The 69,546-nt window shown below is 53.6% G+C and overlaps 2 protein-coding genes across 2 annotated transcripts in view; one reads left to right on the forward strand and one right to left on the reverse strand.

Moving 5' to 3' along the window:
• Positions 1–3,230: 3,230 nt before the first annotated feature.
• LOC130259247 (syntaxin-binding protein 4-like) lies at positions 3,231–50,328 on the reverse strand. Its single transcript, XM_056503357.1, has 23 exons — positions 50,264–50,328; positions 40,691–40,764; positions 34,913–35,008; positions 34,047–34,116; positions 33,314–33,388; positions 24,962–25,047; positions 23,112–23,205; positions 20,268–20,276; positions 19,716–19,857; positions 19,430–19,536; positions 18,529–18,679; positions 16,952–17,024; positions 14,061–14,158; positions 12,455–12,551; positions 10,217–10,344; positions 9,658–9,750; positions 9,104–9,169; positions 8,823–9,011; positions 8,260–8,376; positions 7,065–7,114; positions 6,097–6,227; positions 4,790–4,847; positions 3,231–4,036 (listed from the first exon to the last, which is right to left on the reverse strand). The coding sequence occupies exons 1-23, from the start codon at positions 50,326–50,328 to the stop codon at positions 3,934–3,936; spliced, it is 2,172 nt and encodes a 723-aa protein (XP_056359332.1). The 3' UTR covers positions 3,231–3,933.
• Positions 50,329–57,742: 7,414 nt separating this feature from the next.
• LOC130259425 (periplakin-like) overlaps positions 57,743–69,546 on the forward strand; it is a 14,751-nt gene continuing 2,947 nt past the window's right edge. Inside the window, exons 1-6 of the mRNA XM_056503685.1 lie at positions 57,743–57,902; positions 67,259–67,358; positions 67,919–68,073; positions 68,461–68,581; positions 69,076–69,201; positions 69,504–69,545. Coding sequence (XP_056359660.1) covers positions 57,841–57,902; positions 67,259–67,358; positions 67,919–68,073; positions 68,461–68,581; positions 69,076–69,201; positions 69,504–69,545 — 606 coding nt within the window. The 5' untranslated portion in view covers positions 57,743–57,840. The remainder of the gene's footprint in view (positions 57,903–67,258; positions 67,359–67,918; positions 68,074–68,460; positions 68,582–69,075; positions 69,202–69,503; position 69,546) is intronic.

Below are 69,546 nucleotides of genomic sequence, written 5' to 3' on the forward strand. Positions count from 1 at the left end.
GGAAAGAAGAGGCTCCACACACAGCCTCCAGTACTGGGGTAGACACACCAGCCTACTCCACATGCTGGGCTGGAGCTCACCTCTGCTACCTGCACACCTCTCTAAAGACACCTTCTGAGCACTTCCTCTCACTCTGGCTCACCAGAGCTGAGCAAAAGCTGGATCTGCTGCTCTGAGAGCCAGGAAGTGTTGAAATGCTGAGGCTTTTTTCACTGAAAACAGACAGTAGTACCCAACCCCACAGCACTTGCAGACCCTCTTGTGCCAGGAGGTTGCCCCCACATCCTGTGGGTCCCTGTGGCTTTGCCTTCCCCATGCCACTCTTAGTCCTGTTTGTTTTTTGGTGCAGAACTGAGGTGAAATGTGCTGCCCAAGGTCACACAACGAGATGGCAGGGATGAAACTGGAGAGCAGCAGGCTGAGATTGGGTTCCTTTCCCCGTGGGACTGCAGATGAGCAGTGTGCTAATGGCTCTGCTACATTCACCTGCCGAGACAATGCCGGGGTGGCTCCCTGCCCCGCCCTCCCTGCTTCTGCAGCTTTTAAAATAGATTCTCCCATCGTGGTTTGGTTTGTTCTGTGAGGCAGAACGGTCTCCCACCCTCTGACCCACCAGAACTCTAATTTCTGCTTTGCATAAGAGAAATACAAAATGAACCCATCCCATCAGTGATATTTAACCCCCCAAAGCTTCCAGCTCCACAGCTGATCCCACTAATGCTCTTTAAATGCATTTTTTTAGTTTATCACCTGCAGTGTGTTAACATGCTCTGTTTATGGGGTCTCTCTGCATTTTGGCTCATAAAATATTTGCCATATTCTAGCTTATCATAGAATCATGGAAACACTGAATGGTTTGGGCTGGAAGGGACCTTGAAGCTCATCTCATCCTATCCCCTGCCATGGGCAGGGACACTTTCCACTATCCCAGGCTGCTCCAAGCCCTGTCCAGCCTGACCTTGGGCACTTCCAGGGATCCAGGGGCAGCCACAGCTTCTCTGTGCCAGGGCCTTACCACCCACACAGGGAAGTTTTTCCTGATATCTAATCTAAACCTACTCTCTGTCAGTGTGAAGAATTCTCCTCTGTCCTGTTACTACAAGCTCTTGTAAAAACTCCCCCTCTATCATTCATATAGGATTCCTTCAGGATCTGGAATGCCACTCAGGAAGATCTAAGATTGTTCAGGTCTCATTTTTATCACAAATGCTCCTTCTCATTTCTGTGCAGTCATTCTGGGACCCTCCAAAGCAGATTCTCTGAGATCAACACAGCACATTGCAACAGCAGCACATCTCCACAACCTAACAAGCAAACCAAAAGTATTACAAATTAATCCAGAATTCAGCTCTCCTGTAGAGTGCTAGCCATCTCTATGTGAATGAAGAACATCCCATTTAAATAACTTCTCTTTCTGTGCTGTTTGTTCCTTTATGCATTTCCCCTTTTGCCTCTCAGTAGTTCTGTGAGGAGATGTCACCCCTTGCTGAGTTCTGCCTGATTCCCCTTGCCTGGGAGTAAAGGCTGACACAGGTTTGTTATTCTGGGTCACCAAAACCAGCATCACCTGCAGGAGCACAGCTCTGTCAGAGCTTAGCTCTGAGCACTGCTCTGCAGAGCTGGCATTAGGAACAACAGGGTTCACAGAGACAGGGAAGTCTGCTGGGCACAGAGCAAAGGCAAAAGGAATATAGTAAATGCAGAGGAAATACTGGAAACCAGCTGAGAAACATGAAAGCCTTGGGAAGCATGCAATGCTTGGTCCTTGTTTGATGTGAGGCTCTCCAGTGGCTGATGGGAGCATGGAGGATTTCCTTTCCAGAGGGACTGCCAGGAAGCTGAGAGCACAGAGCTCATGGGGCTATTTAAGAGGTTAAGAACTTCACAGCTCTTTTGGAAACAGACAGCTCAGGAGACCCCAAATACAGCAGCCTTGGGGCAGCATCCCCTTGTTTCCACCCCTTGCCAGGTGCCAGCACCAACTGCACAATGCTTCTCTTGTCCAAACCCTCACCCACTGTGATGCTCTAATACAAAATATTCTTTCTTGGGACTTTAAAATACAGATCTATGGAATAATATAGACTGTGGAAGCAGCATTAAGGATTTCTCTTTCAGACCATGTAACTGGTCCCTGCAGGTACTGCTCTGTGCCTTCCCAGCACTCAAGGAGGTGGGGTTCAATACTCATATTTTGACAAAAGTATTCCATGATTGTCAGAGGTGGTATTGAAACTTCTGTTGATTTCCTCAAGAGATTATTAATTTTCTAGCTGATGAAGTGCAGCCTAGACAGTTGTATTTTCCCCACGACTTTCCCCTTCTGTCCCAGGTGTCTCAAGTGGCATTGGGTATATGAAATAACCCAGCACAGCCCAAGACCCAGACCTGCTCCTTCCCAAAATCCTGTTTGTGCTGTTCCCTGACAAGGGTGACAAGCAGTGGCTGGAGATGTCTCCCTAGGATTCCTCCAGCCAAATGCTTTTGGAGAGACCTTGCCAGGAGCAGATTGGGATCTGCTGGTTAACCCCAGGAGAACTGGAGGTGTTTTTCCAGAGCCAGGGTACAGCAGACTGGTGAGACTGGATTTTGCTGTGTGTACCTCTTACCTGTCTGTGTGACACAGGAGATGAGAACAAAGCTCTAGGGCCAAACCCACAGGTAACACCAGGATTTGCTATCATTCCATCACAGCAGAGAGCATTGGGGAATGAGCTATTAAACACAGGCTATCCCAAGATGAATAATTTCTCCTTCCTGGGAATATTCCTTGTAAGCAGTCCAAAGGATTATGTCTCCTTTTAAAAGAAGTCCTTTAATTTATATTCTGAGGTATGCACTCCCAAGATTTAATTTACCCCAAGCTATGAAATTAAGCTTATCCAAAATTTCAGACTGGTTATTTATGCAATCTATTCCACCACACAGTTGCTGCTTTAGCAGTGCAGTGATACCTCGGTGCAGGAGACACTGGGGAGGGTCGTGATTTTTCCTAAGCCTTTAATTTAGACAATAAAGGATCCACATGCTTTGAACCCCCACAAAGAAGATTTGAAGCAATCTTAACAAATTATTTGTAAAAGCCAGATTGTACCCCGTTTTCCTGCAACTTCTCAATGCATCTCCCCAGGAGCTGCCAAAATCAGAGGGAGGAAGAATGGTCTCAGGCTGTGTCTTTGTCTGTGAGATGCTGAACGCAGCAGCTGCAATCAGAACCCAGAGAGCAAACTCCTTGTGAGGAGTGTTTCCATTTTATTTTCCAGATCCTCTGCCCATCTCAGATGGTTGCTGGCTCAGTCTTGCATCATGTGGATATCATTTCCCAGTGACACCAGGGACCTTTACTCAGCTATGTTCACTATGTGTGTCCTGCCCCACGTTCCAGGGAGGGCTCGCTGTCCAGCCTGTGACCTACACTGGCCAGCAACTGCCTGAGGTGCTGCTTCCCACTTCAAGCACTGCAGCTGGGATGAGCTATACAAAAAGAATAAAAAGAGAAGCACCTATCCCAAGACAGCTAGGACACTACAGATTAAGCTGCTTTGATTACAGTCACTAAATAGACTTTGGTTTTTCATCTGAAATACCAAAAGGGATCTGTTGGAGACCCCTGAGTCCCTCAGGTACATTCATGCTACCCAGAATACAAGCTCTAAAAGGCTGCCACTGAAATCCAGGCCTCTGTAGCCTCTTGAGAATATTTTTCCTATAAAGCTGCAAAACCGTGAGCAAAAAGCCTTGTATGATAACTCGGAGGTAGACACGCAGGGGAGGCTGCTGAAAAAGTCTTGGACAGTTGGGAAGAATTAGTCTTGTGTCAGAAAGCTTGTTCTCAGACTGCTTGGCCTGGAAGCTGAGGTGCCTGGGGGTGTCTTTCCCATCTGCCATGGGATGGATGGCTGTGGTTCAGAGCACCACCAAGCCATGGGATATTTATGTTGGTTTCTTAGGCAGTTCCGTTGGGCTTGGTGGCTGTGGCTGGTCACTCTTGGTCTGGCCTGCAGGAGGGGGCCACGTGGTCTTCTGATGAAGGTGGCTGGAAAGGAGAAATATGCCTTAGGTAGTTTAGAAGAAGGACACTGAGGATAATGTGAAGACAGCACTCCTTATTTAGGAGAGAAGGGGAAGCCACAGAGCTTGCCTGGTTAGACTGTGCAGGCTGAAAATGCTTTTCATAACCTTGAAATGATCATTTGCAAATGGGTACTTTGTACCTAAACAAAAAACTGTGCTGGCAGATCTTCAGGTTGAGTTAAGCTAAGAAAGCAGTAGGAGATATTTAGGTCTCAAAGTGCCCTTTTAGATAACTTTAGGAAATGGCTCTGTTAAATATAAGGCATTTAAGAGATTTCAGGGAAATTTAACAGCTTAAGGTCCAAACAAAGCCTTGTCATCATGCTCTCCTTGTCTGCAGCTTCACAGCATCTTGATATCACAGCATAGAGGATTAACATATTCAGTGATGCTTTTTCCCTTACACAGAGCACACTGTAAAAATGCCAGCTAGACAAGCCACAGAACCACAAATTCCCATCTGGCCTGAAGGAAATGCAGCATTTTATAAAGCAAAAGAGAAATCCAGGAATTCACACCGTGCAGGGCAGGAAGTCTCTTTCTGTCTAGGAATTTTACAGTATTTCTCTGTCATGGCCATCTGGAGGCCTCTGCTGGACTGTCTGATCAAAAATTGTCAAGAAACAGTTTCGGTTAAAAAACCCCAACAAAACAAACAGGAATTTTTAGTATCTGTGTTGTCCAAATTACAGACCACAGCAGTTTTGACACCTACTCCTTGTAATTTGGGATTCCTTCAGCAGGCAGGCACTGGTTCCTGTCCCATGGCAGAGCTGCAGATGGAAGCACAGAGCCAAGTGTTAGTGCAGGGAACGATGCTGCTGCATTATGATAATGCACATTTAAATGGGGCAGGAGCTCAGAAAATGCTGACAGTGCTCATAAACCAGAGGTGCTCCTGAAAGGCTGCAATTATTTCCTTTGTGTCTTGTGCTTTGAGACAAAGCCAGTGCTGGGCCATGGCCACACTGAGCTGGTGAAAAGAATCAAAGAGCAAGGACTGGGCACCTGTTTGGGGCTCTGCATTCACCTGGACATGACACTGAGGAGGTCAGACACTCATTTTCTGTGGCAAGAGACAAGCAGGGTCAAATAATTGCCACCAAGAAATGTTTATGGCTCATGGACCAGCTCAGAGTCCCAGACTGGGAGAGTTAATCCAGACTCCCAGGGAGTTGGATGCCTGACCCCTGATTTTCCCACAGATGTGAGGAAAAGGGAGCATGGCTGGTTTTTACTCCAAGGAAAAGGGAGGTGACTGTTCCCTTCCCCTCAGCATTGCTGGAATTGTACTTGATGGTGTAAGGAAAGTTTGGATCCTGGGTTTAAAGCTGTTGGGAAACTGGACTGGGTCCAGCAAGGGGAGCCCCAGACCTGCAGGGAGAGGCTGGGGAGGGCTGAGGGAGCTGGGCTGGTTTAGCCTGGCAAAGAAGAGGCCAAGAGGCAACTTCAGAGCCCCACTGCTATGTCAGGGGCAATTAAAGGATGCTGAGCTGAGCTGTTCCTGGCAGTGCAGCCGTGTAACCAGGGGCAGTGGCCACAGGCTGTCCCTGGGGGAGCTCGGGCTGGGTGCTGGGAAGATTTTTATCACAGAGCAGTGAGGGAACACCATCAGGAAGGCTGTGGATCTCCATCCTGGCTGCCTAAACCCACTGCAGGTCCCCTCTACTGGGATGGCCCTGCCTGAAGCAGAAGATCTGATCTCCAGCATCCCTTTCAACCAGCATTTCAGTGATTCTGTGAAGCCATCCTCCTGCTGTTAGGATTTTTCCCCTGGATAAACACCTTTCCTCTGGCCCTGGGCACAGTCTTTGACTCCATACCCTGTCAGTCTGCATTGCAGATTCAAAGATGAGTCACATGGATATAGGGAGTGCAATTACATCTCAGTGAGCATGAGGGAACCAGGGAGGCTCAACTGGTATGGAAAAATATGGAAGGTGCTGGAAGCTGTCAATAACACTGACAGAGATCCCTGGGACTCGCTGGGATTCAGCTTTCTCTGGTTAATTGAGTGCTTACCGTCCTTGTTGGAGAGGATTGGTGCTAACAGTTCTTTAGCTTCTGATAGCAAAAGGTCAACAAGATCTGAAGATGGAAGAGATGTGTCTGAGACTGCATCTGTTTTATCCTCTTCTGTTTCGTGGTTGATGCTTATAAATACGGAAAGTGCCATCAATAGTTCTGTCAGAGAATGGTCATTGACAATCCTGGCCAGCCTCTCAGGAAGGATGTGCAACATAAGCTCTGTATGTTTGGGGGGTTGCATCTCCACCCCTCTGCATTCAAGGGTCTGTTAGACACACTTGCATTGCTTTGTTACAGACAAATAGCAAAGCATGCCCTAGAATTTGTCAAAAGCATTTCCCCCGGAATTATATTAGAAATAACCAACTTGGAATCTTAAAAACTGATTTCCATTCCTCTTAAAAACTGGCTTTTAAAGCCAGTCATCATCAATGGGACATTGACTTTTCAATGATTTAATCAGTTAAAAACACACGTGGAGTTGTGATACATTTATGCCCAAGTGATAGGAGATAGGCTCAGCTTGGAGGGGAAGCCTGAGCTCTAGTTCTGCAGCCATTCATGCAGCTGAGGGGCTGGAGAGTTCCTTGCTTACACTCTATCTGCTCTAACTGCTGATAAACAAGGATGTGGTCCTGGAGACAAAACTTGGTTTATGTTTGGAAAAGCAGGTGGGTCAAAACTCTGCTGCTCTGAAACAACCTGCTTAGGGTCTCTGCTGACAAGAGCAATTTAACCTGAGCAGAGTTTCAGCTACTCACTCCCAAAAAAAGCCTGAACAAAATCCCCCAGCACCAACCCACCAGCAGCCTTCAGATCATCTTTCTCCCATGGTTTCACTTCCAAAGTGAAAGTATGTTTAGAAACTCTGGGTAGGTTACGTGTGAAGCACCTTCCCCTGAGAAAGGTCAGAAAAGGACATTTCATGTTGCTGTTCACCATTCCCAGAAGCCATCTCCTACCTTTTCTCATCTGGTAAATGACTGTGTGTGCTCAGGACGTTGTAAATGTTCTGTCATGCAACAACCAAAAAAAAAAAAAAAAAAAAAAAAAAAGGTTTCAAACTTGTAGGAATGAATAATTCCTGAGAACAAACCCCATGGGTTTTTCCTGATGATCAGATTTAATATGACAGTAATCAGCTTCTGCTTATTCATTGCCCTTGAAGCTAATATCTCAAGGCCTTTTGCAGCTCAGGCAGCATTCATGAATCTAAAGACACATCTGAATTCTGCATTTTAATACCACTGCTAAAATATATGAAATGCAACACAAAAATCCTCTTCCAAGGAATAATTTCACAGGCTGCATTTCAGTGATCACTGCTGCCAGCAACCCCTGGCTCCTGGGTTAGACCTGCACGTGGAAGCTCTCATTACCATGCACTTCTCCAACACCACTGAGGGGTGGAGGAAAAAGGAAGATATTTTGCTCCAGTGCTCAAAATCCTGTGATGTTTGACCCTGGGGTCAAGTGAGATATATTTCCAAAGTCTGACCCCAAACTGCACAGGCTCTGGCACACAGTGCTGAAGCTCTGGAGGCATTTAATTCTTTCTTCTCTGGAGCAGAGGACACAGCATCTACATTTCCTTTCACTCCACTGTTTCTTCTTGATTTCAAGAGTTTTTGGGACAGCCACCAGTAGCCATAGCAGATACACTGAATACTGATGCTTCCCATGCTGACCAGTTTATTAATTACACATACTGGTGTTCCCAGTGTAGGGAACAAAGTGGAAAAACTGCCAATTGAAAGAGTAAATTGTGAGATTTTGCAGGAAGTCTGGGGAAGGGGGTTGTGTGGGGAAGCACTGGAAGAGCAAAGCCACTCTCCAGGTTCCTATTTATAGAGAAGTAATCCTCAGCTCTAGCAAGGGAAGGTGATTTTGACAGCAGAGCTCCTGGAGCAGCCTCAGCACAAAGAGGCAGGAAGAGCAGAGCCACCAGCAAAACCTGCACCACGGAGTTTGCATCGCTCCCAGAGATATGAGGAGAGCTCAGTTCATTCCCTGCTTCCTCCTCACCAACAGACAGAGACTTTTTCGGGTGAGACAGCAAAAAAAAACCCCTCTTGCTTATGCAGCAGGAAGTTGATTGGACTTGCAAAAGCCCCCTGAAGGGAAGAGGCCTGGTGATGCTGCAGCTGCACAGCTCACCTGCACAAACAGGAGCAGTTTCCTATTGCAGATCTCCAGGCGCTTCCGTGACACTTCGGATTTTCGGAGCTGCCCTTCAGCCAGGGACAGCTGCCTCTTCAGCTCCAGGATGTCCTCCTGAGGCAGGGACACAGGAGGAGGGGAAAGCTGCTGGTGCTGCTCCAGCCTTGGCTTTTGGAAACAACAGTTTGTGACATTTGCTACAAGCACAAGCAGTGTCCTTTGGGAAGGGGCAGTGGAAGTTATGCAAATTGTTACACAGATCTAGAGGCTGTGTTGGCCTTGTGATCCCACCCAGTAAATAAGCCATGTGCTATTTCATTTTCTCCTTGTAAATAGGAGGAGGGTAACCTTAGTTGTGGCTGTCCCATCCCTGGCAGTGTCCAGGTTGGATGGGGCTTGGAACAGCCTGGGATAGTGGAAGGTGTCCCTGCCTCCGAGGGGCTGGAATGAGCTGAGCTTTATGGTCCCTTTGGGCCCAAATCATCCCATGACCCCATGAACCCACAGAAGCAGAGTCTGAAGGGTCCTGGGCTTTTCCCCAGACTGAGGGGTTGTGTTACCTCTATTTCAGAGACGTGCTTTGCTTTTTTCTCCGCCAGCTGCATCTTCAGCTCTGCAATCTCAGCCTCCAGCAGGTGGATCACTTCCTCGTAGTCCTGCTCAGCACTGTGGGCCTGTCTCTGCACCACCTCGGCCATCTGCAGTTTGCTCTGCAGGCTCCTGTTCTCTGACAGGAACCCCAGTGCCTTCTGCAAACCCAGAGCTCCTGATGAACACACCCTGTCCCCCTCAGCTGCCAGCCCCACACCCGCCCCCAGCACCCTGAAATCTCCTCACTAACTTGGTTCAGCCTCTGGAGCTCGTCCTCCATCGACTTCTTGCTGCTCTCCACTTCTCTCAGGAGAGACTGTGGGAAATATTTTCACCAGATTAGAAGCAACAAAGGACAGGACATTTTCTAGAATGCCCCTACCCACCAGAATATTATTTTACAGAAGTTCTGTGCACTTTGCCACACACAGGGAGAGCTTTCAGGGCTGTGCCCTGCAGAATGCCACCTGGACACAGCCAAGGTGCTGACAGCCAGGTGAGGGTGAGGACAGCTGCTGCTTCTGCTAATCACACTGGAATTCTTAACAAGACCTGCTTTTTAAATCCATTAACTCCCTGCTGAGAAGGAACTGCATGCTTTGAGTACAAATAAGTTTTCCTTTGAGGTTGAGAGTGAGAAAGAGGCAATTAAGGAGAGTGGAGGGTGAGAGGCTCCTGTGTGACGAGGAATGCACAGAATGCAAACTGGTGACTTCTCCAGAGGGACAGGCCACCCCATTACCCCCATGGAGAGCTAGAGCACAACACCCCAGCCAAGAAATCTGCTCTGAGGGGAGGCTCCACCTTCAGCCTGCGGACTTCGTGCCTCAGATCCCTCATCTCCAGCTGCAGCTGCTCCAGGTCCTCGTTGCCATTGCAGGTGAGAGAGTCAAAGGTCTGCAGGGAGAGGGACAGACTCATCACACACTGGCCTCCAAAAGGAGTCAGCCTTTTTATGCAATACATCAAAAGGCACATTCAATAATTCAGCTCCAGGATGGTTCATTTTGCCCCACAGAATTTCACCCTTTGATCCCCCATCATTGCTGAAATAGCTGAGCTAGGGTGAATTTTCACTTTGTGAACCAAATGAAATTACTCAGAATTGATTAATTATGGCTATTTTCCCTTCTGCAGGCAGCTTCCTCATATTATCCCATAGATACTGTTATTTCCTTATTAAAAATGAGAAGTTTGAGGTCTTTTATAGAACTTCCTATTAAAAAATGATTAATGAATAGTTCTCCCTTTCTAACCCTAGAACAACCAGAAAATGGTCCTTTAGCTTTTCCCGTCTCAGAATTCCATGGATTTCATGTAGAAGATCCATGGATTCAGTGTAGAAGAGTTTGGGGTGACTGACCAGGGAGTGAAAAGCTGATGTATCCAGCAAATTGGCCACTTCATGCTGAGTGAAGAGCACAGAGCTGGAATCCAGACCAGCCTCGTCCAGCTCCTCCTGCATCACATCCCTGAGTGCTTGGAGAACATCTGTGAGAAACAAGCAGTTTTTACAGGCTAAAAGAGAAAATTGCTGTGTGTTAGGAGAAAATGCCACTGATTTTGGAGCCATCCACTGGTGCTGAGCAGGGTTTAGAGATGCCAGACAGGTTTCTCTAATAATCCTGGGTTTGTCAGCAATCCCATCAAGCTTAAATGAGTTGTTGACAGGCTTTATCAGGCTCCTGTTTCTTATCCAACTGAAAAAAACCTACATTTTTAAAACCCAGAAAACCCAGGTATTTTCACAGGGGAGTTTTCATAACTGTGGTTCTGAAAGTTTAAAAATTTTAATGTAAACCCACATTTCCCTGACAAAAGGCACCTGCTGCCATTTCTCATGTTGCTGATTTAAACAAGAAGACAACTTGTTTAAGAGACAACTCAGTGAGTTCAGCACATAGGAAAGGTGTTAAATTGACAAGTCTGAAAATCCATGTTCATTTTGCTTACAGACATGAAGCAAAGCAGAGCAGCAGGGGCTGTGTGGGACAGGTGGGAACCATCAGGGAGGTGGCACCAGGGTCCCGGAGCTTCCAGTCACAGAATCACAGATCATGGAATGGTTTGGGTACAAAGGGACCATAAAGATGATCTCATTCCATCCCCTGCCATGGGCAGGGACACCTCCCACTGTCCCAGGCTGCTCCAACCCCATCCAGCCTGGCCTTGGGCACTGCCAGGGATCCAGGGGCAGCCACAGCTGCTCTGGGCACCCTGTGCCAGGGCCTGCCCACCCTCCCAGGGAACAATTCCTTCCCAATATCCCATCCAGCCCTGCCCTCTGGCAGTGGGAGCCATTCCCTGTGTCCTGTCCCTCCATCCCTTGTCCCCAGTCCCTCTCCAGCTCTCCTGGAGCCCCTTTAGGCCCTGGAAGGGGCTCTGAGGTGTCCCTGGAGCCTTCTCTTCTCCAGGTGAGCACCCCCAGCTCTCCCAGCCTGGCTCCAGAGGGGCTCCAGCCCTTGGAGCATCTCCCTGGCTCCCCTGGACTCTCTCCAGCAGCTCCAGCTCCTTGCTGTGCTGGGCCCCAGGGCTGGGGCAGCTCTGCAGGTGGGGTCTGACCTGGTGGGGCAGAATCCCCCCTCCTGCTGCCCACACTGGGGCTCAGCCCAGGGCATTAGAGGGTTCTGGGTGCTCACAGCCAGGCCATGTCCAGGTGTCACCTCCCAACACCCCAAATCCCTCCCCCAGGGCTGCTCTCCCTCCCTCCCCTACCCAGCCTGGATCTGTACTTGTGCCTGCCCTGAGCCAGGTGCAGAACCTGCACTTGGCCTTGTTGAACTTCATGAGGTTCACATGGTCCCACCCTGAAACCTGTCCTGGAAGGCCCCTGGGCTGCAGCAGGAGCCAGACTCTTTTCAAAAGCAGCACATTTGCTAAATACCCCAAATCCTCCTTATTTCTGTTACCACAATCTACAACACCAGTCACTCATAGGAGAGGGCTGTGGTTCTGTGTCCCATCCCACACTCTGCACAGAACATTGATCCAGAGGCCTTGTGACTGTTCTCTCTGCTGGGGATATTGCTGATGGTTTTGGGTTTTTGCTGAAAGCTTTCTGGGGAGCAGACCCTGTGGGCCAGCCATGCTCTGGATGGCCATAGAAAGCAGAACTGGCTTTTATTTTCTGTGTCTCCTCTGGCCAGGTCCTGCTAGGAAAGCTGGGATTTTAAGGAAAGTAAGCCCTTGCACCAACTTTCTTTTAGTCTGAATTTACCTATGATAGGACAATGGGAATGGCTTTAAACTGATGGGGAGTATGTTTAGATTAGATGTTAAGAAGCAATTCTTCCCTGTGAGGGCAGTGAGGCCCTGGCACAGGTTTCACAGTGAAGCTGTGGCTGATCCATCCCTGGAAGTGTCCTCTTGGACAGGGCTTGGAGCAACCTGCCATAGTGGAAGGTTTCTGGTGGAATGAGGTGAATTTTGAGGTCCCTTCCAACCCAAACCATTCCAGGATTCCTTGATTCTACAGAATGCCTTCTTTTGTGTTTGTGACTTTCTCTCTTTATAGGCTCCATCACTACCCCACTTCTGTCCATTTTGGCTGCCAGTGAAGCCCAGAGAAATGCCAGACCCCCTGGGCAGAGCTCCTGCTGACCTCCATAGGCCACAGTCCCCTGCGAGTCAGTGGTCAGGCTTTGCCGCAGCTGCCTCTTCTTCTCCTCAGTCACATCCAGGCCAAGATACTGCAGAACCTGGAGCAGAAACAAGGAGCCTTTGAAAAGAAAAATACTGGAAAAGCAGCTCTTTGGCATAAGCACTGGGAAGACACTTGGTGCTGGGTTTCTCCAGGCAGCATCTCCCAAAGGAACAGGCTTGGATTGGATTCCCAGTCTCTCCTTTGCTGCACGTGTACAGAAATGTCTGTTCCTGAAAACAGGTTCACATCCCTGCAAGAACATTTTATCTGCAATCAGATTTGCAGCTCAAATGGGTTTTCAGGACTTTTATCAAAAGCCAGTGGAGTTTTAGCAAGCTTCTCCTTTCTCTTACTGCCCAGAAATTGTGTGGGACCAGGAAGATAAAAGCTATCAGCAGAGTATTTCTCATGGAGAGAGGAGACATTCAAACATTTTGCTCCTCCACTGCATGTTTTACTCTCTCATTACTCCTGATGCTTTAACTTCTACTGATATTTATCAGTTCAACCTCAGGGCAGCACAGAAGCAGATAAACCTGTGCAAGCCCTACTTCCCTGCTGGCAGCAGGAAGCTTTTAAAAGACAAAGCTGAGCTCAGCAGACTGGGGGAGAGAGCCCGAGTGAAAGTTCAGCTATGCCAGGCTGCACTCACGGCACCTCTAGGAATTCCCTGGGAATCCCAGTGAGGGCCCTTCACCTTTCCAGCAGAGCAATCCCTGGGATCCATCTGCTGTGCCTCCATCAGCCCTGTGCGAGGCACTGCGGGATGACTGAAGTGACACTGGTGGGGCTGGCCACCCCAAAGCCACCTCAGGCTGTGCCAGTGGGTGTCACCCCGCACTGTGTCCCCGCTGCAGCCTGGCACGGTTTTAAAGTGAAGCACAGTTTTTAAAGTGGAGCCAGGCGCTCCTGCCAGCCGGGAGGAGCTGCTTTGTCCCCGCGAGGAGCAGAGGTCGCAGTGCAAACGCCGCCCCCGATCCCGCTTTAGGAGAATTCCGCGGCTCCGCTGCGCTGCCGTCGGGTGGCAGCAGCTGCTCGTACATCGCGGCTCCGTGGTGTCCCCAGCGCCGCACCGAGGGCTCTGTCCCCTCATCCCACCCCAAAACGCCGGGGCCAGACTGGGACACGGCCCCCGAGGCACCCTGCCCCTCACCAGGGTCCCGCTGAGCAGATGGGCAGCTCTGCTCCCTGCCCTTCCATCAAAGGAGGGAAGAATCAGCGGTTCTGGAGGCTCCTCCATGAGACATCTCCTATCTCAGCCTTCCCTCCTTCCCTAGCAGTGACAGCAGCACCAAAAGTTTGGAGAGCACAACCTTAGTAAATGGTACGATGTCCAGGGGAGGTGCAGCTGCCAGGAAAAGACTTCTGGAGCTTCATGGAGCACCAAGAAATAGCCAAGGGGAGCCAAGGGATGTTTAAATGCACAGTCAGGATGCTTCATGCTGTTTACCTTCAGAGGCTGGACTCAGCCTCCAACAAACTCACTGAAGATGGACAATTCCCTGCACAGTGCACAAGGAGGACACCTCCTTGTGTTTTTGGGGAGAGGGACCCTGCCACTTACCAGTTCCAGTTTTCCATCCTTGAGCCGGATGTGGGGATCCAGTGCTACTCTAGGTTTGGTGCCTGAAGCTGCTTTGTAGTTAGAAGCTGAAGCAGGTGCTGAAAAATCAAAAATAAATATTAATGGGGAAGCATTTGGGTAGAGGTCTGCAAAGCAAAATTCAGATCTCTTGTTGTGTGAAATATAAAGTGTGTGCAGCAGGGGAAAAACTCAAGTCCAGGATTTACTAAAACCAGCTCTGGAAGGCTGAACTAGGCCTCTCTAGGAAAGACTGGATACTGGAGCAAATCCTTCTGAAACTGGGCTTCTGCATGGTTTAAAATGAGCTATTTCATCCAGGGACAAAGTGCAAAAATAGCACTTTGGAAATTTCCAATCACAGAGTTTTGTGGAGTCTTGAGGTGATGATGAACTATAAGAAAAATTAATTAAAATCTGCCTAGTTCTTGTCTACTCTGATTAAGCAAAATGGAAAGAATTCCTGACACACATGGGAACGAACAGATTAAAAGTGATGTGGAAAAGCACCACTCTGAGATTTTTTTTTTTCCCTCCCCAAGACTGCAAGAATCCTTGAACTCTTTTCTTGAACTGCTCAGCTGGGCAGGCAGGTTTTTTTTGGGTAGAAGGAGCCACATGTGTTGTGAGGCAGCGAGAGGCAGAGGCAGCAGCTGCTGTGCTGGTGAAAAGCTGTCATGAGCTGGAGGATCCAGCTGCCAACAGCTGGCTCAGCATTGAAAAGGTCCAGAGCACCAGCCCTGCCCCTCCATCCCTGGAGGGAACCCCTTTCCCATGATGATTAACCCTTGCCTGTAAGGAACCATGACACTCCCTGGGAGAAGGCTGGAGAAGGTGTTTGCTGCTCCTGAAGAGCCCAAGCAGACCCCAGAAGGATGCAGGGTTGCTGTGCCTGCCCCTGCCCACACTCAAACCTTCAGGTGACAAAATTCCTTCTGGTGCCACTCACAAGATCTGCCCAGGGAGCAATTCCTTTTGCCTGCTCAGGATCTGGTGAACATGACAGGAAGCCCTGGTGTGCCAAGCAGCACAGCTCCTCTGGAATCCCTGCAGCACTTCTCCCCCTCCTGTCCATCAGGGTGCCAGTGAGGAGCAGCAGAGGTGCTGCATAAGCCTCCTAATCCAGGCATCCATCTGCTCTGCTAAGGCCAGCAGCTGGGAAGCAGCAAGAGGTAGCAAATGGGTTTGCTGGATCAGCCACCACCACTTCCCTCTCCAGGTTCAAGGGCAGAGCCATGGCTAATCAGGATTAGCTCCATGTGGCTTTGCTGTCAGCTCTGGACAGCCACATCCAGGGCATCCCTCAGGCACCCAGAGAGAGGCACTGCCTGGCCCAGGCTCCCAGCCTGGCCACTTCTGTCTCCATGGATGACAATACTGACACAAAGCCTCCCACACTCAAATCCTGGAGTGATAAAATCCCCCAGCTAAGTCAGGCTGGGGTCACTGGGTGGTGCTGGGCTGCTCTGTCCCCATCACCAGGACTTGGTGCCCATGGGGGCCACCTGGGAGAGTCCCTGGCATCTGCAGGGCACTCAGGGCAGGGAGGACAGAGCTCATCCCTGTCCCAGGGCCTCTCAGTGGAGCATGGAAGGCAGAGCTGAAGCTGCTGAGCTTGCCCAAGGTGAGCCAGGCATTCCTGGGAGCAGCTGCTCCATCTCCTGCTGATCCCAGGTTTACCTCCAGCTTGCTCTGAGCCTTCCAGAGGGGAATCACAGCAAGGCACAGGGATTTGTAAGCAGAGCTGATGTCCCTGGGAAGGAAGGGCTGTTGGACTTGAGGCTGCAAGAATGGTGGGCAGCACTCATTCAGGATTTGGGAAAGTCCATCTTTCCCTCAGGGCAGGAGTGACCTTCCTGTCACAGGGATATGGAGTACCTGGTGGAGATTATCTCCCTGGGCTCTGGGGATTACTGAGGTTTCCTCAGGAGTATTAAGGGAGTTGGGAAGCTGCAGGGTGATTCAGATTCACCCCCCATTGCTGCCACACTGTTGGATGAACAGAGTGGGTCTCTCCACAAAAGGTAAGAGCTCAGGAGACCCAGAGCATGGAAATAAAATACAGAATGGAAAAATTAGCAAAAAATTGAAGTTTGGATGTAGAGAGAAATCTGATTTATTTAACATCTCTAAACCATTTCCCAATTTGGCCAATTGAGGGCATCAAAGCCTGTTCAGAGTGCAGGGCTGCTGTGTGCATCCCAATTATTACCTGTGTGTCCAAGACCCCCCATTCCCACCAGAAGGGAATGTGGCCTGTGCAGAACCTGCTGCATGTCTGAGGTGGACAAAGCCCCTGCTGCAAATGAGCCACAGGCTGAGAGTGGAGGAGTTTATCTCCTGTGAATACCTCAGTCCTTGAATGCCTCAGTAAAGAGTTTTGCTACTATGGGCAAACATGGACATAATTACTACTTGTTGAGTGAACCAAGCTGCTGCCTGCCCTCTCTCTGAGCAGGCTGAGTGTCACTATCACCCCATTAAATTCCACTCCAGCAGTATAAACACTGCTAAAAAATGTGGTGGTAGGACAAGGAGAATGGCTCCCACTGCCAGAGGGCAGGGCTGGATGGGATATTGGGCAGGAATTGTTCCCTGGGAGGGTGGGCAGACCCTGGCACAGGGTGCCCAGAGCAGCTGTGGCTGCCCCTGGATCCCTGGCAGTGCCCAAGGCCAGGCTGGATGGGGCTTGGAGCAACCTGGGACAGTGGAAGTGTCCCTGCCATGGCAGGGGTGGGATGGGATGGGTTTTGAGGTCCCTTCCAAGCCAATCCATTCTGTGATTCTGTGGTTCCACAATTTCACAATCCTCAGCTCTGAGGAACCACAGCTGTTTGTCACCCACACAAAGAGGATGGTTGGGCAGGACTCACCTGAGACTGTAAGCTCTGGTGGGCAAATGTCCGGAGACAAAGAAGGCACAGGAAAAGGATTTTCACGTCTGCTCTAGAAAAACAAGACAAAATGGCACAGACAGTTGCTAAGAAGAATCTGTTGGTGTAAATAATGAGCAGGAGATAGAGGAGTTCAAGGCAGAGCCATCTCTTGTGCAGGTGGGCCTAAAGAGATTCCAGGGGTTTCTCATGGAGCAGCTGGCACAGGCTGAGCCACCCCAGAACCTCTGATCACACCCAAACAGCTCAGTCCTTACTGTAACTGTGCTTGAATGCTGGGGCTGGGTTTGACCTTGTCTGGTTTCTCCACAGAGCTTCTCCCTGAAGCTCTGCATCCAACCCAGCAGGGAGGACCCAAATCTGACCACTGCCAGGTGGAACATTTACCCCAAACCCATAATTATCTCCGTGAAAGGAAGGAAGCTGAGATCAGTTCATACCCTTTCTTGTGTGCTACATCATGGCTGAAAGCACAAGAAAGATGGAAAAATGATCTGAGGGTGAGCACCACCAAGACAGCTCTGACCCAGCTGGGACTTGGGTGCCAAGAGGGGCAGAGGACTGGTGTGAGTTCATGCAGACAGGCTGCATGCCTGCCTGGGGCAAGTCCAAACCTCATTAGAAGTTCCATCTTTCAGCAGCAAAGTGAGGAAAGGAGCCATTTCAGTCCAGCCACTGGTGTGATTTCATACAAGTGCACAGCATCACACACCTGGGGGTGAGGGGTCCAAGCACAGCCCTCAGGCACAGCTCCAGGTGCTCTGGTGCCTTTCTAGGGCAAGCCCCAGCCTGGTGCACCCAAAGGCAGCACATATGTGACACTCATGCAAGTCTGTGTCCCCACAGGGCTGGAAAGCAAGATGTTTTGTGAATGGTCTTGTATGAAAGGAACACCCACCAGCCCCTCTTGAAGGGGGCAGAAAGGACACCAAGCATGGCAGCAGTCCAGGAGGGGAGTGACAAATGCCCAGAATGGAGCCACAGACCCTGAGGGTTGTGTGGATAAACCCTGTCCAGCCATTCACAGCTCAAGCCCTTCTCTGCAAACACAGTGTGGAGCTTGGCTTTGCAGGAGGAATGAGCCTGGCTTATCATTAGAGCAGTCAGGAGCAGGAATGGGCTGTGCAGGAATGCTGGGGATTCATCCTCATCAGAGGCCCTGAAGAATAAAGAGTTGTGCCTGCCTTTGGCTAGGAGCCTAGATCAAACTGACTCCAGAGATCCCTTCCAGCCCTATGACTGGTGCTGAATGAGATGCAGGTTGCTATCCTCAGAACAGCTTTGGTTTTTTTAAACCTGAGACTCCTGAAACAGGTCTGAATGCAGGCCCTGGAGATGAAACTCCTGTCATTATCTCCACAGATCCATCTCTGTCTCAAACTCAAGAGAGAAGAAATTATTTCAGATTTAAAACACCTGCCTGCAGGTAAATACATCAACAGTGCAGACTTCCCACTGGGTTTCCAGAAGTGCTACTAGGGTCTCCCTAAAGGAGAGTTCTCTGATCAAGGAAAGATCCCAGGATTGATATCTGTTAGAGATGAACTTCCACCTACCTCTGGGGACCTCACATGGACCTTCAGCCTGCAGGAGCTCAGGCCATTCCCCACAGCCTTTGGAGGCAGGGATGGGATGTTGGGAACTGACAGTCCGGGATGTAACCGTCCCCTCCCAGGAATAAAGGCCACTTCTGTGCTTCCCTCGTGTCTTCAGCAAACAACAAACACAGAACATCTTATTAACAAAACTAAAGGCACAGAGCTGCAGAGCTCCCACGCTTGTGGTTCTGTCTCCAGGATAAGCTCAGCTAAGCCTGAGCAGCCTGCACCTGGATCTCCACCAGCTGCATTCCACTGAATCATGGCATGGCTGAGGTTGGGAAGACCCCTAAGATCACTCAGTCCAACCATTTCCCAGGTACTGCCAAGGCTGTCACTGACCCATGTCTCCAAGTGCCATGTCTCTGTGGTTTTTGCACACATCTAGGAATGGTGATTCCAGCCCTGCCCTGGTCAGCCTGTGCCAAGGGCTTCACAACCCTTTCCATGAACAAGTTGTTCCTAATATCCAATCTAAACATCCCCTGGCACTACTTGAGGCTGTTTCCTCTTGTTTTGTCACTTGTTAATTGGGAGAAAAGCCCAATCCCCACCTGGCTCCACCCTCCTGTACAGATCCATAAGGTCTCTCCTGAGTCTCTTTTTTTCCCTTCTTTTAAACTTCAGTTCTGTTTCAAAGCTCTGCTGGGCAGTGATAGGAGATACTCATGAGGCCCAGAACACTGGGAAGGCCTGGATTACAGTTCAGGATGATCCATGCCTTCAGGATTTCTTTAGGTGACCACCTTAAAGCATCATTTAAGACTAATAGAACCCTTGAAGCCAAACCTTGGTATGAAGTGTTCTGCCTAAGACTCAACAGCACCTGATGATGACAGGAAATACTTTCTATGCCTACCTGAATTTGGCTTTTTCAATTATTTTTCTGGCCTCCTCATGTGTGCTGCCCACCAGGGAATCTCTGTTGATAGCAATGAGTTGGTCTCCAGGTCGGAGCCGACCATCCTAAACAAACAAAGACACAGCATTGAGAAGGGAAATCTCTGCCCAGAGCCTTCTCCTGCAACACAAATCCTCATTAGTCCCTGCAATTATCCATCTACTCTTAGAAAAGCTGCTTCAGAGCAGCCACAGCCTCTAGGAAAGTCCCCCTGGCAGAGCTCCTGAGCTCCCTGCCCACTTACTTTGTAGCAGTCCCCATCTGGCAGCAGCTCCTGGACATAAATCATGGGCCCGTCAGGCCTGTTGGATCCACCACTGATTGCCAGCCCCAAGCCAGAGGAGTTTGCTATAGAAATGCTCTGGATTCCTGAGTCCATGGAGTAGCTGCAAGGGAGAGAAGTCAGCAGGTGACTCGAGGTGATCTGGGTTATCTTCTCGTATCACTGAGCAAACTGCCTGGACTTCTTTCCATGCATGATCCTTCTACTTCTCCAGCCTTTTATTTGCACCCTTTCTTCCACCCATCATTGGTAAGGGGAGCTGAGGGCTCCGCTCTTTGGCAACATTGGTCAATATTATGAAGGTGAGTGATTCCCTAAATCCCAAATAGGATTTAGAGAAGAAATGAATGATTTAACCAGAATATATTTGGCATTCCTGGTTTTATAGCCAAAAGCACAGAAATTATCAAGATGGTTGTTGCTTGAATCTAAAAAAACAGACAGCAATTTGCAGATGGATCAGCTGTCAGGCAGCTCTTAGCAAACATCCCAGTGAAGCTCAGGATACAGAGCTGGGTGTGTCTTAACCAGGGTTTGGACCCAAAATCATGCAAGAAATGGGCATCCCTTACAGCCACACCCACCACACCCTGAGTTGCTGCTGTGGAAGCAGCAGTCAAGGATGAAAAGAAGCAGCAAACAGGCTGGACCCTTCCCTCCAAGAGCTGCTGGTCAGGACTCAAGAGGCCACCAAGGCCCAGCCACAGTGGTGGCCCTGTGGCAGCAGGGAGGTCTGGCAGGACAGAGTTGTGGCAGCAGAGATTTCACTGAGCCCCCATGGGCAGCACTGCACCAGGGGAGGTTTGGGGAAGGATTTGGTGGTGTTAAAGGATCAACAAGCCTTTTCCTCCAAATGGGATGGGTGCAGCTGGTGGGTGCAGCTGGCTTTTTGCTTCCCAGTTTATTTCCACAGCAGCCACTGCCCCAAGAGTCTGCACTGGCTCCTGGTGTTACAACTTCAGGCACAACAGCAGCTGTGCATCCCCTGCCCCACAGTGCTCCCAAGCAATGCCATCCCTGGTGGTCAGACACCCCAGTGGAAGGGTGCATGTGCCTTAGTCTTATGAAAAAACATTACTTTAAGGTGAATGATCTCAGGGAAATGATGTCATGAAATTCAGCATTAAAATGCTCTGTTCAACCCAAAGTCTCAGACACTGACTGTGATGAGATTGCATCTCATCCAACTGCCATTGCTCAGTGGAGTGGCAGAACCTCAGGTGATGCCACAATGAGAAGTCACAGCCTGGGGACAACCTCTGGGGAGCAGTGGGGGTGGCAGCCACATGCATGAAAAGATGAGGCCCAAATTACATCTCACAGCTGATCACCAGTGCTCAGCTGAAACCAGTGGTCTGTGATTCCAGGGGAAGACCATTGGGGCCTGGCACCAGCATGGGGACAAGCAGAACATGGCACAGCATGGCAAGGAGGCCACCAAGACAGGCCCCTCCAGCCTAAATGCCCAGAGGGGTTGGAGTGGGATGATCTCTGAGGTTCCATCCCACCCAACCCATTCTGGATTCAACATCTCAGCCTGGGGGGAATTAACAGCACAGTAAGGATGCCTTGTCCAAACCAACTGCCAAGCAGATGATCTGGTGTCTCCTCTGTGTGGGTGTCTCACTCCATGCAAGCAGCTTAAACCCCTGGTGCCAAATATTTGTCCTCTTCAAATCCCTCATAAGCTGGTATTTAGCAAGAGGATTTACTGGTTCTGCAGTGAGGGCTGATTCTCTTTACCAGTGACTTGGCTTGTTTGTGCTGGCAAAGGAGGGGAGCTGTGAGCCCTGGGGACAAATGGTCCCCATTCCACAGGGGTGAACACCCTCCTTCCTCTGGAGAAGGGCCCTGGAGATGAGACTCTGCAGGAAAACCAGCTCTGCCTGTCCAAACCCCCGACCTGCAGAACGTGCAAGGGCAGATGGCCACATGAAAACACTCTGGGAGATGCTCTGGCCACCACAGGGTGCAGTGACTGCAGGCTGATGACCCCAAAGCAAAGGGCATCCACCAGGGATGTTTGCATGGAGTGCTGCTGGTGCTCTTGGAGCATGGGTCAAAGTGCCAGGAGCAGGGCAATAGGAAACAAGCTCCAAAAGCACCTCCTGAAAGCAGCAGCAGCCTTGCACCACACTCTTCTCGTGGTTCATAAAGTGATGTGCAGGGCCCTCTCAGCTGGCTGTAAACCAGGGCCTCACCCTGGGATTCAGGGGGGAGGAAGAGGAGCTGCTGCATGGGTAACCATGGTGCTTTCCACCCCTGGGGAACAAACATCCCAGGAACAGCCAAGATGCCACCAGCACATCCAGAAGATGTTGTGGCCTCTGAACCATTGTGGTGATAGAAGAGTAGCTAGGCTACAACCCACAAAAAAAAACTCTTCTGAATTTGTCATCTCTTTGGAGCGATGAGAGGTTGTGCTGTTTAGTATTGTTCATTTTTGTACTGGGAAGTGCTTTGCCTGTTAATTAAACAGGTTTTTTTCCACTTTTCTCTGAGAAAATATTTCCTCAAACCAGTTGGGGAAGGGACTGCTTGAATCTGTTTCCTAAAAGAACCCCAGTCAGAGGTTTTCTCCCTAAATTTGCTCTAAACCAGGACAAAGGGACATAAGGATGGACAAAACTGCTCAAGAAGCACTGGGATGATTTCCTGGGTGTACCCCTGTGTCTTGGGTTGCAATATAGGATGTGGCCAGCAATGTGTATTCTACCACCATCTGTTGGAGCCGGGTGGGGCAGTGACCCTGATCTCCTTAGCACATATTATCTGCTAATGGGCCATCTTTAAACCAGGTGGGGCAATCATCTTGATCTTTTCCACAGCCCATCCTCCCTCCAGGAAGAAATCATCTGCTGCTGGCCCATTCAGTCCCACTGCATGACTGATAAAATTCCATCATCCCATTAGGAGATGCTCCAGCCAGGGGAGGAGCCAAGCCTTTCCTACCCAGATAAAAACAGATTTTGGACAGCAAGGTACCATCTTTCCACTGCATTCCAGAAGAAAACTGGACCTTTCCACATCATCCCTGGAGCTTCAGAGGAAACTGCACCTTCTCCAGGAGCACTGCTCCAGCTGAACCACATCTGCCACTGCAGGAGGATGCAGCCACCACTGAATGGGACTGTGCCAACACCCTGACTGACTGACGGGTGTCAGCTTGGATTCTGACTCTGTCAGGGTTGGGATTGTTCTTTGTAATGTTATTCTTAATTCCTGTATCTTTGCCTGAGAGCCCCTTAATTTCAAATTATAATATTTAGAGGGAGGGGGTTTACATTCTGCATTTCAAAGAGGAGCTCCTGCCTTTCTGGCAGACACGTGTCCCCCAGGCTGGAGCTCGGTACGTACTGTGCGGGGGCCGGGCTGCCGCCGGCCGGGCTCAGCAGCAGCGGGCTCTGCGAGCGCGACGACGAGCCCGAGGACGTGCTCTCCAGGTACCGACCTGCACACAAAGGCACGTCAGAGCAGGGCACACAGACCCCGCAACACCCGCCCCCCTGTCTGCTGCTGGAGCTGATGCACTCCTGGATTTAACCACGTGGTGGTTAAGTGGAAGAGCTTAAAATGAGAGTTATGTGTTGGGAAGGGTCAGGATGTGACAGCAGGGTCTTATAGATATCTGTGTGTAACAGAAAGGTGTTTGAATGTAGAATCTGAAGAAGGTTTAGAAATGATAGCAAGTTTTGATATTGAGAGGAATGTCACATTTGTCCTTACAAACAAGCTGTGGGTCTAATGGTAAATAAGATTAGCACCGAGAGATAAAAGAAACAATGGGATGGATTCACTGATTGATGAATGGGAAAAGATATTTGCCTTTACAAACAAACTGTGGGTTTGCTGCTAAATGAAATTGGATATCAGAAGATGAAAGAAGCAACGGGGAAAAACTATGAATTCTACAAGAATTAAAAGTTAAAAGGGAGGGTTATACATTAGAGGGGAATCTCAGGTATCAGGTGTTTGGGAAGTCTGTGCCTCTCAAGTACCTCAGCCAATGGAGAAAGAGAGAGGGAAATGCAGCTGGGAAATTAGGATAAAAAGGAGGCTTCATCCTCCAAAAATTTGAGAGACCCCAGGGGAATGCCCCATGGCCTTTCCCTTTATTCAAATAAAGCTAAAAGGTCTCCTCTGTCTCCTTTTTGGACACAAACCTCTGGTGTTTGTGGATTAATTTTTCTAACAATATAGAAGAAAAGAGTTGCTGAGCCAGTCTTACTGGGTAACTAAGAAGGCAAAGAGCAAGTAAGTTGGAAGGGGCTTTAATGACTCTGAGCAAAAGATAAACCCACCTCAAACAAAAGATGTTTTTACAAAAAAAAAAACCTATTTTCACAAACAAAAATACCATGTTGCAAGTAAAGGAAAGAAAGCATTATATTTTTTTCTTGGTTGTGCATTTTATTACATAACAACTAATTAATACCTTTACTATTACTTATAGCCTATCATGCCTACTAACATTACCATATTCACTTTACTATTTTCCAATCACAAAAAGTTAGTGTGTTACAGTTTAAGCTAGAAGTTGTTTTTTAGTTTTCTTGCAGTGGAAAATTCTGAGATCTTTTTTCTACTTTTTTTTTTGTCTGTGAAAATTGTTCTGCTTGGTAAAAACATCTTTTGTTTGAGGTGAACTTATCCTTTACTCAAAGTCATAAAAGCCCCTTCCAACTCACTTACTCTTTACTTTTTTAGTTACCCAATAAAATCTCTCAACAATTCTTTTCTTCTACATCAAAACTTGCTATCATTTCTATACCTTCTTCAAATTCTGGTGGGATGCCAAGGCGTAGGGAAAGCTTCCTTCCCCAGGCACACACCCCTTTGTTTGCTGGCATCTTGCCTAGATCCACCTTGTTGCATCTCATTAAACATTTCCCATTTGCAAGTGAAAAATAATTATTTTTGAATGGATTATTGATGATATGCCTTAAGATCCAAAAAATCTACAGCTGCCCTTCTTGATGGAGTCACCTGCCCAGCACATCAGTTAGGCAGAATTTGGGGATCACTTTCCAGTTTCACTTGATCTCCCCCGTGGCAGCACCGGCCATGCACTGGGTGCAGACCAAGGGTCTGCAATAAAGATGAACTTTCTCCACAACTCCACCCCAGCAGCTACTCAAATCCAAGCACAGCTCCTTCAGAATGGCACAGGGATAAAGGGAACTCTCCAGCTCCTGTGAGCTACTCACTGCCGCCGTGCAGCACCGGCGAGCTCCGCGCCGAGCCCGTGTTGCTCTGCGAGCCAAACTTCTCCAGCAGCTCAGAGAACTCCTTCCTGCAAACAAAACCTGCAGTCAGTGTGGCAGGGACTGGGTACAAGGCTGAAGGGCTCTCCAGCTGTGGGGAGCAGGCAAAGCTTCCTCATGCACAAGGGAACACCCCGGTTTTGAGAGCTGGTTCAAGGCTTCAGGTCCACAATCAATCTCATGGCAGTGCAGCTTTCCTGTGGTGGGCTGGAGCTCCAGAGTGCTCCTTCCCTGCCCTGCAGTGTGTTCAAGGCAGAAGGAGCTGGGAAGGGATGTATCCTTAAATCTTTATGTTCCTATGATCCTATGGCTCTGCTGAGAACTGTCATTCCTGAGAGGGCAGATGAACACTGGAGCCCTGCCTTGCATCCCACCTCATGGACCTTTCTGAGACTGTTTTCACCTCCCAACTATAAGGTTCAAAAGTTTTGCAAACACTCCACATCAATTAAACCCTGCCAGAAGGAGCTGTAATTGTGCAAACACAACCCTATTTGTATCTTGGCCTATTTGTGACCCCTTCTAGGACAGTTAATACAGGTTATTCTCTGGTTTTTCTCCTATATTCCTGAACAGAAAGCAGATCCTTTAGCTCTTGCTGCAGTAAAGAGAGAGATGGCTTTTGGAGCACCTGCAGAAGCATCAGCCCACTCTCCCAATCCATCCATGATGATGTTCTCCACGAACATCACAAGCCAAACCCTTGGAGCATGACACCTCAACAAAGACCTGCATGCAATCTCATCCCCCAAATCCCCTGGAAAGTGATCTCCATGCCCAAGCACCAGAAGCTTTGCTCCAGGTTGAGCTTGACCACTATGTGTGGAGCCCCTGATGAGCTGGAACTCCCTGTACACCACAGCTGATTTGCTTCATGTTCTTTTTTTGCTGAGTGGGACATCCTGAGTTTCTGAACTCTGTTAATTACCATTGTTCACATTTACCAGCTCCTGCTCCTTTCTGTAACCTTTCTTTGAGTTGCTGTGAGCCCCTCACATCCTTTCAGATGAGGAGGTGTGGAAAGGAATAACATCTTTACCATGTTCATGTTCAGCAGCCCTCTGATCCATCCCCACCACGCTGGCTCTTTGCTCTCATGTCCCTCTGCACTGGGGATCTTCCCTCCCTTCATAACCCAACCCCACGTGATGGGTCTGACCTTTTGGCAGAGAGATCCTCATGGATGACTAATTTCTTACACATGCCAGTTAATAAGCATCCAGGCAGTGGGAGAGACCCTGAAAATGTTGTTTCAGTGGCCACAGTAACACCATTAGATGTGGTCTTTGAAGGCAGGAGGGAATCCCCATGGGAAGGTGCCTTCCTGATGCCATAGCCCCAGGAAAAGCCTGGTTAGGAGTGGCTCCCTCTCAGGCTTGACAGTCAGACAGGCTCAAGAGGTGAACTGGAGGGAGCCAGCCACAGCAAAGTTCCTGAGTGAGGAGGCTGCAGTGACACACTGGCAGACGCTGCGTCACCTGCGTTCCTCACCGGGACAGATGCTGGCTGTTATTGGCTGGATTAGAGTCAACAGTATTAAATGATGAATGAATCATCAGCTCCTCAGGTTCCTGCTGGAAATGCTCTCAGTAATTTACATTTTCCCAGTCACAACCAGCTCATTAACAAACTTCAAAGACCAGCCCATGCCTTATCTAATATTGCCATCAAATTTATGCCTTATTCATTCCATTTAATGCTAATTTAAAACCCAAGTGTCACACAATGCTCAGTGACATGCCTTGGTGAATCCCAATATTTGCATCCATACTACTGTCTTTATCAACTAAACCCATTGCCTTAAAAAAGACCCTGACTTTGTTCAGAAACCCCACATCCCACAAAGCTCTTTTGGCTTTCACCTCTTGGGTACAAACTTCCCAGGAACAGGCAAGATGCCACCAGGACATCCACGAGATGCTGTGACCTCCCAGTCATTGTGGTGATAAAACAGTAGAGGGGACATGAGGATGCTCAAAGCCATTCTCCAAGCACTGGAATTCTTTATTGGATCTACCCCTCAGACAATATTAGAAAAATTTCTCCACTGAAAGGATGTCAGGCTGCCCAGGGAGGTGGTGGAATCACTGGAAGCATTCAAAGAACATGTGGATGTGACACTTGAGGACATGGTTTAATGGTAGCCTTGGCAGTGGTAGGTTAAGGGATGGACTCGAGGGTCTCAGAGGGTTTTTCCAACCCAAATGATTCCACAAGCTCTGGGAAAGCAGAAGGACAAATCAGCCCCTGGTTTGCTGATCTGTAGATCCCTGAGCTGAGCCTTGGGTGGATCTCAGCAGAATTATTCCAATTTCCCAGTGAAGCCTCTGTGTTTCTGCAGCTGATTCACACCAGTTTCACTGGCAGCTCACACAGCCATGGCCTCACCCCTCCCTGACCCTGTGCAGGGGCAGGTCCAACACTCTGGAATCTCACATGTTATTGCCAGTGGTTACCAAGCCACCAGCTCTTAGGTTTTGTTTAGGGCTGGGTATTTCTGTGGTCATCTATTGTTCCATTTTCCTCAGATAATAATCCACCAGAACACAGAGCAGGTTATAAAGCCAAACAATGGCTGAAATACTCTTAGTCAATGCAAATGCAACTGGTGCAGCAGCCCTGTGACCCTGCAAACCCTGTCACCAACCAAACTCTGTCATAAGTGGGGACATGCATGGGCTCAGCATTGCTTGTTGTTGTTTATTTTGTGTCCTGAAATTCATCCACAAAGGAGGTTTCTCATTATTTGCTCAGGATGAGCTGTGAGACTGGGTCCAGCCCAGGGACAATGTGACCGAATGTCACTGTCCAGCTCCTGCTTTGGTCAGTCCTGCCAGCCCCAGTTCCAGCAGGGACACAAACACATGACTAACTTGAGGCACACACTTACCCCAGCAGAAAGTAAAACACTTTCTGGTGCCAGTGTCCTGGGAATTAATTTTGTGCTCGGTGCTGTGTTTGGAGGAGTTTGAGGCGGGCAGACAATGCCCAAACACCGATTAATGAACGAGTGCACACAAGGAATGCCAGCAGCCCTGGCTTTGTGCTTCCAGACACCAACAGGCTTCAGAAGATGTCTTTAATATTTAAAATTTGACCCTTACTAAAACATTGTGAACTGTCAGCTGCCTGCAGGACTAAAATGCCCAGCTTTATTAAAAAACAACAACCATGGCGTTGTGTGAGGTGGAAAGTTCATTTTAACAAGCCCTTCTCCAGTCTTTTTTCATTAGGATGCAAACATTTGAGGTCTGGAGGATGCTTGCAATAGAACTTGGCCCTGGACAGCCTTCAGCCAGCCCCAGGGTGGGATGGGGGGTCTGCCAGGAGCAGCCAGCTCCAGGATGACTTTGCTGCAGATTAAGCAGCAGGGGGTCAATCTCCCCACAGAAAATTGTTGTTTTATCTCATAATGCCTCTTTGTCCTGCCCTTTTGTTCCTGGGAGAACAAAGGGTGAATCCTACATCAAAGGTTACACAGCGTCTGGAAACCTCAGCTCTGCACCACAGCTGGGAGAGAAAGTGAAGCCTGTGACATCAGAAATTACTGGTTTGTCTCAAAAAAAGAAAAACAAACCTGCAGGTGAGTGGGAGCCATGAACCCAGAGCACTCCAAAGGAGTCACAAAGGCAGATTTTCTCACCCACAGCTGCAGTGGAATCAGGGCACCCACAGCACACACCCAGCTGTGTGGGGAGGTCACAGCTGGAGGGGAGGGATGGGGCACCCAGAGAGCCCTGGACAGGCTGGAGAGGGGGAACTGTGAAAAATTCATAAAGCACAATGGGGACAAGTGCCTGGCTCAGGGCAATCCCAAGCTCCAATCCAGGCTGGGCAGAGATGGAATTGAGAGCAGCCCTGGGGGAAGGATTTGGGGTGTTGGGGGGTGAGAGCTGGCCATGGCCTGGCTGTGAGCACCCAGAACCCTCTAATGCCCTGGGCTGAGCCCCAGTGTGGGCAGCAGGAGGGGGGATTCTGCCCCACCAGGTCAGACCCCACCTGCAGAGCTGCCCCAGCCCTGGGGCCCAGCACAGCAAGGAGCTGGAGCTGCTGGAGAGAGTCCAGGGGAGCCAGGGAGATGCTCCAAGGGCTGGAGCCCCTCTGGAGCCAGGCTGGGAGAGCTGGGGGTGCTCACCTGGAGAAGAGAAGGCTCCAGGGACACCTCAGAGCCCCTTCCAGGGCCTAAAGGGGCTCCAGGAGAGCTGCAGAGGGACTGGGGACAAGGGATGGAGGGACAGGACACAGGGAATGGCTCCCACTGGCAGAGGGCAGGGCTGGATGGGATATTGGGAGGGAATTGTTCCCTGGGAGGGTGGGCAGGCCCTGGCACAGGGTGCCCAGAGCAGCTGTGGCTGCCCCTGGATCCCTGGCAGTGCCCAAGGCCAGGCTGGATGGGGCTTGGAGCAGCCTGGGACAGTGGGAGGTGTCCCTGACATGGCAGGGGATGGAATGGGATGAGATTTGAGGTCCCTTCCACCCAAACTCTGTGACCCTTTCCCTCTCTCTGGTGGGATGGAAGCAGTGCCAGGCACAGGTGCATCTCACAGTTCTGTCAAAGGCTGGCTGTTTTCCCAAACTCAGCTTTTGTCCCTGGCACACCCAGGCTTGCTGGAGTCAGCCCCAGCCCTCCCCACCAGTTTAACACCAAGTGCTCAGAACAACACCATGAGCTGGGCTGGGCTGTCACTGTCACACACAGGGCTGGCAGGACAGGAGGGACTGTCCTGGGTGCACAGCAGGCCAGCAGCAGCTCCAGCCACAGCCCCTCTGCTGGGAAAGCAGCATGGGCAGAGTGACCTGGGAGCTGATCCTGCCCCTTTACCTGTGCCCAGTTCTGGGCCATGTCCAGGGAGGGGAACAGAGCTGGGGAAGGGGCTGGAGCACCAGGAGAGGCTGAGGGAGCTGGAAAGGGGCTCAGCCTGGAGAGAAGGAGGCTCAGGGGGAACCTTCTGGCTCTGCACAACTCCCTGACAGGAGGGGACAGCCGGGGGGGTCGGGCTCTGCTCCCAGGGAACAGGGATGGGATGAGAGGGAACAGCCTCAGGTTGTGCCAGGGGGGGTCAGGCTGGACATCAGGAGGAATTTCTTCATGGAAAAGGTGGCCAGGCCTTGGAAAGGGCTGCTCAGAGCAGTGGTGCAGTCCCCACCCCTTGAGGTGTCCAGGGAACAGCTGGATGTGGCACTCAGAGCTCTGGCTGGGACATCAGTCACAGCTGGACTCCATCTCACAGACCCTTCCAGCCTCAGTGCTGCTGTGAGTCTGTGGCTCTGTCCCACACACTGCAGTGCCCTGCCCTTCCCTGCTGCTGCCTGTGTGTGTGAGCCCTGCTCATCCAGCAGCCCCTCTCCTGGGGATGCATCTCGTGTGCAGACACAATGAATTTACTGTTTCACCATGCCAGGCCTCAGAGGTGCAGCACAAACTGCCTCCTCCCAGTGATCAACCTGACAGACCAGGCTGATATCTGTGCAAGGCAGAGAAACAAGGAACTATTGTAACTTTCAGGCTGAGAATGAATAAACAATAATTATGACTATGCAATAAAATTATCCTCATTAGCTGAAGATGAGCACAGACGAAAATCAGATTTAAGCATCACCTCTACCTGGTGAGTCCAGCAGCAAATCTGAATTATCTGCTTTCAGCCCTGGCATTACTGTGCTCTCTGCAGCCCAGCTGATGCAAAGGCCCAAAACATGCATCTGGTACACGCCAGAGACTGAGCTCCATGAAAAGCACAGGTAATTTGGGCCTATAATTAACTCCAGGGACAAATAATAGCATTTATGACTCAAATTCACCCAAGGGCAACCACAACAAAATGCTACTCAGCTGAGTCATTGGGAAAATTGGCAGGAGGGCTGGATCCAAACCCAGAGTTTGACATTCCCTCCTCCAGTGTGCCTCGAGTGCTCTGGCTGAGGAAGGATCTGAAAAGAAACTGGATTTTCTCTGCCCCATGTCCTCCTCAGCTTTCAGGACTCAGGAGCTGCTTTGCTGGGCAGTGGGAAGGTGGGAAGCTGCCCCCAGCTCAGGGCATGGCCCTCCATGGGCATCACCCCAGAGATGATGCCTCTTTCAACCCAGCTGGCTGCTCCCCCACACTCAAGGACAGACTTAAAAAATAACAGGGCATCAATAAAAGACAAAACTAAGTGGAAAAAAAAGTGGAGAGCAGAAAAATCCTTCTCCATGTTCCCACAGCCCTTAATCCTGGAGATATGTATTCATGTATTAAACAGTTTGTGAGATGATTATGTAAGTGAAATCTCTGCAAATCTTTTGGGAAAAAAAAATAAATAAACTGATTACTTCCCCCCTCTCCCTCTGGCTAACCTTTTGCAGATTTAACAGATAACCAACAGTGAACAGAGGCCAAATAAATTGCTTAAAGTTTCATTGCCCTGCCTGGCCCAGCTCCCTGCAGGGGACTCAGGACTGCCAAGGGGGGAGCTGGAGCCACGGCTGTGTGTGCCTCAGGAAACATCTGCTGCAATTTGGGATATCAGCAGACATGAACAGCTTGAAACACATCAGGGTGGAGGCAGAAAACCTGCTCTGGGGGCTCTGGCTGGGAAATAAAGTGTTTCCCAGAGCAAGTCCTGCTGCTGCTGGACACAGGATCCCAGCTGAGCTGTGGGATCCCATCCTGAACTGCATCCTGAGCATCCCTGCTTGGACCAAAGGACCTCTGCTGACCTGCTTGCTTCACCCAGCACTGCCTCAGAGCTGCTGAAGGACTTCACTTAGTGTAATAACAGGAGATTTCCCCTGGAAGAGGGTGGCTGAAAGCAGCCAGTCATTAATAGCAAATAATTCTTCCAGCAGTGTATTGCTGTGTCAGAATTAGTCCCAGCCTGTCATTACAGCACTCTCACTCCTCTGCCAGGGCAGGAACGCTGCAGAGCAGCTGATGGATGGGGAATGAATGCATCCATCATCTCCCACACTAACGGGAGCTGCACTGAGCAGGGGCTCTGTGCCTCAGCCCCCACAGGCAGAGCAAAGCCCAGACAGGAACACAGCCACACCCTGCCAATCCCACCCTCCTTCCTCTGCCTCCTGCAGCCCTCAGCTTTCCCAGCCCTGCTTCTGCCAAGGAGAGGATGTGCCAGCACACTGTGCTGATCTCCAGCTCTGCCCTCTCTCATGGCACCATCACTGTCCCACACAGCTTCAACCCAGACAAGGCAAGACTGAACTCTTTCCTCCTCCTTCCAAACCCTCTGACTCTCTGCAGGGACAGCCAGGTGTTCCAGGGAGCAACAAGGGCACAAAAACTTCTCAACCTCCCTGAGAAGGAGGAAACCTCCAGAGAAGACCTTAAGTCAATGTGTCCTACCTGAAAGGGAAGATCCTGCTGTGCCTGTACAAGGTGCACAGAGCTCTGTGCAGGATGTGCTAAAACACACACAGCAGACTGAGGGAGCAGGGCAATCCTACAGCCAGGACTGGAGCAGCCCTGGTCCTTCCTGGGGAAACACCTGTGGAAATCTGCTCAGTGCTGGAATGTCCCACAGACCCTGCACAGGGAGGGATGGAGCTGGGAGCCACCAGCTTTGGGATGTCCCACAGACCTGACACAGGCAGGGATGGAGCTGGGAGCCACCAGCTTTGGGATGTCCCAGACCTGGCACAGGCAGGGCTGGAGCTGGGAGCCACCAGCTTTGGGATGTCCCAGACCCTGCACAGACAGGGCTGGAGCTGGGAGCCACCAGCTTTGGGATGTCCCAGACCTGGCACAGGCAGGGCTGGAGCTGGGAGCCACCAGCTTTGGGATGTGCCACAGATCTGGCACAGGCAGGGCTGGAGCTGGGAGCCACCAGCTTTGGGATGTGCCAGATCTGGCACAGGCAGGGATGGAGCTGGGAGCCACCAGCTTTGGGATGTCCCAGACCTGGCACAGGCAGGGCTGGAGCTGGGAGCCACCAGCTTTGGGATGTGCCAGACCTGGCACAGGCAGGGATGGAGCTGGGAGCCACCAGCTTTGGGATGTGCCACAGACCTGGCACAGGCAGGGATGGAGCTGGGAGCCACCAGCTTTGGGATGTGCCACAGACCTGGCACAGGCAGGGATGGAGCTGGGAGCCACCAGCTTTGGGATGTGCCAGACCCTGCACAGACAGGGATGGAGCTGGGAGCCACCAGCTTTGCTTCCCTTCCATTACAGCTCCATTGAATTCCCAGCAGTGCACATTTATCCCACTCCTGGCCACCTCTGCCTTGCCCTGGCCCAGCTGTGCAGCTGTGGTGCCCAGCAGTGCCCCAGCCCCCCGTGTGCCATGTCCCCTGACCTGGCATCCTCGTCACGGGCTATCAGCAGGCGCATGTGGCTGGTGGCCGACGCCGTCCTCAGGATGTCCACGGCCCTGGAACACAAGGACACATCAACCCCAGCTCCCAGCAGGGCTCCACTGCTCTCACCCTGCTCACCCCAGAGCTGGGCAGACCCTGCCAGCAGCCAAGGCTTTGCTGGATGCCTGTGGAGCAGCCAAGCCATGTCCTGATTTCCCCACTTCTGCATAAGTGAGAAGTCCCTGACAGCAAAACCCTGGAACAAGGAGATCTGTAACATCCCTTCCAACCCACACCACTCCATGAGTCTGTAATTCCCAACCTGGTGCTCCTGTGGAGCTGTTGTTATCCTCTTGGTGGGGAGCTGAGGGGCTGGATTGCAGCTCCAGAAGGAATTGCCTGCACACAGCAGCACTGTCAGGCTCAGGCACCAGCTGGTCTCCAGTGCTGGGAACCCCAGGATGTGCTGGGAAGCTGCAGCAGATGGAGTGGAGGTGCCAGGAGTGTTTAAAGCCCAGCATTTCAGGGAAATGTCTGAGTATCTCAGACACAATTTGGGCTCACTGGTCTATTTTTATATTGGATCTTTCTGTCTGATAATTTGCAAGTTGGCTCTTGGGAACAGCACACAGAGTGCTGCCTTGGTGTCCTCCACACAACCCACAGCCTAAGCCACTTCACAGAATCACACAAAAGCAACAGGAATGGAAAATTTCCATTTGGATATGGTACCTCTCGCTTGTAACCCCAATTAGGGAATCTCCATTGACCTCCAGGATCTGGTCTCCTGGCTGCAGGCGCCCTAGAAAAGAAAACTAATGGATAGAAACTGTGGAAAATACAGCTTGAAGGGACTGGGAGAGGCTGGGCAGTTCCTCCCTGTGCCCAGAGACAGGATGAAAAATGCATTGGTAGTTCTGGAGATGCTCGTCCAACCTGTTTTTCCAGATGTCCATAAATGAAGTTTCTGCAACCTCCCAGAACAGCCCGTGCCAAAGCCCCAGCACTTCCTCTGCTCGGGGAAGTTGCAAAAGTAAATACTGAAATCTGCAATAAAGCTTTTGCTTAATTCACTTTGAGGTCAAGCAGTTCAGTTTGAGGTCAGGCAGAAAACCACGAGAGGCACTTCCACCTGTTCTGGATTTATTTTCCTTTATTGGATGGAAAAATGATGTAACAGCTGGGGAAAAAAATGTCTTTTTATCTGAAGTTGTAAAAGGTGAGCTCTGCAGACCCCTAATACCTGCTTAGCTGAACATATTCAGAATTAAATCAATGACCCAGAGCAGAGCTGAGTTTGCAAAGGGATCTCTGGTTGTTTGGGGGCCACAGGGGGTGGGAAAGGACAGGAAAGTTCTTGTGTGGCAGAGATGGGTCGTGCTCTGCACAGACTAAACAATTGTACTGAGGCTGAGGAGCCAGTCCAAGGCTGCTGTCACCCATTAGAACAACTGCCACACTAAAAAATACCCCAACCACTGAAAACCTCCAAGCAAGCACCCAAAATACCTGACAAGGGATGAAACAAATGTGTGACATGAATCCCCTGGATCTGGGCTGTTCCAGACCTCATGGCATTCTGTGCTATTCTCACTCACCATCAGCGTGGGCAACACCCCCTGGGAGGATCCTCTTGACATAAACTCCATATTCCTCTCCAGTCAGCTCCTTGATGCCACCAATGACCTTAATGCCTGCAGGAAAAGCACAGCCATGACACAAGGCAGGAGAGCCAGAGCTGGCCCAGGCCATGTCTGAGGGATGCAACCCAATCCTGAATTCACAGAGTCATGGAATGGCTTGGGTGGGAAGGGACCTTATAGATCATCCCTTTCCACCCCCTGCCATGTCCAGGGACACCTCCCACTGTCCCAGGCTGCTCCCAGCCCCATCCAGCCTGGCCTTGGGCACTGCCAGGGATCCAGGGGCAGCCACAGCTGCTCTGGGCACCCTGTGCCAGGGCCTGCCCACCCTCCCAGGGAACAATTCCTTCCCAATATCCCATCCAGCCCTGCCCTCTGGCAGTGGGAGCCATTCCCTGTGTCCTGTCCCTCCATCCCTTGTCCCCAGTCCCTCTGCAGCTCTCCTGGAGCCCCTTTAGGCCCTGGGAGGGGCTCTGAGGTGTCCCTGGAGCCTTCTCTTCTCCAGGTGAGCACCCCCAGCTCTCCCAGCCTGGCTCCAGAGGGGCTCCAGCCCTTGGAGCATCTCCCTGGCTCCCCTGGACTCTCTCCAGCAGCTCCAAGTCCATCCCTGGTGGGAAAGGAACTGCTCCTGCTGCAGAGCCAAACATTCCTGGTGACAAGTGTTTCCCACAGGAGATTCCTTCCCTGTGCACATCTGGACAAGCCCCAGTGTCCCACAGTGCTGGGGACACCTCTGCCCCCTGCCAGGCCCCCCCAGCACCTCACCTTGACACAGCCACACTCCAGGAGTGGCCACTTCAGCCAGAGCTGGGGCAGGAGCAGGGAGGTGACCCCTGTGTGGTCTCAGAGCCTCCCCCTGACCAGCACAGCCCCTGGCACAGGGCTCTGCCCCCACAGCCACCCCTCTGGCCACGGGGCTGTCCCTGTGGCCACCATAAGCTGGCTGGCAGGAAAAGGTCCAAGGGACTTATTTATCCAGGGCTCGTTAAGTCCTACTCTGAAGATCCAGGCTGTGGACAGAAGGATTAAAAAGCCTGGCTTTAATTAACAAATCTCTCCCAGGAGCTGCCAGTCAGGCATTTTGCTGCTCTGCACAGGAGGGCAGGCTGGGGACAGGCTGGGGACAGGCACTGGGGCCATGGCCAGCTCTGTCCCCACTGCTGAGGGGCTGTCCCAGCCCTGGGCTGCAGGGAACAGGGCACAGCTGCCTCCCCAAAACAGCTTGGGAAGCCTTTCTGAACCAGGCAGGAGGGAAGAGGATCCTGGATGGGGATTGCTCAGGACACAGCACCATTTCCATCCCTGTTTCCCTTCCCTTTGTAACCCAAGCTCTGCTCTCAGGCCCCACATCTGCCTCTAGAGAAAGACACCAACTCTCAAGTCACCTTTATATTAAATTAGATTAAAACTAAATTATTACAATTTCCCAGTTCATTTCTTTATGCATCAATTGCTGCTTTTCCCAAGCTCCAAATCCCTGCCCTGTCTGAGTGCTGGAGTTCCTCCCCTGGGTTTAATGCATTAACCAGGCACTTGTGAGGAGCTGGAACAGGGAACTCACAGCACAACACCTCAGGAACGAGCACTGATATTCTCTCTGTTGCATTGTGAAAGAAATTCCCTCAAATTGGAAATACTGCCCCAAAAAAGTGTCTGTAAGCAGCATGAGCCTCACCAAGGCGTGGGTCAGGTCAGGCACTGGGCACTCAAGTGGGGAGGAGATGCTGCAGCTGTGGGCCCATGGTAAAACCTGCTCATGGCCAGGGAAGCTCAGCTGGAAATCCCTGTGGAGCCAGGGGATCTCTCTGCTGGGCTCTGCAGAGACACCCCAGGGAACAGGAGCACCCCAGGGATGGGCTGGAGAAACCTTGGCATGAGGGCCCTGCAGAGGCAAAGCCCCATCGGTTCCCCTGGATGGGGAAAGCCTGGAAGCCCAACCCAAGGCAAGGGGGTGACTCAGGAACTCCCCCTACATCTTTCTTCACACCATAACACAAAGGAATTAGGAATGATGAAGCACATCAGACAAATAATATAAAAATCTGCACCTTGCAGAGGCTCAGCTGCAGCATCCCCCAGCAGCCCAGCGTGGGACAGGCACCCGTGCCGAGGTATCAAACCAATAACGACTCATTTCCCTTTTGTGTCTGCAAATCAATTGTAATAATGCCTTAATATAGCTGAAGTATCCCCAAATCCTCCTTTATCCCCAACCATGTCATGAGAAAATCCGATCTTGTTGTTAAAATCGGTGATTACTCACAGCATTGTTCCAGACACACTCAAACTTGGCTGGGGGGAGGAAACATCCCTGAGTTTTAACTCCCTTGGTGGGAAAGCAGCTGGATGCTGCTGAGCTCTGCCCACTGCTCACACCCACCACCTCACCAAGAAGGTGCTCTGGGTGTCAATCCTGCCCCCCAAAATCCACTGGAGAGTCCCCACTGGGGCAGGGAGGAGGAGGAGGGAGGGCTCACCCCTTCCAGGGGACAGCAGGTGACCAATGGCAGCAAACCTGAATCACCCAGGACTGTGGTGGCACCATTCTTGGCATGGTATTTTTTACATATTTTATAAACATTTCTTTCAATCAAATTTCTATTTGGGACCCAGTGTAGGCAAATTACGGCTCCTTAATTATCACCACATCAAAGTCCCAGTATAATGCTTATTAAGTCATACTTAGGGCCAGATAATCTAGCCTATTTTGGATCCCTCTATTTAATCTTTCTTTTCTGGCAAAGGTCCTGCAGCTGATGTTCACATCCCTATATTTTTTTTCTCTTTTGCCGAACAAAGTTTGCCAGGAAAACTCCAGATGAGCTTAGATGGACAAATCTGTGTTTTCTTTAGGTTCTTAACGATCCTATAAATTTCTCCAAGACCCTCAAGCTTCTCTGGTGCCTCTAATCCCGCTCCCAGTAATGCCAGAGTCACAGTTCCTCAGGCTGTGATCTCAGCTGCTCCTGGCTCCGTGTCCCACAGGTCAGGGGGTGTCCTGGCTAATCTGGTTGTTTATCCCAACCGGGATCATCCCGGCGCATCCTGACCCCACCGGCTGCCAGGCTGGGCACCCAGAGGGGCCCAGCTCTGTGCCTAAGCTGCCAATGTTCAATTACATTTCCCTTAATCCCTCTGTTGATCTTGCAGCCCCCGCCAGCTTTTTCTGTCTGGAGGAAGGGACAGATTGGAGGTGAATCACTCGTGTCCTAAGCAGATGAAGGTCAAGATAATGGGATCTCAGTGTTTCTGAGAAATGCTCCTTAATCAGCACTTCCCTTTGATGGCTATTCTTTAATTCGAGGTTCAGTTGGAGGAGCTGCCAGGTCACCCCTTTGAACTTCTGCTGAGGTTCACATGTGGGTTTCCACCTAAAGCCACAGAGCAACAGACCCGCGGCCAAACGCTGACCTGGCACCGAGCTGGGCTGCTGCTCCAGGAACTGCTGGGATAGCACCTCATCCTGCCTGGAAAACTGCTGGGAAAACACCTCATCCTGCCTGGAAAACCACTGGGATAACACCTCATCCTACCTGAGAAACTGCTGGGATAACACCTCATCCTGCCTGGAAAACTGCTGGAAAACACCTCATCCTGCCTGGAAAACTGCTGGGATAACACCTCATCCTGCTTGGAAAACTGCTGGAAAACACCTCATCCTGCTTGGAAAACTGCTGGGATAACATCTGCATCCTGCCTGGAAAACTGCTGGGATAACATCTGCATCCTGCCTGGAAAACTGCTGGGATAGCACCTCATCCTGCCTGGAAAACTGCTGGAAAACACCTCATCCTGCCTGGAAAACTGCTGGGAAACACCTCATCCTGCTTGGAAAACTGCTGGGATAACATCTGCATCCTGCCTGGAAAACTGCTGGGATAGCACCTCATCCTGCCTGGAAAACTGCTGGGATAACACCTCATCCTGCCTGGAAAACTGCTGGAAAACACCTGCATCCAGCCTGGAAAACTGCTGGGAAAACACCTCATCCTGCCTGGAAAACCGCTGGGATAACATCTGCATCCTACCTAGAAAACTGCTGGGATAACACCTGCATCCTGCCTGGAAAACTGCTGGGATAACACCTCATCCTGCCTGGAAAACTGCTGGGATAATACCTGCATCCTGCCTGAGAAACTCATGAGAACACTCTCTTTTCTCAAATAAAGCTACTCTGAGCAGCTGCACCTCTGGCACCACTCATCAGAGAGGGATGATTAAGCTGCCAGAGGGCAGGGATGGATTGGATATTGGGAAGGAATTGTTCCTGGGAGGGTGGGCAGGCCCTGGCACAGGGTGCCCAGAGCAGCTGTGGCTGCCCCTGGATCCCTGGCAGTGCCCAAGGCCAGGCTGGATGGGGCTGGAGCAGCCTGGGACAGTGGGAGGTGTCCCTGCCCATGGCAGGGGGTGCAGTGAGATGAGCTTTAAGGTCCCTTCCAAGCCAAACCATTCCATGATTTCTGGAGGATGATTGCTCATCCTGAGTGCTTCAAACCTCACAGGAGAGGATGAAGGCAGCATTAGGAAATCCACATTATTGCAGCTTCCTCCAGTACATCACAATTTGCTGTAAAGGTTCTGCTAGACCCTGCAAGGACCCTCTGGCCTCAGACTGGGGGAAAGGAGAGGAACTGGAATGCACTGAATGGCTCATGAAGGGCTGTCACATCTGTCACTTCTTCCAGAGGTCAGTGATGGCCCCATCAGATTTTTCTGGGCCTCCTCCTTTAATGAGCTAATCTAACCTGAAATCCCATCAATTTAACCAAATCCACCTCTGGAGATTAAAATATCATATTCACCAAGTAAAGATATTTCTCTGAGCTCCTGTGAACCTCATGGCTGGGGGAAGAGTCAGCAAAACCATCCCCCCATGGCAGACAGTCCTGTTACCCCAGAGCTGGAAACAGACAACAATTAATCCATAATTAACCTCAGGGCCCAGGAAACCTGAACTTGTTTCTCTGGTGACTCCTCAGGAGTTGTCACACACTCAGGGGTCTCACCAAGATGTCCCAGCTGCTCTGTGGGAGGGTGAGCTGCACTCACAACTAAAGATTAGGGAGAGACTGTGAAATCCTGATGCAGGATCACAGATTTTTATGAAGTCCATGGCAGAGCACCACTGGATACACAGAGCTCAGAAGAAATGCTGTGCTGGATCTCTCTGGGCTGAGTGTCATGAACCTGGGACTTTCTCACATTCTGATGGATGTGAGCTCCTCTTTTCCCTTCTCTTCCATGCTTTGAGGTGCTGTGGAAGGACACCTGACTCACTCTGCTCACTCCCTTCCCTGTGGGCCAAGCTTTCCAAACCCAGCTCATGCATCCCAGTCCCCAGGAGCTCTGCAGGAAGCACCTCCCATCACCCGTTGGGATGGCAGAGGGGCAGGGAAGTGCTGGGGATCCTATTGAAGTATTTATTTAGCATTTAAATTGATTTAATCCAGAAAATTCTGAAAGGCCCCTCCCCCTCATCGTGCTCAGGGGAGGGGTTGTGACTCCTGCCAGGGCTTGTGGCAGCACTGGCCGCTCACCATTACCATGGAATTAGCTGAGATTTTGACATTCTTTTAATGTCACACCTGCACAAGATGCTTGACTCAGGCAGGTGCAAGACACAAGGGAACCAGTGAGACACCAGGCTTCACACAAGGAGGCAGATCCTGACACATCCTGGGGCCTGGGGGGATGTTGGGGTGCCCCAGCCCCCCCTGCTGCCCCTGCACTCACCCAGCCCGTTTGCACACTCGTGGAAGTCGAAGGAGTGCACGGTTCGGTCCATCCCGTACGGTCCCATCAGCGTCCTGGGGAGACAAGGGGAGCAGCTCTCTGTCATGGGCCACCAAGGGCAGAGCACAGGTGGCCAGACACAGAGGCACAGTGTCCTTCCAGCCTGGCACTGCCCAGCCTGGGCACTGCAGACCAGCACTGCACCCGCACGGGCAAAGCTCGGCCCCCAGGCAGCCCCCCCGAGGTTTGCACAGATAAATGAGAGAATATGTGCAGGGCTGAACATCATCCTCCCCACCCAGCAAATCTGCTGGACCTGTCTGGGATTCATTACCCCAGATTATCGGGGCTGCACAGCTGTGCAGCTCCTGGGAAATGAGATCAGAGCTCGGAGCCGTGTTCTGGGAATAAAGCACTTTCTCAAACACAGGCAGCCTGTAACGAAGACAGGGCACAGCCCACTCTCAAGGCTTTTAATGCAGGCAGAGGGTCTGGAAAAGGGAGTGCAAGAGCTGCTCCAAGTCCTGCCTGGCCTGCTGGGAGCTTCTCATCACAAGCCAGAGCAGGTGGAAGAGCATCACACACCTGAGACTCCCCCGAGCCAAGGAACTCCCCAAAACATGCCAGAGTCTCCCTTAAACACCCTCAGGCAAGGCCCCAAACGAATGACCCCAAAAACACCCTGCCTCAACCACCCCAAACCTGGGACCACCAGCACTTCTCCTTGGCTCCTCAGGATGGATGAACCCCGATCTGAGAAACCCCATGTGCCAGGTGGGAACCAGGGGTGAGGAGGCACCAAAGCACTCCCCAGCATTTCAGTCACAAGAGAAAAGGTGTTTCCCAATCGAGATCTGAACATGGATGAGGAGAACAACACCGTGGGAAACAAGAGGCTGCTCCAAATCCAGCGGGATGCAGGATAAGAATAACCTGCAGGGTTATTCTTATTATGCAGAAATCCAAAATAAAACTCAAAATATCAAGCTATCCGGCATAGCCAGTGACTTCCACCTCTGAGACTTGGACTGGAAGTGTTTTCTCCCTGTTAAAAAATGCCCCTCCTTGCCATCCTCGCACTGTACCAAAGACTGGAAAAACAACTGGCCACATCTGGCTATTAAAAAATGGAAGGGAGAGCAGTCCTGAGCTCAGGCTGCTTCAATCCCCCGCCCTGGATTTTCAGGGTATTTTGAGTAAATCACCGAGGAAACTCCGCGGGCGAGCCGCGGGCACTCGGGCTGGAAGGCGCCGCACGGATGGCAGTTTCAGCCGAGCAGGTACGATCAGCCCTTATCATCATCATCATCATCATCATCATCATCATCATCATCATCACCACCATCACCCCATCACCATCACCATCTCCGTCACCATCCTCCTGCCATCAGCCCTCATCATCACCACCCGCGCTCCGAGGCGCGGCCGCCCCGCAGCCCCGAGCTCTGCCAAAGCCACCAACACAAAAACCCAACCAGCGGCAGCGTCCTGGGCTCTCCCCACAGTCATTGCCTCCCGGAGAGGCCGCAGGGAAGATCCTGGGCTGGAAGCGGCAGACACGGACCCCCGGGCCCCGTCCCCATCCTCATCCTCATCGCAGCTGGGGTTGGTTACCTGCTGATGATGATGACTCCCTTGTAAAGCACAGAGACCGCGGGCATCTTAGCGGCGCTGCCAGCCCGGCCCTGCCAGCCACCAGCCACTGATTTGGCAGGGATCCGTTAAAGTGATGGGAAAAGGAAAAAAAAAAAAAAAGGGAAAAAGGAAAAAAAAAGGGGGAGGTCGGAGGGCATCACGTGGTGTCCCCGTATGCGTGTTAATTCCACCCAACATTAACACAGATCAGCTCCAAACATCTCCAACTTTAGATTAAAGCTTACGCAAGCCGGAGCCTTCCCAGAGCCCCGAGCAGGGCTGGCCCATCCTCAGCACAGCCCGGGAATTACCTGGGATGCGCTGCTGGGAACGGCCCCTCCAGGGGCGTGGGCTGCCACCATCCCTAAAGGACTGAAATCCACAGAAAAGCTTTGGAAGCACTAACAGACTGTGGCACTTAGGACGGTTAGGGTTGATGATTTTTTTTTTTTTTAATTTTAGCACTTTTCCAGCCCATGGTATTTCCTTCTTAAGTTCAGCTGGAGGTCAGAAGCCTGATTTGCCTTTGAGCAGCCTCCTCCATCCCTGTCTTGGTGCCATCATCCAGCTGGACCCCTGGTTTGTGGGATGGGGGATGAAAAAAGATTATCCAAGGTTTGCCAGTGGATGGGAGCAGACCAGAACAGCCCACGCTGGGGCTTGGCAGGAGCAGGGGGGGAAAGACCCAGTGACCTCTCCTGAGAAGGGAAAGGTGCTCCCCTGGAGCTGCAGGGACACAGCTCCTGCATCCCAGCCAGCTCAGAGGACATCTGAGGTCACAGGAAGCTCCTGGCCCTGGCTCCAGCTCCTTCTGGTGCTGTTCCCACGGCGTCTCCAGGCTCCTGGCCAGGCCCTTGACCTCCTTAGCCCCGAGTGCAGCCCTGTGGACGTGCCTGCCTGGCACTGCCACTCCTGGCCAAACCATTCCTTGAGTCCAGGCTGCTGCTCTTCCCATGTGTGAACAACTGATTTTATCAGCTGGAGCTTCCCCATGGCCTGGTGTGGAGCCTCACTGGGCAAGGGCAAGGTGCTTCAAAACAATGACAAATTGGAAAAGTCCTCCTGCAGTTTTTTTTTTTTTAATTGCTTTCATTTGAGGACATTCAGATGACATACAAAATCTGAGTATATTTGACCTTCAGGTGGGCAAAACTTTCCTAAAAATTAAATGATCTAGCTAAAAAACTAAAATTTGGGTAAGTGATGCCAACTAGACTAATGTAGCTGCATCTGGTGACAGATACATTGTGCACAGCCCAGCCCAGCAAGATGTGCCCCCACCTGGTTCAAGGCTTTGGCTGAACCAGGCTGAGGACTAGGGGTGGTACCTGGGCCCATCTCCAAATCTGTTGGATGCTGCAGCCTTCAAAAGCCTCACAAACCTGCCCATCCGCTCAGCAGCCCAACAGCAGGGAGATGCTCTTTCTCCTGCCATCCCACAGCAAATGACCAGGGTGTGGAGAGCCAAAAATTAAGGCAGGAGGTTCCAACACCTGCTGACCACCAGCCCTGGCTCTTGGTGACTCATTCAAGGCTGGCCAGGAGGTTTTGTGGCAGGACATACACAGAAATTCAGTGCTGTGGTGTGGAACCCTCCCTCTGTGCTGTCCTCAACAGGAGCTGCTCCACACCAGGGCACAGCTCCCTGAGGGGCAGGAGGGTCCTGGCACCATCCCAGCTTGGGCACCCCTCACCCAGCAGCTCCTGCCACTCACACTCAGGGTCACACTCCACACCCCATCCTGGCCAGAGGAGGAGATGTTTCCATCCCACCACCAAAATACCACGTACAACCTTCCCAGGTTTGGGACTCTGCTACTGCACTGGCACACAATTACTGCCTTGATCCAGGGGCCAGAGTCTTGGCTGGAATAAACCAGGGATGCTGAAGGGAAGGGATTGCACTGGAGACAATGGGATAAAGCTGAAGCACTGGCACAGGGTGTCCAGAGAAGCTGTGGCTGCCCCATGGCTGGAAATCTCCAAGGCCAGGTTGGAAGGGGTCCATCCCCACGGCAGGGAGTGGAATGAGGTGATCTTTAAGGTCCCTCCCAACTGAAGCCATCCTGTGACTCTGTGAAAAGGTCACCAGTTTCAGAGGGGCTGCAGGAAAGCTCACTGGAGCCAGGTCAACCCAAAACTTGCAGGAAAATGGGAACATTTTCCTGTCTGGCAATTCAGTAGTTCACCCACCCTGATTTCTGCATCTCAGGGAACAATTTCTACACTCAGGGTTAAACAGACGTGTCTGGGGCTCAGCACCACACGTGAAGTCCTTCACCTGCCCAAGGCTGGGATTTCTGGTCCTTCCCACTGGGTGGGATGTTGCAATGAACCACACACTTGTCCACAAGCTGGTAAAATAAATGAAAACCAAATCCAAGAGGCCCTCAGGGAAGAGGAGCAGCACTCAGCTTCCAACTTTCTCTCCAAATACTCAGACCCTCAGTTCCACCCTCCAAAACACACACCAAGCCTGGCAAGAGCATCAGACACTGCTGCTGCCGTTCATTAACACGTCTCTTAGCAGAGGAAGTTGCAGCAGAAACAATTCTGAGGATTTTCAGTGGTTTAAAACTTGGAATCACATCCAGGAAGGATTTATAAGTCCCCTGTGACCTACCCAGGGTCCCAGGGCTAATCTGTATAACCAGTGTGGGAAACACATCCCACTGGCAAAGGGCTGTGCTGGGTGCTCAGGATGCTCAGGGAGCTGGGACCCAGCTGAGCAACTCCAAGAGAATCCAGGACTTTTATCCCAGGGAACTGCTAGTGAGACTTCAGCTTTTTAAATAAATGAGAGAATAGAAGGAATGTGAATGAAACCAAAGTAACCCCATTGGGCTGGACAGCAGATGAACACGTTTCACTTGTTTGTCCACTTTTTCATTGACTGCTAGAAAAATTAGTTTGAAACTCATTGAAAAAATGATTATTTTTTCCCAATGGAAAAATTATTTTTGCTTGAAAAAATATTTTTAATAGAAGTTGAGTGAAACTGTATAAGTCAGCTTTACTTAACACTACCATTTATAAGCAGGGATGGGTGAAACTGTAAATAGAATCCAAATAAGTCTTGGAGCAGGAGCAGAGTTAAAAATGCTGGGTCAGCACAAGTCAGGTGCATTTCCAGTATATTTTCTGAGGGAGCATGAAGAGGGAAGTGTGGGAGAGTGAAACTGGGAGTGCTGGGGAGAGGCACAGAAACTACAGCCAAGAGGAAGCAGTGCAGAAGGTGGTGGTGATGGGTTTGGGTTCCAGAAAGAAAAGAGGGAAGAGGATGGCTGAAACAAGTAGGACCAATAGGAAAGTTGTGATAAAAAATAACTCAGGGCTGCCCTTGTCCTTCCCACCCAGACAAGAAGCAAAGAGAGCTGGGAACAGCTGGAGGAAGGAGGGAAGGAAGGAAGGAAGGAAGGAAGGAAGGAAGGAAGGAAGGAAGGAAGGAAGGAAGGAAGGAAGGAAGGAAGGAAGGAAGGAAGGAAGGAAGGAAGGAAGGAAGGAAGGAAGGAAGGAAGGAAGGAAGGAAGGAAGGAAGGAAGGAAGGAAGGAAAGGAAAGAGAGGAAGGAGAGGAAAGAGACAGCCCCAGAAAGGATCCTGAGCTTGGCCAAACAGTGGGGAAGGGAAGGGGAAAGAGAAGGAGAAGGGGAAGGGGAAGGGGAAGGGGAAGGGGAAGGGGGAAGGGGAAGGGGAAGGAGAAGGAGAAGGAGAAGGAGAAGGAGAAGGAGAAGGAGAAGGAGAAGGAGAAGGAGAAGGAGAAGGAGAAGGAGAAGGAGAAGGAGAAGGAGAAGGAGAAGGAGAAGGAGAAGGAGAAGGAGAAGGAGAAGGAGAAGGAGAAGGAGAAGGAGAAGGAGAAGGAGAAGGAGAAGGAGGTTATGCTGACAGCAGCACTGCAGGGAGCCTCTGTGTCCGGCTGAGTGGAGGAACAGGGCCCAATAAGGTTTGTGTGGGTGGGAATTAGAGGTGGGAAGACATCCTGCAGTGAAGTGAGATCTGTCTGAGGCCTTTGGGCCCCGGAAAGCAGCATTAAGAAGGCTGGAGGTGGGGGGGCTGGCCCCAGCAGGGCACTGGGTCACAGTCTCTGCCATCCTCCCACTGACTCCACGGGCTGCCCAGCAGCAGCAGGAACGTTGGATCATTATTGAGGGAGTTCATTTCATGGTGCAACAACATTAGTGTAGGCTGCAGAGGCTTTTATATCTGATTAGAATTGGGAAAATGCAACTCTGCTGCTTGCAGGAGCAGCTACAAAGCGTTGGGGACAAATCACAAAATCAATCAGCTGCCCACAGTCCCAGTGCAGCCCACGGTGTGCTCATAATAACACCCATGGAGTCACTTCAGATGAGCTCAGGAGATCAGAAATGCTCACAGGCAAGTCTGAACAGAAGAAGGAACAAACAGTCAGGTTGGAAGGGACCTCAAGGAGCACTTGGTGCAACCTTTCTTGTCAAAAGTAGGGTCTAGGCAAGCCAGCCCAGCAGCCTGCCCAGCTGAACCTTGGAAGTATCCAACACTGGGGGACGCATCACTCCCCTGGGGAAGTGATTCCAAAGGCTGATTGTTCCCATTATGAAAAGTTTTCCTCTTGTATCCAGCTGGAACCAGTGTAACTTGCACCCAAAGGAACCACAGTGCCAAAATTACTGGTGAAGGAAGCAGGCAGGTCCCACAGGGAGCACTCAGGGGTGGGCAATCCCATGCTCTCATCCCAGCCCTGGGCTCAGCATCTCCCTGGGCACCCACCTGCAGGTGGGCAGAGGGTGGCAGCAGCTGCAGCCAGCCCTGGGAGGGTGATGCTGCTCCCCCAACCTGTGCTCCTCACCCCCGTGGGCAGGGCTGCCAACCATCCCACACACCCCACGGGCACTTTCCTCCTCCCAAGGGCCATGTGGAGCCCAGGACTCCTTCAACCCCTTCTCCCAGCTGCAGAGGTCACAGGGCAGCTCCTGGGAGAGGGTTCCACCCTCCCCACTCCTGCTGCTGCTGCATCCCCCCTCACTCCCCCTGAGCCAAGCCTGAAGATGGAGAGGTGAGGAGTGTTTGATGGCTGGGCAGTTTTCTGCTTCTTGTTCCCTCCTTCTGCTGGAGGAGGGTGTCTCCACCTGAGGCTGATGCACATTCTCACTCCCCAGGGAGGAAGGCCCCTTCCCCAGCACACCTGCATCAGCAGGGCAGGTAGAGATGCCACCTCTCACTGCTGGCCAGGCTTTTCTGTTCTTCAGCCCCTTTTATCACCCTCCTCTAAACTTCTTCCCTATTTCCAACATCCTTCTCAGCCAGTGGATTTCTTCAGCATGATGGGTTCACACCAATGAACCTCTGCTGTCTGAAGTCAGATCTCTGCTACCCCTCACCTTCACCCCAGGTAGAGAGGGGCCTGTAGAAGGAAGCTGATGCCACCTGACAATTGTGCATCAAGTCAAGAGTGGTGGAGCATTTTCTGGAGGTTTTTCTTGCCGTGGTCAGTCCATGGGCACCTGCTTGGCAGAGCTGCTCCTGGAGACTGCTGGGGCTTGGAGAGGTTAAACCACAACAAGGGGTTTTCCAATGGACATCAACACACAGCTCCTCCTGTGCTGTTCCAAAAGGTTTTGGTTGGGGAAAAGGCCAAAGCAACCTCTTCAATTAGCCTGTCTTGCAGTAATTAGGAGAGACTGTTTAATGTAGAAGGGAGGTCAGGCTTGGTCTGCCAGCAGATTTTAAGAAAGGCATTTGTGGCAGAGCCCAGCTGAGCTGAACCTCCCCCAGCATCTGCTCCAGCCCAACCCTTGGATGTACCCCCTGAAATGGGGATTAACACAAACACAACCGCATGGGAAAGCTCAAACAGGTGCCTTCATTTGCACCACAGCAGCTCCAAGGTGGGGTAACATCTCTCCCACAAGGAGACCTCTGTCCTTCCTCCTCCTCCTCCTCACCTTCCCATCAGGTGGATCTGCTGCTCTGCTTGGGGACTGGTCAGCTGCTGTGAAGGGTTAACAGGATTATGAATCTCCCTGCCTGCCTAAATCCCCTGGGCTGTGGGATTGGACTGGTTATAAACTTATTAACAGGGGCTGGTGGGGGCTGCAGGTCCTGCTCTGCCACCCTCATCAGTGGGAGAAAACCTGAGAACCACAGCAGGACATTCACCCTAATCCATAAAAACAGAGGTGGAAAGAGACAGGTGAGGGAAATGGTTGTGTATAGAAAGATGGGAAATTCACATATTTTTGGGAAAGATTTCAGAACATGTGGCTGAACTGTTGGGAAGAGCTTTGACCCATCCTTGAGCTGCAAACACCCCCGTGCTCCAACCCAGACCCTGGCACAAGCCACAAACAGGCAGCAAGGATAATTCCAAGAGGTTGGTGGAAGTGCCAGGCCAGCCTCGCACCCGGCCACGCCTGCAGAGCAGCCGGCAGCGGATCCAAACCCCCGGAGCACACAGAGCGTGGTGTGAGCCCGGGACCCGCCCGCCTCCCGGGGAGCCCCCGCGGCTCTTTTATTTCCTGCTGGCTCTCCCCAAGCTCCTGCACAAAACCCACCGCTGCAAAACTTGCTTAGAGCTTCCAGCAGCCGTGTCCAGGAGAGCCCCGGGAGCGTGGAGGAAGCGGGATGAGGGATGGGGGATGAGGGGTGAGGGATGAGCCGCGCAGTCACCGCCCCCCGCCCTGGTGCTGCCGGGTGAGATTCTGCTGAAGGCTCGCGTTTATTTATCAAATTCCTATTTCAAACTCCAAAATTAATCTTTTAATCAGCGGCAGAGCGGGGGTCATCCCTGTCGGAGTGCCGGGGAGGTGTTATCTCCCCGCCATCTGCTCCGCCGGAGCCGGCAGACAGCCGGGCAGCAGCCAGCACATCTGGCAGCCGCCACATCTGGGGACGGACCCCTGACTGCCCCTCTCCTTCCAAACCGAAGTGGACAAAGCTGAGGGAGCCACAAATTCGACCCGAAATTCCAGCGGACGAGCAGATTTGCGTGGTAGAAAATGGGGTTTGAGAATTTCTGCCTCTCAGGGGCCAGCGATGCCCAGGAGCCCCCGGTGAGATGCCGGGGCCGCTCCCATCCACACCCCACGGCCCCACAGCACCAGCACCCGCCCGGCAGCGCTGCCCCAAGCACAGCCTGTCCTGCCCCACCTCCCTCCCCCCGAAAGCAGCAGGGCAGCACCAGCACCGCAGCTCGAGCAGTGACCCCGGTGCTGCCCTGGCCGCCCTGCCGCCCCCCTGGCAGCCCCCCAGCCCTCGCTCCAATGACCTACTTCAGCCGGAGTCGGAGCATGGCCCGGCGCGGCAGGATCGCGGTCCCGCTGCCCTCGGCGTGCCCCCGGCTGGGGAGAAGCCCAGGTCCGGCAGCCCGGGAGAGCCAAACCTCGGGGTGTCCGAGACCCGCGGGGCCCGGGCCGGCTCTGGCTCCGGCCCACTGACCCCCAGCTAATCGGCTAAAGCTCTGAACCCTGGCCGGGGCACGGCGCGCTCCCGCCGGCTCTCTCTGCCCTATATAGACATCACCTTCTGTCACCTCCTGTCACCTCCCGTCCCCGCCCCGCACCCACCCGGGGCCCTGCTGCGCACCCACCCCGCTCCCCGCGCACGGCAAGCGGGCCACAAGCTCCTTTTGGGGAGGTTTTGCCCGGAACCGCAGCAAGAACACCCACAACAGCTCGCAGAGGCTGCAGGTGCTTCCCCAGTTGCTGCCTGGAAAATAAATCCCCTTTTCCAGCCCTGGCCGACAAACACCGGCCTCACCTGCGCGCTGCCCCTGCGGGTGCTGTGGGACCCGCATCAGGCCCTGCCCGCACAGAGGGGCCACCAAAGTGACCCAATCGGCCAAAAGCCGCGGGGTCACCGAACACATCCTCCCTGAAACCATCCCTGGAGAGCGCGCCGCAGGCTCCGAGGGATGCGCGTTCCCCATCCCATCCCATCGCGGTGCATCCCGCCCCGCTCACCAGTAGATGAGGGAGAGCCCATCGAAGCGCTCCAGGGCCCGGCCGGGGGGCTGCAGGCAGGACATCCCCCGCAGCCTCAGGGCAGCCGCGGCCGATTCCTGCTGCCCGGGGCCATGGGCTCGGAGTGCGGGGCCGCCGGGCACGGCTCCTGGCACGGCTCCCTGGCACGGCTCCCCGCCGCAGCTACACCTAATCCCGGCGGGCGAGCATGTGATCGCCCCTCTGCCGCCCCCCAGCTAAACCCTGCCCGGCCGGGACCCGCCTGCGGCTGCTTGCAGCCAGCGGGGCTGAGCCACCCCTGGGCTGGGAGCCACGGCCACCGCCGGGCCCCCACGGCAGCCAGCAGTGTCCCACCACCCGTGTGCCACGTCCCACTGTCCTACCCACCGTGCCCCTGATTCAATAAACCGAGCATTGATTTGGCACAAGGACCCCCCGCCAGCGAGCCCCTCCTTCACCCTGCACTTGATGGTTATAGTCATTAATGATGGTTACAATCATTAATGATGGTTATAATCCATGGTTAACCTGCCACCACAAACTATTTAAAAGCAATTGTAGGTGTCTCTGACCTGCACTAAGTCTGGGCTGTGGCAGCACTCAGGGCTCCCTTCCTCCCTGGCCACTGCAGGATAATATTTTTTATATATCTATATCTATATCTATATCTATATCTATATCTATATCTATATCTATATCTATATCTATATCTATATATAATATTATATACATGAGTAATATTTAATATTAATATTATTAATAAAGAATATGTTATTTAATATATTGCATTTGGGTATTTCCCCCCCACACTGTTTAAGGCTTTCCAATCCTACCCCAACAACCAAATTACCCTTTAGATTATTAGCAAAGCCCTGGGAGTGAGTGCTGGTGGGCAGGTAGAAACTGTTTGAAGTGGGGCATTATCCTGGAATGTGAATTATCCCAGAGCAATGAGGCCACAGCCAGCCCAGCCATGTTTGTCCATATCCAGCTGTGGGCGAGATGGATGGACAGCAGGATGGACAGACAGGCCCTGATTCAGGGTGATGGAAAAGTCCCAGATGAGCATCAACCCACTGCATTTTGTGTATTTAGTTTCTCCCTCTCCCCATCAGGTATGATCCCAGGGCAGCAGCCGGGGAGGTGGGACCTGGGGATTAGGTGAGACCTGGGGATTATGGAATGAATCTGTCTGCGTCCTGGCCAGGGCCAGGTCCTGTGCCCATCACTGCTCCCAGCTCCAGGTAAGGCTGGGACATGAAATCATGGAATATCCTGGGTGGAAGGGTCCATTGGGATCATCCAGTCCAGCCGCTGATCCTGCACAGCCACCCCAGCAATCCCACCCTGTGATCCCTGCCCAAACTCTCCTGGAGCTCTCCAGCCTCAGGGCTGTGCCCATTCCCTGGGCAGCCTGGGCAGTGCCAGCATCCTCTGGGGAAGAACCTTTTCCTAAATCCAACCTAAACCTCCCCTTGGCACAGCTCCAGCCATTCCCCCAGGATGGGACACTTGGGGACCAGCTGAGGAAAACGCTGAGCAGCAGGGGCGAAGGTGACCTGTCCGTGCAGCCACTGTCCCCAGCCCTGGGCTGGGCATCCCGCAGGGCCTGGCAGGGCTGGGAGCTCAGCGGCAGCTGGTGGCATCTCCGTGTGACAGGAATCAGGACACCCGGACCCCTGGGGTGAGTGCAGCCGCCCCAGTGTCACCCACGCCGTGACGAAGAGCGGGCAGGGCCGGGCCGTGCCCGGGGCGCTGCCGGGGGCGCTGCTGCTGGGACAAGGCGGGGAATGAAGGCTGATCCCGCTCGGCATCCTTTGCGAGTGACTGTGCAGGATGTGCCGCTGCCAAAATCCTTTTCACCTGTCGCCTCCCAGCCCGGTGACAGGTCCCCTGAAAAGGCACAGTCCTCCACCCAGGACACTACCTTGTCCCCATCCCCCTCTTTTTGCTCTGCTTTAGGGGCCACCCCTACAAGGACGCAGCCCAGGACCCTCATCCATAGGGGCACGGCATGGTGCGTTTGGGGTGCGTTTGGGGTGCGTTTGGGATCAGCGCAGCGATCCCGAGGGGCGCTGGTGCGGGGAGAGCCGCCCGCTCCCAGGGCGGTGCCGGGTGAGTCCCGGGACTGGTTTGTGCCGCCGGGACAGGACGGGTCTGGGTTTGCCGAAACCGCGGGGAGCGCAGCGCCGGCCTCTCCCAGTCTCACCAGTCGGGATTGTCTAAGGCAGTGTCACCCCGCTCCGGGGCAGGACAGCACCCAGCAGCCGCGGGGACAGCGGGGCCACCCTGAGCCTGCCCCGGTGCCGCTGGTCCGGCGCTGCCGAGGCACCTGGAGCATCATTTCCACTATCTCCATCATTTCCAGCGCCCTCCCTGCACCTGCCGGGACACCCCCTGGATGCGTTCCCCTCTCGCCCACAGCCCTGGGGGTCAGGGCACCCCCGAGGCGGCTCTGGGGTGAATCACCGCGGTGTGCTGCGGGGCCGGGCGCTGCCTTGCCCTTTCCCCGCTGTTTCCGCGCTGGCGGAAGCGGGGCATTATCTCCCTCGCCCATCGCAGGCAGCTGCCCCTGGGTGCGCTCCAGCTGCATATTTATAGAGATGCAAACATTGCACCCCGGAAATTCCCTGCCTTTACATCACAGGCCAAAGCCTGCACTGAAGCCCTGACCTTTTTCGTCCTCTCCATGTGTTCTGGGCTGCTGTGGCAGAGTGGTCCCAGCCATGGGATGTCCCAGGCATGACCAGTGCTCCTGCATGGGTGCTCAGGGCTGCAGCACTGCACCACTGAGGGGCACAGGCAACACAGAGGAGCTGTGGATGCCCCTGGAAATGTTCAGGGCCACGTTGGACAGGGCTTGTGGAAGATGTCCCTGCTTTGGCAGGGGGGACTAGATGAACTTTAAGTGCCTTCCAACCCAAACCACTTTATGACGATTCTATGATGATGATGATGACAGTGATGATGATGACACCTGTGTGTCCCCTCTGCAGGTCTGGGACCCCATCCCTTCATGAGACAGAAGAATAAGGACTAAGGGAAGCTGCTGCTGTCTCAGATGCACATCCTGATGTTAACATCCAGGCCAGCTGTACTTTGTTCAGTGCTACTCCAAAAGCCATGGCTGGGGACACAGGACCTGCCAGGGTGGGTGTGTCTCCCCCTTCCCCCAAAAATTGGTGCAGATGTCCCCATGCCTGTCCCCAAAGCCACCCCAGCCCCGGTGACAATGCAGCTCTCCTGCTCTGTACCGTGCCAGGAGGATGAGGAAGAGCCAAACTTAATTTATTCCGTGCTGCATTTTCATGCCAAATGAGTCAGAGCACCGGCCTCTCTCAGCCTTTGTTTTGCTTGGCTGCCTGCACCCGCTTTTGCTGGTGTTTGTTCAATATTAAGTCCCTTGATGGCACTTGGGCTCAAAGCAGCAACTGCAGCAGAAAAAGCCACTTCCCTGCCGGGACAGGAGCTTTCCCATCCTTTGGCATCAGGAGCCATGCACTTGTTTTATCCTATTCATTCCCTACAGTTTGAGGAACCCTGAGCTCGGTCCTTTGAGCCACCACATCCCACCAGAGCCATCCAAAGGCTGGTGGGATGGGGTCGGAGTAGTCAGGCTGGCTGCTGATTCCAGAGCAGCAGCAGCAGCAGCAGCTCTGAGCGGAGCTGGGGGAGGTTCCCCGGCACAGGAGCAGCCAGGAACGGGCACGGCCGCATTCCTGCGCACGTGGGAGCCGCCAGCAGGAAGCGGCAGCACGGAGGTGTTTCAGTGCCCTGCTTTCCTGCCGTGCGAGCAGGAACTCCCTCCCCACCCCAAACCCTGCCACGGGGGCCAGCAGCTCAGCTGGGCCCTTCAGGGGCTGTCAGAAAGTCCCCACCCAGAAAATAAATGAGATTTTTGGCTCATCTGCTGCTGTTTGTGTTCCATCGAGCTTTTGGAAGAGATTTCCAAGTTGTTTTGCCTCAACCCCTCTCCATAAGAAGTCAAATCCAAAAATTCCTCATTGAGGAACATTGCTGAGCAGCTGCCAGGGCTGATCATCTCCATGCCTGGCTCCCCTGCTCCGATGGGTCCCCAGAGCCCCTCAGCACTGCCACGGTGCCTTTTGGGGCTCTGAGGAAGGGGATGCCACCACCCCACTGCTGGCTTGACCCACCCAGGCCTGGTGCCACCCCGAATTACAGCGGGCTGCGTGGGGTGGGATGGCCAAGGCCAGGGCTCAGGTGTCAGCAGGGAATGAGACCCCCGAGCCCATCCTGCCCACCCTGCTCCTCTGCAGCAGGGTCAGCCTGGGGCTGGCACAGGGTGGAGCAGGGCTCGGGATGCCAGAGAAGGGCTTGCCAGGAAAATGTCATCTCGTTGCATAAAACGTGCTCCTCTCCTGCTCCCCTCCTGCAGCAGCAGCAGCTCAAGAGCCTCTTACCCAGGTTAAGTCAATATTGCCACATTGCTGCCTCTGTCGAGGTGCTCGGTGCAAGGAGCTCCGTGGGTGTTTTAAGGGCTGGGAAGGAGCCAAGGGAGCACATCTGGCTGGGTGCAGCACACTGCATCCTCCCAGAGCCCCACAGAGAGCCCCACACCTGCTCTGCAGCTCCTGCCTGGCAGGACAGCCCCTCTTCTCCACGCTCAGGAGGCTCCAAGGAGCTGCTGGCACCAGGACTGGCACCAGCACAGGGTGCAATGGGAGGGCACAGAGCCCAGCAGGGAACAGCTGCATCAGTAGAGCCACCAAAAGGCTCATTTGCAAAATCAATGCCTCAAAACCAACCCTGGCAGAGCCCAGCCGAGGAGGGAACCTCAGCACGGGGTGTGTGGTGCTTTGGGCAGGCACCAGAGCCTGAACAAGAGCTGCCAGCACCCCCAAACCACAGGCCCCCAGGTCCCCAAAACCACCCTGAGTGCAGAGGCTTTGTGCAGTGCCTCTGATGCCAAGCCAAGGTAAAGGCAGGATACCTGGGCAGTTTACATAAGACAGAGTTTTCCACTACACTGGAGTTTCTCTCCGCCTGGTGTTTCACCCAGCAGCTGCAAGTTTGCTGCTCTCAAGGGCATTTGCACACAAAAATGAGCCACGCCAGAGATGTGGGGAGATTAGGAGGATTAAGGCTGCAGAGCTGGCGCAGGAGGAGATGGAAAGCAAACCCCTCTGGTAGGCAGAGGCATTTCATCCCTAAACCTCTGCTCACCTTCACACAGGGTTTAAGGAGGGGGCTCTGGAATGGTGCTGGAAGCTGGAAGAGGAGCAACCGGTATTTGAGCATCCAGAACATGTTGCTGCTAGAAATGGAGAGGATCCAAAAGCACCAAAACCAGAAAGTGTTTCTAGTGCTGAATAAAGACGTGCAGAATTTCACGCAGTGAAATAAAAGTGGTGGGGCTGGGTTTCTCCCTCCTCACCTCCCCTTGTGTCAGGATTGGAGGGAGGATGGGGATGCAGGTGCTGCCTGGGCAGGTTGGATGGGGCTCACAGCCCCCAAAGGGATCATAGCATCTGCAAAATCCTCCTCCCAAAAAAACAGAGGAGCACTGGAGTGCTCCTCAGCACGGGCAGGAGCCTGGCATGATGCCCTGGCAGGGAGCGTGCCAGGCTCCAGGCACTGCCAGGGGTCCCACATGATCCTTGGGGATCAGATGAACCATTCCTGCCCAGGGCACCCTACAACCTACTGGGAAGTAAGAATGGAAGCTGGGCACCATGAAGACCAGGTCACAGCTCAGTTATAGCTCCGATGGAGCTGATGCCATGGCTGGTAACAGGGAGAGCCCAGAGATGCCCCAGCCAGTGCAGGGTGAGGCCCCAGCCCTGGTTCTGCTCTGGGGGCTGCTGTGGGAGCTCTGCCACTGCTCCAGCCTCACACACCACACCCAGCAGCCAACAGGGCCCAAGTTACACCCCTGGGACTCAATCCCAGCAGGACCCTGCCACCCCCACCAGATCTACCTTCAGCACAACCTTGGGCTCCCGGGAGTGTTTTAAATCCATCCCCACTCGCCAAAGCCTTCAAGGTGCTTGGCTGGCTGAGGCCATGGGTGCACAAAGTGCTGCTGTTTGTGGGGTGACAGCCCAGCCCCGAGTGGGCTGCAGGCTCTGTGGGGCACTGGCTGTGGCTTCCAGCTGGATCACCCAGAAGGGGATGGCACAGCCAGGTAGCACAGCCAGGCCACCCCACAGCCCTGGGCAGGCTCAGCTCCTACAGGGAAACGGCCTCACCCCCTAAAAGGGTCCAGGAGGACAAACCCTGGCGAGCTGGGATGGAGGAAACTCCCACAAAAACACTCAGAGAAACACGGACAGATGGACGGGAGCACACAGTCAGGATCACACTCACACACACACACAGAGACACACGGACACACAGGGACACACGGACACACAGTCACGCACCTGCCTGGCGCCGCCGCTGCCGGACCCGCAGCCTCCCCGCGCCCGGCAGGCGCAGCCGGACCCCGGGAATGCCCCGACCCGCCGCGCTCCGCGCTCTTTAAGGGCGCCCGGAGCGCAGGAGATCCGGCACACGCAGGGATCGGGATCAATAGGTCACGGCGTGCACTGACTTGCCCCCAGAACGAAAATCAGCAGAGGATTTGGGGCTGGTGGGGAGGCTACAATCAGGGCTTTAATCCCGCATGGGCACAAAATCCCAGGATAAAAAGGCCAGAGCTGGTTCTAATTGCTGACTGCTGTGTGCATGTGTGAGCAAAACCTCTTAGGCTGCGGGGGGCCTGGGGGAGGCATCCCGGTGCCCTATGGAGTCCTTCAGGTCGGAGTAGATCTGTAAGATCATCAAGTCTGACCGTCCTCCAGCACCACCGTATCCATGTCCCCAAATGCTACATCCACACAGCTTTTGAATCCCCCTGTGCCAGTGCCTGACCACCCTTTCCATGAAGATTTCCCAGTATCCAACCTAAACCTCCCCTGGCACAACTTGAGGCCATTTCCTTGTCCTGTCCCTGTTCCCTGGGAGCAGAGCCCGACCCCCCCGGCTGTCCCCTCCTGTCAGGGAGTTGTGCAGAGCCAGAAGGTTCCCCCTGAGCCTCCTTCTCTCCAGGCTGAGCCCCTTTCCAGCTCCCTCAGCCTCTCCTGGTCCGTTCCCTTCTCCTCAGTGTGTTTCTTGTGAAAGGCCCAGAGCCGCCTCCAGGACTGACAGGAGCAGTGATGCTCCGAGCACCGCTCATCCCCACAGTCAGAGACCCCCCTCTGTGCCCATCACGGTCCCGCTGAGGCCAGGACCCCCCCCGAGCTGCTCCCCACCCGTGCCCCGGCTCCTGGGGGGGAGGGGGGGTCAGGCTGACCCTGCACATCTGGGGGGGTCCAACATCTGCCGGGCAGCGCTGGAGCGGGGAGCGCAGGGCTCCCCCAAAGCCAGGGAGGATGCTGCGGGGTGGGGAACGGAGGGGCGGGCGGGGCAGCGGCGGGCAGGAGGCAGGAGGAGGCAGGAGGAGGCAGGAGGAGGCAGAGGCGGTGCAGCCCCGTCCCGCCTCCCGGCGGGGCCCGGCCCGGTGGCGGCGCAGAGGCTGCGGGCGGCGGCGGGCACGGGCAGGAGGAGCGCGGCGGGCGCCGTGCGGGGACGCGATGCACTCGCTCTTCAGGAAACGCAACAAAGGGAAATACAGCCCCTCCGTGCAGAAGAAGAGGTGAGTGACCCGGCCCCGGGCAGTCCCGCTCCTCCCGGGACGGGCAGAGCCGCCATCCCGGGGATCCCGTCCCGCAGCATCGCCCCCACTCCGCGCCGGGACTCGGGGAGCTGATGCCCCCCGAGCAGTGGGAGCCCTCCCGAGCAGTGGGAATCCCCCGAGGGGTGGAACCCCGAACTGCCGGCACCTCCCGAGGAGTTGGTACCCCTGGATGTGTGGGCACCACCGAGGTGTGTGCACCCTTAAATGTGGGCACTCCCCAGGAGTGGGCACTCCCCAGGAGTGGGCATTCCCGAGGTGAGGAACCCTGAAGCGTGACATTCTCGAGGTCTTAGCACCCTCTGAGCGGTGGTAAAGCCCCCGACGTGTGGGAACCTCGATATTTGGCCCCCGCTGAAGTGTCAGCCCCTCCCCGAGCTGGGGCCGCATCTCCTGCGCCAGGTGTGGGCACAGAGGTTGTTCCTCCCCTCCCATCGCAGGGGCAGCAGCTCCAGCCAGCAGGTTCCTTCGTTTCCCAGGTGTGTGCTGGGTTAGATCTTAGGGGAAAACAGAATAGTCTGGCTGTTGTCCATCTTCGCCCCTTGTTCCCTCAGGACCAAGGATTTGGTCCATCGTCGTTTCCTCGGCGTCCTGTGATGGGGTGGGGACGCCTTTCGGTTGTACTGGTTGGTTAAAAAAAAAAAAAAAAAAATGGCAGCGTGTTGAATATGCCCTGTGAAAGGTCACTGATTAAAGGGGAAAGGGGTAAAAATCCCTCCCCAGGAAGGCTCAGTCTCTCTGAGCTGGAGGGTGGACAGTCCCCAGCCCCTGCCTGCTCCGGGATGTTTTCCCAAAGAGGTGGATGTTGGGATTAATTCAGAAGCGTGTCCTGTGTTTCCCAGAGGAGCTGCGGGGGCTCTGGAGCATGTGGAGTGCTCCAGAATTCTGAGCGATTCAAGGATTCACGATCCAAGCCCGTGGCTTGTTCATCTCCTTCCATTCTTTTCCACCGGCACCAGTCCTGGCTCGTGGACTGGGAGCAGCCGCCCCCTCCCAAAAATCCTCCTTTGGGAAGGAAGCTGGGGAGCTGGTGCAGGGGCTGAGGTGCCCTCGAGGGCCCAGACAGGGGCCATCAGCGCAGGAGGCGCCGGCATTTCCCAAGCACGGGACCCGCGGCTGCTCCCTGCCCACGGGAGCGGGGCTGTGGCGGGCAGGGCGCTCCCAGCCGGGGGAGCTCTGCCCGCTGCTGCCCCGGCACAGGGCACCTGCTGAGCTCCCTCTCCCGGGGCTGAGGCTCCACTCCAGCCGCGGGGAAGGTTCCCCGGCAGCCCGGCTGGCTCGGCAGGGCCGCCCAGGCTCCGGCTCCCGAAGCCCGGGGCTCTGCTGCCTGCTGCTGCCCCGGGCAGGGCAGGCGGGAGGGGACGGGGGTGGCACGGAGGGGGTGGCACGGAGCCCTCTGAGCTCCGCACCTCCCTGTGGCCCCGGCGTTCCCAGGGGTGAAGGATGGTGCCGATACCCCGGCGCATTTCGGAGCTTTGGGGGTCAGTGGGCGGCTCGGAAGTGATGAACCCGCACCTGGGCAGGCAGCGCAGCACTCCGAGAGCGTCAGGATGCTGTGAAGCAGGAGGAGACAGGCCTGCATGGTGCGGGGTGCCCACCCTGGGGCCGTGGCGGGTCCCCACGCTGCGCTCCGAGCGCTGCCAGCCCCGGGTACCCCGCGCTCTCCCCTCCACGGCGGATGGGCTCGGGAAGGAAGAAGCCGCCCTGCCTGGAGCCCAGGGCCCTGGGCAGGTGCCAAAGCATCTCCGGGGGCTGCGGGCCAGGCTGAAACCTCTGTTTTTCTGGCTGGTGGTGGCTGAGGAAGCAGCGCAGGGCTGCGCCCGGGGCCACTCTCCCTCCCTCCCTGCGCCCCAGCTGTCCGCGCACACCTCGAGGAGAGCTGTGCTTATTAGCCCCAATTTGTTAATTCCTGCCTTGGAGTTTACAAACACCTGTGAATCCAGGGAACACTCCCACCGTGTGGAAACAGCCCCACCATCAAGGTGGGGAAGCCTGTGCCCGACCGGTTGAACAACTTGCTGGAGGAGGATTGCGAAGAAGCGAGGAGCTCCTGCCCCGTCCCCTGCTCCAGGCACTGCCAGGCTCCCAGGCGGCTCCCGCCCAGCTCTGCTGCCAGGAAAACAGAGCAACACTCCTAAAATCAACCGCCCGCCCCCGCCGGCAGCGGGGACCGAGATTTCGCCACGGCGTGAGCGCGGCCGCATCCCGCGGGCGGGGCGCGGTGCCAGGCTGCTGCCCGGGACCGAGCCCGCAAAGCACCGAGGGACACGGCAAGAACACAGCACCGGTTTGGCAAGAGCGAGGGGCACTGGAGCGTGTCCTGCTAGCCCTGGAGCCAGGGCCACGAGATCCGCTGAGGGAGGCAGGGGCTGCCCGGGGAACATCGGCCAGCAGCAGGACAGAGCCTGGAAAGGAGCCATGGGAGCCTTGGTGGCTTCCTCAGCCTCGGGACAAAGCCTGCCCAGGATGGGAACATCTCCATGAACAGCACTGGCGCCCAAGCCAGGTGCTGTAACCTCCCCATGAACAGCTCTCTGTCCCCTGGATGTGACAGCCACCCTGTCCCAGCCCCAAAGTGGCCCTCAAGCTCCCATCCAGCATCACCAGGATCCAAGTGTCTCCTTAGGAATATCTGCTGCAGCTCAGTGATCTGCCTGAGCTCGAGGTCTCCAGGCTCAGTAGCCATCTCCACCCAGCCCTGGGCATCTCCCTCCTGGCTGGGGATCCTGGAGGATGATGGTGACATTTCTTTTGTCTCATGGACTTGGCTGCTTTATTCTGCTCTCATCCCTGAGTATGGTCAGGTGCTGGGAATTCAGCCATGACCACTGCATTGTTACATGGATGTGTGCCCCTGAAGGGAAGGCACAAGCCTTGAAAGAGCACACAGAAAATCATCAGCCTCCATCCACATCATGTTCCTCAAACACTTGCCATGCTTAGAAAACAGGAGGTTGGCTTTCTCTTCGGATAGTCCAGGCTTGGCAGGTAAAACCAGAGAGGGAGGTGAGGCCCTGGCACAGGGTGCCCAGAGCAGCTGTGGCTGCCCCTGGATCCCTGGCAGTGCCCAAGGCAAAGCTGGACAGGGCTTGGAGCAGCCTGGGACAGTGAAAGGTGTCCCTGCCCATCTACTCCAAAACATTTGATAATTCTATGATAAAAACTAGTCCAGCCTTCACAGCTGCTGCTGAAACTCTCCTTCCTGCCAGCAGGAAAGTTGTTCATCCTCGGGGTCCTGGGTGGGAGCATCCAGCCAGGAGTGCTCCCAGCCCTGGGGACCCTCAGCAGTGTCACCCCCCAGGCAGGAGGGGGTGCAGGCACTGGCACAGCTCTGCCTGCAGGGCTGGCACCATTTCCAGAGGCTGTTTGGAGTCAGCAGGAGGCCCAGACAGGTGAGTCAGGAGCTGCTCGGTGCTGAGGGCGGGGCGAGCCTCCCACCGCCCGCCCTGTTCCTGCTCTCATTTCCATGCAGATTACAATAAAACATCACCATTCCTACCAGGGAAGATAAACACAACTGCAACAGGCTGGGCTGAGCACAGCAGCCCTGCTGTCCAGCTACACCCTGACGTGGGCAGCTTGACAGAACTCTGCTCTGAGTTTTCAGCCAGATCCTAATCTCTCCCAAACCTGAATTACTGCAGCCAGAGCCCAGCCCTTGTGCCCTCTACCCTGCCACAGTTTCACTCCAGTGTCATTAAAAGCAGCATGAGAGAATTTCATGCAGTGGGAGCTGTGGCTTGGGGAGCTTTAAGGACATTTATAGCTCTGTGCTGTGGCCTCCTAGAGGATTCATTTAATCCCTCCTAAAGACTGGCCCTCAGCAGCAGGGCTGACTGGGAGAGCTTTTGATGAAATCTGTATAAATGGACATTGAACAGGGATGGAATTGAGAGCAGCAGTGGGTGGTCACTGCCTGCTGGGCTGATTGTCCATCCCAGTGGTGGGATGCAGGAAGCAGGACTGGGATCCCTGCTCAGATCCCATCCTCACCCAAGCCCCCTGTCCCTGGCCAAGCCATCCCAGCAGGAGAAGCCTCTGGATGGGAAAGTTTCCTGACAGGAGAGCAGCATCCCTGAGCAGGACAGAGCCCTTCCCATTAACCCTGCCAGCAAGGATCAGGCTCATGGGACAAATTCCCAGCAGGACCCTTCCCAGGGAACTCAGTCAGCTGGAGCAGTCAAAATTCGGGAGTGTCTGAACATCCTCCCTTGGAGGGATTAAGGAAACAGCCTCCTTGTTTGGGAAAAGGAAACTGGAGAAATCAAAGAGATTTTCTACCACCTGCCAGCAAGCACAGGACCTTTGCATATCCTGGAGAAACTGATTTCAGGGTTTGCTCCAAAAACTGCTCTTACCAGTGAGGGTGCAACCTAATAAGAAGAGAGAAAGAAAAAGGAATAGAGGGGGAAAAGTCCAGTTTTTAGCAGAAAAGTTGCCAAGTTTTCAAAGTTTACAGTAATTACCATCATTGTCAGTTGAGAACCTCTCTTAATAAAAACACCCCAACAAATCACAACTAAAATACCAAGAAAAATCACCAAAACCATAAGAAAACAGAAGAAAGAAAAACCTGAACCCTAAAACTGCCCCCTAAACCTTCAGAAATACCCGAACCCCTCTGAAAACAAGGTCTTGAGATCAGAATTGTGTGGATGAACTGCTGTCTGCCATGGCACAGCTGCTTCCTTCTGGTCCCCCAGCTGGGAGAAACCCCAAAACCTGCTCCCATTCCCCATGGGAATGACCTGGATCCTTCACCCCAGCCAGGCAATAGCATCCACAAAAAAACAACTCTTCTGCCGAGCACAGCTTTCCACGAGAGAGATCACTTTTTCCTCCTGACCAGAGAATGTTAAAGTTCTCCAGAAATGGCAAAGCCAGTTTTTCCAGGCTTTTTTTTTTTTTTTTTTTCATCTCTCAAACAAAGCCTTATCTATTCCAGCAGAGCAGCTCTGCATTTCCCCCTCTGCTGCAGCTCGCAGGGGCCGTGCTCTGGGCACTTTGCTCCTGGCTCTGCTCAGCCTTGTGTGTGCTGCCCATCCCAGCTGGCTCTGGCCAAATCCTGACAAATCTTCTCCCTCCCCAGCTCTGCTCCAAGCTCCAGAGATCCCCCCCAGCCTGTTTTTTGGCCTTGGCATCCCTTTGTCTTACCCTGCCAGCAGCTCTGCTCCAAAGCCTGGATGCATCCATGGCTTCCCAGCAGCTTCCCAAGAGAGCCACCTCCCCTCAATCCCATCCTCACATTTTCCTGGGACAGCCAAGGCTTCCTGACTGCTCTGCCCATCAATTTCTGTTTCTCCTGCACAGAATCACAGAAGGGGTTGTGTTGTAAGGGAGCTTTAAGCTCATCTCACTGCACCCCCTGCCATGGGCAGAGACACCTTCCCCTGTCCCAGGCTGCTCCAAGCCCCATCCAGCCTGGCCTTGGACAATTCCAGAGATCCAGGGGCAGCCACAGCTGCTCTGGGCACCTGTGCCAGGCTTTCCCCACTCTCACTGGGAACAGTTCCTTCCCAATATCCCATCCATCCCTGCCCTCTGACAGTGGGAGCCATTCCTCCTTTTCCTGCCACTCCAGCACGTTCCCTCTCACAGCAGATGAAGGGCACAGGGAAACCAAACCCCTCCACCCTCTGGCATGGAGATTTCAGCCAGGCTTCAGCATTCCCTGTTTGACATCCAGCTGGATGCAGGGACTGTGCTCCCCATCTGGTTTACCCACACAGCCCAGCTGTGGAGGGGACAGGTGGGTAATTACCAGGTCTGATGTTCTCACATCAGGGATGTCCAAGCTGGTTGAGGAAGTGCTACCAAAGTGACAAGCATGGAGAAATAAATACAGAAATAAGAGAGGTCCTAGATGAGAGGTTCCCATTCTCTCTCATTTCTCTGTTTATTGCTGCACACTTTTCTCCCTCATTTCCAGCAGCAGTGGGATGAGCAGAGCACACACTGAGCTCCCTGCTCAGGGCAGGATGGGCTGCACAGCAGCAGCTCCCTGATGCTGCAGTTTTGAGGTGCAGCTCCCATGGGAGTTTTTATGAGAGTTCCCTGTCCCACAGCCTCAGCTGGTGACTCTCACATAAACCACAGAGGTGGTGAGAGCAAACAGCTTCTCTGGTGTGTCAGGAGGGCTGAGCCGTGCCCACGTCACATCCCAGCATGTCCTTGCTTGCTCTGAGCAAGGCTGCATTTCTTGGTCCTGGTCACCAAGATGGAAGCAGCACTTTCTGGATCACCAGACAAACTATCCCCTCCAATACAGGGAATTCTCTGCCCCCCTTTCCCCCAGCCCCTCACCTGCTCCCAGTCCTGCAGTGATGGAGAAGGGATGTCACTGTCCCAGGTGCAGGGGGCTGGAGGGTGGCTCTGCCTGGCCCTGGGCTCTCAGAGCCATTGAGGGCAGGAGGTGGGGATGGGTGTCCAGGGGCAGCACCCCAGCTTGGAAGGGGCTGGCAGGGCACAGGTGCTACCAGGGATGAGGAGAGCCTGTGGCTCCAGCCTGAGAGAAGAGCAGAGAGGAGGGACAAGGGGCTCATCCTTGCCCAGACACAGCATCCTCATCCCAAACTGGCTCAGCAAAGCTGGTACCTGAGGGACAGGGTCAGGGCTGGGGTGTTGCACTCGCTGTTTCCAGCACCTGAGCTCAGTTTTGCTGATGCAAACTGAGCACAAAGGCTGGGCCTGGGCTCCAGGCTCAGCTCTGCCAGGCAGCTCTCCAGGTCAGCAGCCTGAACCACAGCCATGGATCCAAAAAATCCCTGGCTTAGGTTTATTTTCTCCCTTCAATTCAGAGGTTTCAGTCAAAACTAGAACTAGAAAAACCCCAGACTTCTTCTGGCTTTTGGGATGGTTTTCCCATCCATGCTGCAGATCCACTGAAAACCTGAAGATCCATCCTTGGACCTGCTGGAGTCACTGAGACCAAGGCAGGGCCCAAGGACAGGAGCCAGCAGCAGCTTCCAGCTCATCCCCAGCTCAGAGCCAGTCCAGCTCCCAGCCCTCAAGCTCCCACCTGGATAATGAACCTCTCTCACCCTCCAAGCCCAGGTGGCCTCCAGTTCAAGGGTGGGAGGTGAGGAAGGCTCCTGGGTGGCCACAGGCTCTGCCAGGATGCAGGAGACTCCAGCTCTGAGCAACCATCACCTGCAGACACCTGAACACGTGCAGCACATTGCAGTCCCCCACTCCAAACCACTGATTCCACCTGACTTTTGCCCTGGTTGCTGTGGGATGATGAAGGTTGGAAGAAACCCCAAAGTGGATTTTGAGGAGCTGCTTCTACCACAGGAGCAGGACCCAGCCACCCACATCCCATCTCCCTGCACCCTCCAGCTGTGATTATTGAACACAGAATGACAATCATCCTTGGAATTATTGCAACCACGACTCCCAGTGACCCCTTCCTTGTCTCCTCTGCCCAGGAATGCCCACTGGGGTCATTGCTGCTGGTGCAGGAGGTGCCAGGCAGGCAGCAGGCACAGGGACAGGCACAAACCTCCGAGTACCATCCTCATGATGCAGCTTCTATAAAAAAAAAAAAATCAGTGTAAACCATGCCCATACCAGAACTTCCCAGGGAAGTGTGAACTTTCCTGGAGCTGTTGGATGCCACAAGGTCCTGGAGCCTGGGGCAGGTTTGAGGTAGGGAGGAACAAGCCCAGAGCTGGGGTTTGGTTTGTTCTGCTGCACTGAAGTGACAGCACACAGGGCAGGCAGGAACAGGTCCTGACACTCAGCACCAACCTGGGGTCAGTTCACAACACTGAGGGGCTGGAGCATGTCCAGGGAGGGAACAGAGCTGGGGAAGGGGCTGGAGCACCAGGAGAGGCTGAGGGAGCTGGAAAGAGGCTCAGCCTGGAGAGAAGGAGGCTCAGGGAGAACCTTCTGGCTCTGCACAACTCCCTGACAGGAGGGGACAGCCGGGGGGGTCGGGCTCTGCTCCCAGGGAACAGGGATGGGACAAGGGGAAACGACCTCAAGCTGTGCCAGGGGAGGTTTAGGTTGGATATTGGGAAATTTTTTTCATGGAAAGGCTGGCACAGCTGCCCAGGGCAGTGGTGGGGTCACTCCTCCTGAAAGGATTTAAAAACCATGTGGATGTGGCACCTGGGGACATGGGTTAGTGGTGGCTTTGGCAGTGCTGGGGGAATGATTGCACTCCTTCGAGTGCAAATACTTAGAGGGTTTTCAAACCTTTACAATTCCATGATTGTACCTGGGGATGCAGGAACTCTGTGCCACACACCAGCAGTGCTGGCATACTGCTGTCCCCAGCCAGCCCTGCTCATCCTCTCCAGCTGCTCCAGCAGCAGCTGACACTTCCAAGTGCCTTAAAAAGATTAATTCTGCCACCATATAACGAGGTCATTAACGCTTATATTGAGGTGTTGGGACTGGACAGAGCCAGCCTTTGGTTTAAGCCCAGATGGCAAAGCAGCAGAGCTGGGACAGCCCAGCCTTGCCAGCAGCCTCAGCTGCAGGGGTTTGGGGAGCACACCCTGCTCCTGCCTTGGTCAGGGGTGGCAGAGCTGTGGGCAGTGCCTGGCACGCCCCTGGGGCTGGCCCTGGCATGCTGCAGCCTCTCCTTGCAGCCAAAGTGAGATGAAATGTTTAAAATAACCCCAGCAATGCAGGAGCTGCGTCACGGGTTGTTCTGCTCCGCTCCAGCTCCGCCGTCCCTGCACTTGGATGGGAATATTTGGGCTGGCCCTGCACCCTGCCAGCCTGGCCAGCGTCACCCTGGGAGCAAAACCAGTGCCCAGCACGGGAAGAGATGCAATGTGTGTGATCCCATCCCTTTCCTGGGTTTAAAGTGTGAATAACTCCCTGCAGAGAAGGAAGCCTGAGCCTGGCACAGAGGGGCAGAGCAGGGCTGCAGGCAGCGAGGGGCAACAGCCTCAAAGGGGCCACCAGCCCTGTGGGCATCCTGCTGCTCCAGCTCCTCTGTTTCCACACTGGACCCCCCTTCTCAGGCACAGGATGGGATTGTTGGGATGTCTGTGCAGGGCCAGGAGCTGATGATCGTCCTGAGCCCCTTCCAGCTGAGGGTGTTTTGTGGTTCTCTCCCTGTCCCTGCAAACAGCTCTTCCCATTCCTGCTCCGAAGCCGAGGGAGGCTCGGGCACCAGTCCCGTTTCCAGCCGGCCCCCACCCCCTCCTGGCCCCCTGGCTGAGTATTTTGGAAAGTGTTGGAAGGCAGCAGTGAGTCACACGCAGCTGCGGTGCCTGGCGGGCTGGGCTGGCCCGGCCACCCCGGGTCACCCGGGAGCTGCGGCCGGCTCTGGGGGTGACGAGCCCCCGTTCTCTCCCCAGCATCTCCAGCAAAGAGCTGACCGAGCTCATCGAGCGCCTGCAGAAAAATGCCGACCAGGTGGAGAAAAACATCGTGGAGACCGACTCCCGAATGCAAAATGTGAGCACGGCCCCACACTCACAGGCTGCTCCCCCTGCCCCAGCCCTCGGCACTTCCCGGGCTCCCCCCTCCTCCCCTGTGGCACATGTGGGTGGCTGCCCTGCCCTGCACTGCCACCTGGATTGTGAGGATCTGCAAAGGGTCCTTGAGGGGTTATTGGGGTCCCCCCGCTCATGGGAAGAGGATGGGAGGGTGTTCCAGGCAAGAGTACCCCAAAATTCTCCCGTACCCAGGGGGGCAGGACTGTGCAGAGCGGGGATGTGCATCCCAGGAGGAGAGCCTGCAGCATCCTCCTCATCCCAAGGGATGCATCCCAAGGTGATGCAGCTCCCAGCCCTTCTCCAGCAGGAGAGATTGGATGGGACTTTGAGCACCCCCATCAAATGGGAGGTGTCCCTGCCCATGGCAAGGGAGCTGGAGCTGGAGGAGGGGAAAGTAAAATACATCCCAGGTGGATGGGAGACAGCAGAGCTCCTGCCCCTCCCCAGTGCCAGGGGACAGCGGGGTGCCATCATCTCTTGGGTACAAGGAGGTGACCCTTTCTCCTGTCCCCACTGCAGGACCTGCACAAGATCAAGGCGTGCCAGCTGGCACAGTACAAGGAGCTGACAGCACAGAAACTCTCTGAGTCTGACAAGCTGCTCTACGTGCTGGATGGGGATGCAGCCGTGGCCCGGCACATGAAGCACCCCCAGGGGGACATGATCACAGAAGAGTGAGTGCCACAGGGACACCTGTCCCCAGAGCCCTGGGGGGTCACCACGGGCTCCTCTGCATCCCAACTCCCATTAGGGTGTGTGACCCACACCATCCTGGGCACATGGAGTGTGAGATGATGGCAGCATGGCAGGGTGGCACCTGCCCACTGTGCCTCATGCTCTGCCCCAGAGCCAGCCTGCCCTGAGCTCACAGCCACGGGAGCAGCCCCTGGCAGAGGGCAGAGCACAGGAACCTCCGGCCTCTCCCTGCCCAGCCTGCCTGGGCTCTCCCCTAAGGACAGCCCCATCTTCCTGGGGCCTGGAGAGGATCAGCTACACCCACCATGCCAATGCCAGCCCACGCCCACATCCTGCAGCCCACCCCCACCTTTTCTTTCCCGCAGCATCCGGCAGCTGAAGGAGCGCGTGGCAAACCTGAAAGTGAAACATGACCAGATCTACAACTTCCCCCTGCAGCACATTGAGCCCCAGGTCAACTGGTCAACAGTGATCGAGGAGAAGCAGGTACCAAGGGGGCCACCAGTGTCACTGCCTGGCCAGTAGCACCAGCTACTGCAGCTCCCCATGGAGAAACTGGCTCTTGGAAAACTTCTGGGCAGCTCCATCCTGGGAGCAGCAAACAGCTGGGTAGCAGGGCAGGGGCAGAGTGGTGGGACAAGCCCAGCTGCTGTGGCACCAGCAGCCAGTGCTCGAGGTGGCACCGGTCCTGGCCTCAGCATCCCCAGTCACCACCTGCTTCAGGCTCTCCTCCACAGCCCTTCTTCTTTATTTTATCCCACTCCCTACACTGTTCCAGCCAGAGAGGGTTTAACCCCCCAAACTGGTTTTCCCATGGCTGCCCTGCAGCACAGCTGATTTCACTCCTGGGACATCCACACACTGCAGCCACCAGAGCCCATCCCAGCCCAGCTCCATGGCCACCTCCAAGAGGAGATTCCTAGGTCTTGGCAGCCTCACCCCGTTGCCCCATTGCTAACCCCAACTCCTGTGCACCCCAGGATGCACTGAGCAGCAAAGGCTTTGGGACTGACCTGCCGCTGGTCAACAGCCAAGTAGAAGAGCACAACATCTTCCACAACGAGGTCATGGCCATCGGGCCACACATCGTCAAGGAAGGAAGCAAGGTCAGCTCTGCTGCCCCTCTCCCTGCTGCCCTGCAGGGTCAGGCCTGCCCCGAGCCCTGGAGGGAGGGGAGGCTGTCCCACCACCCAGGGTGCTACAGCCCAGAGCAGGTTTGGGTGGGTGCCCAGATCCCCTCCCAGCCTGAGAGCCCAGCATCACACACCGGCTCTGGCTTTACAGTGAGGCAAATCCCATAAAGCACATCCCCTTCTAGCCTAAACCACATCCCTCTGCACCCTCGAGCCCCTGTCACACCATCTCTCTTTAGACACCGCTCCTAACTCCTGCCTTGCTTCTTCTCCAGGAAAACTTGAGTGACTTCCAAGCCAAATACCAGAAGCTGCTGG

This window comes from Oenanthe melanoleuca, chromosome 14 (genome assembly GCF_029582105.1).
Source record: "Oenanthe melanoleuca isolate GR-GAL-2019-014 chromosome 14, OMel1.0, whole genome shotgun sequence".
Taxonomy (NCBI): Eukaryota; Metazoa; Chordata; class Aves; order Passeriformes; family Muscicapidae; genus Oenanthe; species Oenanthe melanoleuca.

Bases quoted from the DNA above. Each gene is read 5' to 3' on its own strand.
- LOC130259247 (XM_056503357.1), bottom strand. From the start codon at position 50,328: ATGTCCTGCCTGCAGCCCCCCGGCCGGGCCCTGGAGCGCTTCGATGGG. The intron at 8,377-8,822 runs GTAACACAACCC...TCCCTGCCTCAG, and splicing joins AGCACGTCTCTGAAATAGAG to GAGGACATCCTGGAGCTGAA. The intron at 6,228-7,064 runs GTAGGAGATGGC...CGTATTTATAAG, and splicing joins CATTTACCAGATGAGAAAAG to CATCAACCACGAAACAGAAG.